Below are 57,583 nucleotides of genomic sequence, written 5' to 3'. Positions count from 1 at the left end.
TATTAACTTTATATATATCGTTAAATAAAATTTATTATATAGTAAATATTTAAAATTTGTGCATCTAATTATGTATGTAAAATTGATCTTAGCCTATTTTTAAAAATATTTAAATAATATAATATTAGATATACTAATTTTAAATTTTGATTATAAATATTTAAAATAAAGAGGATTGTGTTCCTAATGCCTAGGCTTTAACGTACAAAACAAGACAAAATAGAGTTTCATAACTTTATTGAGTAGTTTAATTCTACAGAAGGTTCAGAGAAGGTTCTTCAAAGGTGCAAAGAGATCTTTGTATACTTGGAACTCATTGTGGAGTCCACCCAAGAGAGAATGGAAATAAAATATAAGGAGACGGGTGGCGTCGGCATTTCTTTGATTTTTCGTAAGCCTAAATCAATACTTTAAGAATTTCTTCTTCTTTTTCTTTGTGTTTTTCTGCCTTCTGGGGAAGGTGGAAAGGAAGTGGAATTGACCAGAAGATGCAATTCAGCAAGCTAAATTTGGCACTCAATAACAATAATAATTGCATAAATGACTATAATAAAAGTATAAATACGAATATGACCACAACTGTAATTTTGTCATAAATATTGTTGACTGTTATTAACATTACATGAGTCAGTTGATCTATCAAGAAAACCTGCAAAGAGAAAGAAGGTCAAGTATTCGTTTTGGAGAAGGAAGGAAGTTAAAAGGAAAATTGGCGAAGAAGATTGTTTGGCTAGAATGGACGCACCTTGTGAGTGATCCCCTTCCCTCCTCTTTATGAAGTGTTTTCCTGCGCTTCGTTGATTTTTAGGGAGTTTATAAGATAGCTGATTTAATGTTGTGGCTCGCACTATGTTTCGCACACGTACATTCTTTACTCCTCAAGAATAAAGGAGCGTTAGCAGTCCAGGAGTAGACACAAACTCTCTTTATTTGCATTTAGGTTATGTTTGTTTTTGTTTTGGAGCTTTTGTCTCCTTGCTAGTGGTTTCTGTTTTCTCCACATGGGGTTCTAGAAGGGCTGAGGGGTCTCTCGAGGTTCGTGTCCCTTTCCTTGCAACTGTGCTATGCTGTCTTTGGTTCTGTGGGGATGCTTCTCTTCGGTTTCTCTATTTCTACCTTCCTCAATGTTAGGTCTCTTTTTGTGGAATTTTTCAACGAATGTTTTAGTTGTTCCTTAGGAGGTTAATCTCGGGGAACTTTGCATTTGTAAACCACCAACGGTGGCGGTATTAGCAGTTTTTTTAGGAACTAAATTATTTATTTGACTAATTTTCAATTATTCTTGTTTATACGACACTGTCTTTTGGTTGTTTTCAAGCCTTCGTTAGGGTTGCTCACCCCTTATTTTTATCGCTTATAGTGTAATCTCTCATTTCCATTCCCCCACTTTGAATTAAAAAAACACGTTAATAGGTACAGTCCAATTTTCACGAGTGTTTCCATTTTAGATTTAATTTTTTTTTTTTTTTTTTGAAATGATTTTAGATTTACTTTTTGATGCTTATAGGAAGATTTAATTATTTAATATACATTTTTAGGATTTAGGAAGCATGAGGCAATGTTGTTATTATATTTTTCTTGTTGGGTTTATTTCCTTCTTTACTTAGAGTATGCTTGAGATTGTGATTGAGAAATCGAGCTTTTAAGTCAAAAATCGTTTTTTAGTAAAAACTTCGTTTTTAAGCTTTTACCAAAAGTACGTTTTCGCTATTTTTAGGCTTTTTAGACTCTTAAAGCACTTTTAATTTTTTTTTATCAAACAAGTATTGTTTTTCTTTAAACGAACTTTTTGAGTGTTAGACGCACTTTTAGGTCCTTCAAACACAATCTCAAACATGCCTCTTATAAATAGATGTAATACTATACTTCAATATTCAATATTCAATACGAATTACGTACATTACATTCTTTGTAAACAGTTGTTTCAACAACTGAAGCTTCCATCAACGGTCTCTATGGAGGGTTGTTTTTTTTTTTTTTTTGACGGGTTTTTGGAACCTGTCTGAAGTGTCTCTTGTCTTGTGTTTTAGATTCTCAAAAACTTGAAGTAAACGTTTTGAACTCTATTTCCACAATTTTTTTTTTTTTTTTTTTTTTTTTTGTGAAATTATTATCTCGATTTAAATCTTAAACTCCTTGGAAGTTTCTTTCGAGGGAGACTATAAAGACTTATCAGAAAGACTGTAGACCTTTGAACTCATTATATATATATATATGTTCATCAATCTTGAAACTAGACTCTCTTTTAAAAAATACACTATCTTAATTATTTGAAATCTTTTCATTATTACTTTTTTAATTAGTATAGTTTTCTGTATTTCCTTTTTTATGTACATGCTCGGGGAGGCAGTCGAAGTAGGTGAATTAACCCAAATAAATAAATAAATAAACAACAACAAATGTTTGGTACATTTTCTTTATTTATTCTTTGATTTTGGTTGCTTCAATGAAAGATGAAAGGGAAAATATTGCGATTAGTATTAGATAAACGATTTTGCGACAAGTCCTCTCAAAAGGACCTAATCAAACTTGAGGTCCCTAATTTTTTATTTTTTCCCTCACAACTACTTCGATTGAACCATTGAACTTCAATTCCTACCAATATATATATATCAAATCAGTTACATATAAACGCATCACTTGGGCCCATGGGTTAGAAGCCCAACATTCCAAAAAAAGTCCAATACATCCGAATGGGCCCTATGAATGCAACCCATCATGAAACAGCAAATGCGACGTCGTTTGTTACACTCTTGGTCGACCGAGGATCAATCCCTCTGCCACAACGAATCTTCCCCACCTAACATGCAGGTGCATCTATTACAGTTAGGATACAACTCGGCTGTATGGACAACTCACACATGGTAGGATCATTGGAATAGTTGCGATCTGCTTATAAAGGATCTCTAACAGTTACGCGCCATCCTCGGAATCCGATCAATGTAGGTAATGGACTCTTACCGATCATAATGACAAGAGACACGAATATTAACTCTACTGGCCATTACGCCCAAATCCCGAATCCTCCGCCTGGTCATCATAGCCACCTCCCCATAATCAACTATAAAGACCTCACTTCAAAGGTACGCAAAAAGGACTCTAGGCTCTATACTGAATCTGCAAAAACACTGACTTAAGCATCGGAGGAGGAACCACCTACCACCCCCGGCGCGTCTTCTTAACGTGTGCTCTAGTTTTGTAGGTTTGACAGGTAGCACCAAAGAAGAAAGAATTGGCTTGGATTCCCCTTTGGTTCATCGTACCGGAACCTGTCCCAATAGTTTGGCGCCGTCTATGGGAACGACTAAACCGTTCTTACAAAAGTAATATCCACAATAATGGTGAACACAAGGTCAAGAAGTCAAGCCCGCACCGAAGAACAACCAATCCAGGCCAATCAAAGGCCACCATTGGCGCATCAAAACGCCGGCAACGAGGAGCGCATTGCTTCTCTTGAAGCGCAAATGGCACTTCTAATCCAGCAGAACGAAGAACTGTGCCTCCGATTTCCCTCTCCATCTCAAATCAATCAGGCTGAACATTCAGATGGGCAAGGAAATCACTGTCATCGCTCCGATAATCGAGACCTCCATTCTGATGATCACAGCCAACAAGGCGAGAGTCGCCATCCCCTGCACAACCACACCCGTCAAGGCAAAAACTCCTGTAACACGGCAAAACCTCAGCTAATCACGGCTCCGCAAAGAGAAGTAGACAAAGCCTTTGCGAAACTTAAGACAAAGCTTGAGGCTATGGAGAAGACGGAAAAGTACAAGACTGCAGTGGTGAGCAAGCTCTTTGCCGAGACCGAGACACCCTTCACTAAACAAGTAAGTGATCACCCGTTCCCCAATAAATTTAAGACACCTCAGATCCCAAGCTATAGTGGAGTCGAAGATCTAACTGAGCACCTAGAGAATTACCGGATGCACCTGACGTTGCACGCCATACCCGATGAAATTGCGTGCAGAGCTTTCCCAACTATGCTCTTCGAAAATGCTAGGGAATGGTTTCGAAGCCTGACACCCAATTTTGTGGGTACCTTCGAAGATTTGGCTCGAATCTTCCTTACTCACTTCCTGGGTTCCAGAGAAAGAAAGAAGCCTTCCGAGTATCTACTGACGCTCCACTAGCGAGAGGGGGAGAGTTTGAAGGAGTTCATGATTCGGTTCAACACCGAAAAATTGAAGGTAGGGGATCCCACCAATGGTGTAATCTTCTCCACCATCCACAATGGTATCTCATTCAAGGAGTCAGTAGTGAGGAAAATCGCGAGAAGACAACCGAACGACCTCTAGGAGTTGTTAGATGAGGTGGAGGAATTTATTAACCAGGAAGAAACCTTGAAAGCAATGAGGTCAGCTCGGAAGACTCCCAAGAAATTGGAAGAGAAGAAGAGGAGGGATCATTCGGGACCCGACGCTCTGAAACCCTTCAAGAAGAAGTTCAACAATTACAATTTCATTCCGCTCAACGCCAACATTTTCGAGGTCTTGATGGAAATCAAAAAAGATCTGGAATATCGAAGACCTCTCGGGGGTCCACAAAATCAGAACTCAGATCACTAGTGTGAGTTCCTCGAGGTCAATGGGCATTACATAGAAGACTGTATTGCTTTGCGGCATCTCATTGAAAAGTTTATCAAAAATGGTAAACTTGTTCGATTCTTGGGAGAGCAAAGAAGAGCAGCCGCTCCTCGAGAAAACTACGTCCAGGAAGTAAATTACCACCCCTTCGAGGATCAACGGCTTCAGGGACGTTATTGAAGCAAAAGTTCTGACCTCATAAATCAAAACAGGTATCCTCAAAAGGAGAGAGCAAGACAGGAAGAGCCTAGAAGAAGGCTTGCCCGCTTAACCCGTGAGGCGCATAATCGAGCAAACATTCCAGAAATCCACACCATAGTTGGTGGATTTGCCGAGGGGGCGAGTCAAGAAGAGCGAGGAAAGCCTATGCCCGACAACTGGAAAGCTCTCATGAAGTCTACACTATAGGACGACCAATGAAGTAGTCCCGGTGGAGTGAGATAGTGATTGGATTCTCGGATGCAGACTACGTGGGTATATCGTACCCACACACAGATGCCCTGGTTGTCACCCTAACAGTGACAAACCATAATGTTCATCGCATCTTGGTGGATAACGGGAGCTCGGCAAACATTTTACATTGGTTTGCATTTAAGAAGTTGAATCTGGGGTAGGAGAAAATTGTCCCAACCAGTTGTCCCTTGATGGGATTCACAGGGGAACAAGTGCAACTGGTCAAATCAATTGAACTACCGATCATAGCTGGATCATACCCAAGGCAGGCGATGGCGATGATACATTTTCTATTGGTCAACCGACCATCAGCCTATAACGCTATCATCGGAAGGACGGCTCTCAATGAACTAAGAGCCATCACATCAACTCCGCATTTCAAGATGAAGTTCCCGACGGATCACGGAGTTGGAGAAGTAAGGGGCAATTAGCGAGCTACCAGACAATGTTACAACATCTCTAAGAAAGAATGTCCTAAGACCTAGGCCCATGAGAGCAGTTGTAAGGAGTATAGATAGCAATTAAAGGGCGGCGAACCGGTCGAAGATCTTGAGGAATTCTCGGTCGACAAGACTGACATGGTCGTCAAAATTGGATCCCAGCTAGAACCAATTGTACAAGAAAAGCTTGCATCTTCCCTCCGCAAGAATTGTGACGTATTAGCCTAGAGCCATGAGGACATGCCTGGTATAGCACCGTTTGTCATGGTGCACAAGTTGAATGTCGATTCTAGGTTCAAGCTAGTACAACAGAGGTGGAGAGAGTACTCAACTGAGAAAAGCAAGGCCGTTACCGAAGAAGTCAAAATGTTGCGCGAGGCCGGATTCATTAAAGAGATCCAGTACACCACCTGGTTGGCAAACGTGGTGCTAGTAAAAAAGTCAAATGGGAAGTGGAGAATGTATGTTGATTTCACCGATCTCAACAAGGCATGTCCCAATGACAATTATCCTCTACCACGGATAGACCAAATTGTTGATTCAACTTCGGGGCATGAGTTATTGAGTTTCATGGATGGATTCTAGGGGTACAACCAGATATCCATGCACGAGTCCGACTAAGAAAAAATGGCCTTCATGACGGACACGGATTTGTATTATTACCGAGTCATGCCATTCGGACTGAAAAACGCGGGGGCTTCATATCAGCGATTGGTCAATAAGATGTTTCGGCAGCAGATTGGGCGAAATATGGAAGTATATGTAGATGACATGCTGGTCAAGAGCATACGAGCGGCTAACCACATCGCAGACTTAGCCGAGACGTTCGACACGCTAAGGCATTACGGGATGAAACTCAATCCTTCCAAATGCGCACTAGTAGCCTCGGGTAAATTCCTTGGGTTCATTGTCTCCCGGAGAGGAATTGACTTTAACCCCAAAAAGATCAAGGCGATCTTGGACATGCAAGCGCCTTAGAGCACAAAGTAACTTCAATAATTGATAGGGAGGATAGCAGCGCTAAATCGGTTTGTCTCTTGCTCAACCGATAAATGCCTTCCCTTTTTCAAATTTCAAAAGAAGGCCTTCTCTTGGAGTCCGGAATGTGATAAAGCATTCCAGGAGCTGAAGGAATATTTAGTCAGCTCGCTGTTATTGAGCCAACCGGTGGAAGGGGAAGTCTTATACCTGTACCTAGCGGTATCCTCATCAGCCATAAGCTCAACCTTAATTCAGGAAGAACAAGGAGTGCAAAAGCCCGTCTACTTCATCAGCAAAGCCTTGCACGGCGCTGAGGAACGATACCCTTGGATCGAAAAGCTAGCTTACGCCTTGGTCACTTACGCCAGGAGATTAAGACCATATTTTCAAGCGCATACCATCAAGGTGTTAACTGAATATCTCTTGAGAAAAATCTTGCAAAAGCCAGACTTATCAGGAAGGCTAGTCAATTGGGCCATCGAACTCGGGGAATTTGGCATAGAATTCCACCCAAGAACATCTTTAAAAGGGCAAGCAATAGCTGATTTTTTGGCCGAATTCTATGATACTCAGGGAGAAGAAGAAATACATCGGGAGGAAGCATGGGTGGCATTTGCAGATGGATCCTCAACTCGGAAGTACAGTGGTGCCGGAGTTGTACTCAAAGGACCCGACGGTAAAGAATGCGAAGCAGCTGTACAATTGAAATTCACCACCACCAACAACGAAGCTGAGTATGAGGCCATGATTGCCGGAATGAACATGGCAAAGGAAACGGGAGTGAAGAACCTAGAAGTCTGAAGTGACTCCCAAGTAGTAGTCGGACACGTTCGGGGAGAACATGATGCCCGGGGAAACAAAATGAAGAAGTATTTGGTGATGGTAAAGGAGATCATGAAGTTCTTCGACAGAATAACTTTTACAAAGCTGCCAAGAGAAGAAAATTCGCAGGTAGATGCTTTAGCTCGTATGGGCTCGGCTACCAAGGAAGAAGTCACGGCAGTTGATCTCCCAATTTAGGAGTTAACCGAGCCCTCGATTATCCAAGCGGATCAAGTGGCGTGCATTGAAGATCGGGGGCAACATCCAGAATGGGGCCATGATATACTGCAATTTCTCAAGGAAGGCAAGCTGCCCTCTGATAACAAGTTGGCTTGGAAAATTCGCATCCAAGTGGCACGCTACACATTGGTCGACGAGGTCCTAGACTGGGGGGGGTTACACCCTCCCTCTGCTCAAGTGCCTATCGAAGAATGAGACTGCATACTTACTCAGAGAAATTCATAAAGAAGTATGCGGCAACCACTCGGAAGGAAGAATGCTAGCTCACAAAGTTGTCAGAGCAGGGTATTATTGGCCAGGAATGAACTGAGATTCCCAGGAAATGATCAAACACTGTGACAAATGTCAGGGGTTTGACAGAATATTGGCCAATCCGCCCGAAGAATTAAGCCCGGTTTCAGCTCCGTGGCCTTTCGCGTAATGGGGGGTTGACTTAGTAGGCCCACTTCCAACAGGAAAGGGAGGATGTCGGTTCGTCGTGGTCGCCGTTGACTACTTTACTAAATAGGCAGAAGCCGAGGCATTAGCCACCATAACCACTGGAAACATAAGAAATTTCCTTTAGAAAGCAGTCGTTTGTCGATACGGTATCCCGCACGCTTTTGTTACCGACAATGGCAAACAATTCGTATGCGAACCTTTTCGAAATTGGTGTGCTGAGCTTCATATCAGAAATTACTTTTCATCTCCCGGACACCCTCAGGCAAACGGTCAGGTAGAGGCAACAAACAAAACTCTGATGAAAACTCTGAAGAAGAAGCTTGAGGACAAGAAAGGAGCATGGGTATAAATCCTTCCAAAAGTGTTATGGTCATAAAGAACAACCACCCGAATGCCGACAAGAGAAACCCCTTTCTCTCTAGCATTCGGATCCGAGGCAGTCATCCTGGTAGAAATCAGTTTGATCAGCTTCCGAGTGAAGCACTACAACCTCGAGATGAACGAAGAGGGAATGAAGTTAAGCTTGGATTTGCTCCAAGTAAAGAGGGACAATGCTAAAACGATGATGGCCGCTTATCAACAAAGATCGGCCAGATATTTCAATAAAAAAGTTAAGACTAGACAATTCAAGACTAGGGACTAGGTCCTACAGAAGGTTAGAATAGCCGTTTGGGACCCAACGGTAGGAAAACTCGGACCAACATGGGAAGGACCGTACAAAGTCATTAGAAGTCACCGGCAAGGAGCCTATTACCTACAGGATGTGGAAGGAAAGCCACTATTGAGACCCTAGAATGCCGATCATTTGAAAAAATACTATCAATAATTTTTCTATTTTATTGTATTTCTTGTAATTCTTGAATATTTCAGTATAAAGTCTATTCACGATGACTTACTTGAGCATCGGAGAACTCTTGGTCCAAACGACCATCGGGCCCGGTGACAAATTCCTTGTCTTGTAGTAGTCTCGGAAATAAGGGAGTAAACCCTTAGCAAAAAAACTCCCTCGTCTCGGAAACAAGGGAGTAAACCCTTAGCAAAAAAAATCCCTTGTCTCGGAAACAAAGGAGTAAACCCTTAGCAAAAAAATCCCTCGTCTCAAAAACAAGGGAGTAAACCCTTAGCGGAAAAGAAAAAAAAAAAATCCTCGTCTTGAAAACAAGGGAGTAAACCCTTAGCAAAAGAAATCCCTCGTCTAGGAAATAAGGGAGAAAACCCTTAATAAAAAAAATCCCTCGTCTCGGAAACAAGGGAGTAAACCCTTAGCAAAAAAATCCCTCATCTCAACAAAAAAAATTCCCTTTCCTCGAAAGAGAAGGAGTAAGCGAAACTCCTCAAACACCAGGACACAACTAGGCAATCCAAGCCAAATGAACAAACAACACCAATAAAAGGATTCATCAAACAACTCCAGCAAAGATCGAGATGGAAAAGCAGCATGTAGCACATTAACAGAATCAAAGGTAAACATTTCATTAAAGACTTTTTCATTGCAAAAGATTCAATTACAATAGTCATAAAAGTTCGAGTCAAAGCCATTACACCAAAAATCAAGCCACAACAGACTTAGCCAAAGACATTTGGCTGCTATCACAACGTACAAACCCAACTACATCAAAAGCATCACATCCGGACTCGACCTGGTACTCTACATCCGGAAGGATGTTGTACAAAGAATCGCATTTGGGTCAACACCTGGGAATATGATGAATAAGAAATTTAAGGCCTTTGACGGGCCGTTGCCATTTATATCAAAGGCTACTCTCGGTGATGTTCACTTGATGCACCATTTTTCTCAAGAGACCTGGCCTTCCAGAACTGATATTTTCTACGAAGTCTCCAGCACTTCTCCTCTTCCTGTAGAAACAACCGAGTGGCAGAATAAAAATTGGAGGCTTTCTTCCGTCTGTTCTCATGACTACTAAAGAGATAAGTCTCGAGATCTGCAATCCGCCGGTCTTGTGACTCCAGTTGCCGATCTTTTCAGGCTATCTAATAGTCCTTCACTTCAACATCGGCCGTCAACTTCGCTAGCTGGTTCGAGCAGTCCGCCAAGCACTGTTCCCATGCCGCCAACAACAAGCGTAGTTTAGCAATTTCTGCCTCATAACTATGAGAAACACGAGAATGAAGCCGCTCAGCTGGTGGACAGGACGAGAAAGCGACATCCCTAAGAGGAGCATAGGCCACGGAAGCAGCTGACGACTCCATCTCTGCCAAACTCCCAGATGATGAAACAGAAGCCATGAAGAAATAAATTTATGGTGCTCTCGTTGAGAGAAAAGTTGAAGTCAGTTAAGTGAAAATACCTTACACCCAAAAGGGATATTTATAGCGCAAAGCCTCTGGATAATAACAAATGATCTTAAATGCGAGAAGACGTCCCACGCAGAACCACCTAGGAAATCCAAACGACGCAGCCTGAAATCCGAACGACAATGCTACACGTGTCCTGCCATGGAAGGCTGTGCAAGATAATGATGACCTCTGAAATCTAAAATGACAGATACCAAAAGGTCCCTGAAGAATTTAATGACCGAGGTTTAAAATTACATTTTAATCCTCGGCCATGGGGGGTAGAACACCCGACCACATAATATAGTAATAAAGATACTCAAAATCATTCAGAAATTATCCAAAAATATCAAAAGTTTGGAATATATATATATATATATATATATATATATATATATATATATATATATATATATATATATATATAGCATTCAGAGTATTGAAAGACATTAAGAAGGTATCCAGAAACACCAAAGTTCAAAGTTCAAAAGCAGCGCTAATCTATACAATGGAAGCAAAAATAAGAAGAAATTTAAGTATGAGGAGCCGCTCCCACATCATCAGCATCAACATCTCTAACGATCTCAGGACCGAAAGGCTTGGGGGGTAAGTTCATTGCCAGCCGGAACCTATGCACGTTGATTTCCGGAGCATTAGGAACCAATTCTCTACCCGCATCAACCATCTCGTCAAGAACAACAGCAGGTACCTCCAAGAAATTCGATTCCACTATGGCAAGGTCAATGTCACACTAATCCCTACGGATGGTTAAATACTGATGATTCTCGAAGCCCCAATGACATTCGCGAGCCCACAGCAAATCCTGAAACCAAGGAACAAAAGACAGCTCCGCAAGATAATGGACTGCTTTAGCTTTCTAGTAACGGTACCCTTGGTGAAATTGATTACACCTGGCCGGGGAGGTTTCCAAATCACCGACAAGCTTCTCACAAATGTCTTCCGACTGGGATAACTGACCCTCAAGTGTCTCGGAAAGTTTCCAGAAACCCTCTTTGGAAACCCGAACTTGATGAAGCTCCTCCACAATTTTTTCATTCTCCGTAGCCGATTGAGCAACCGTGAGCTTCGCCCCTTGACACGTTCTGCTAACTCTTGGTTTTTCCAGTCGGCAATATCTAGGCGCGTCTAGAGTTGAGCATTGGCCGATTTTGATTCATTGAGCCTCAATTTGTTCTCGAAAAGCTCATTCTCCCTTTCAGCCAACAGAAGACGAAGATTCTCCACTTCAGAGTTAGGATCTTGTGAACTAGAGGCCTCTGGTCGGTGGTTCGTTTTCCAGACTAGGTCCCGAAGAGTGACCCTCTCATCAGCATACTCCCAATGGCATTTTTGGAATTCTTTATACCAACCCTCAATAAGGATGGAGCACTACACAAGAAAAAAAAAAATTATGTTAGAAACAACGAAGATATTCAGAAAAATGAAGTGCAAATAACTCACTAAGTAATGACAATGGATCAGCTTGGTCCACAAACATCTCTAGAGTAAGCCAACCCTCTCGTCAGGTATAATCTGCTAGAAGCAACCTGGTGACAGCTGACAAAGGGTTCCCACCCAAACCCGAGGCCAATGATCGGATTATTGGCGAACTCTTTCCAAAATGCCCCCTAAGCGGCTGCCCTCGAAACACGGGAGCCTGGTTGGACGGTTCAGTTGGGGGGTCCATACGTCTATCCTCGGGAAAAAACGTGGCCACTGGCTCTCCCAGCTCCCGAGGCCGCGCATCCAAAGGAACTACGTGGAGAGGAGCAGCCTACGCTAAAGAACAAAAAGGCTCTGAAGCCTCATTTGAGCTGCGAGGAGGACTGAAAGTTATTGGAACACAATCAGATCGAATGGAAGATAACACGTCTAGAAGTTATCTGGACTTGTCCACACGCCCTTTCTTCAAAAGCAGCTGTAAGGGCACCTTGTCCTTGTCAGCTTTTCTCTTGGACACCGACACACCAGTCTCGGCAATCGGAACTAGCGAAACCAAACCCTGAACTCGGGGGCGTGAAGACTTAGGAGCCAAGTCCGAATCTCTCGGAGCAGGAACCGCAACAGCAATCGGCTTGCCCGAGGAGGAAAGATTCTTATGTGCTCGACTCTTTTTGCTCGGAGGTAGAGCAAGCGACTTCAAAACCGCTTTGTCGCCAGACGGATTTGACCTTTTGGGATTCCCTTGACGATCCCAGACGACCTTGTCATCCGGAATCTAGTACCCCAGATGTTCGCGCAAAGCAGAGTCAGTAATGATGTTATCAAAAAGCATCCGGTCCGCGTTCTCAGGAAGCTAAGAGTACTCCAGGATGTAATTGACCCGACCTTACTACTCTGAATCCAATACAGGGCATTATTTCCTTGCCAATAAAAAGGAAATAAGAACATTTTAAGCATGCCAAAAAAAAAAAACTTACATCTCTCTCGGGAGGTACCCCCTTCTCGAGGCATGGAATGCTGCAGAGGCAGAACCTCGGACGTCGATGCCTCCCAAGCTCCAGATATATAGAAGAATTGCTCCGCTCAATGCTTATTATTGGAGTATGTTCTCCCGAGCACGATAAATTGGTTCTTCCCGCGAACCATGAAAGTCATTATTTTGGAAGTAGGATAAAAATGAGAACCATATATGTTCAGAAACTTCAGGATCGACAGAGTCTTCCCCGGGAATATGGAAGGCCACAACAGAAGTGTAGGCAAAAAATAACGCCAACCATTTGGCATCAGTTGTATAGGAGCTACTCCCAAAAAGATAACATCTCCCCCACTAGGGGAGAAAAGGGCAAATGAACCCCTGACATAAACATTTGTTCGTGAACGCATATGTCTCCAGGACCGCCGAGCATTCTGGTAGAGCCATTTGGAAAATGCAGAGAAATCGACGAAGGAATGTCGTAATTATGGCGGAGCACCCTCTTGTCCTCCACCGAAAAATAGGATCTTTGCTGACGAGGGAAATCCAGTTGTAAGGATGAAGAAGATGCTTCGCCAACCGGACCCACTCTGGCAGAAGAACCGTCAGAGCGGCGAAGCAAATGAATCTCTAGCGACTGCTCCTCGGCAGTTTCGCTAGCGTTTGTTGGAAGCTTTTGGGAAGACATGGTCACAAGAGAAATCAAAACGCACTGAACTCCGATAAGATGAATGTGGATTTGTAAGATTTAAGCAATGGGAGTTGACGAAAAATCTTTATAAAAGAGGAAACCTAGGGCAAAGCGCAGAGCATTTAATGTGGAAACATCATGAGCCTGCAATCACACCTAAACCGAAGAGACTTAAGCCGTCTTTCCTTTCAGGAAACGCTACACCAGTATCACTCACGGAGCGACATCTGTTTTATTGATTCTTGCTTCCATCCGCGAACCACGCCTAGAGGGACGCGGGGACAAGACAACGGTGCATTTACACGGATAAAGACAAAAAATTTGAAGATACGAAAAAGTGCAACAGATTGCTGAATATCTGGGGCGCATAAATGTGAGGCTCCGTAAATGGTTAAAACGCCAAGAACAATGGATAAAAGGAGCCGAGTAGAGTACAGCACTCGAATGGACAATCCCCGAGGAAGGAACGCTATAAGAAGATCGAAAGTTTGAATTCTCTCCTCCCGAAGTCTCGCCAGAAGGAATTCGGGGGGTAACTGTTACACATAAACCCATCACTTGGACCCATGGTTTAGAAGCCCAACATTCCAAAAAAAGCCTGATACATCCGAATGGGCCCTATGAATGCGACCCATCATGAAACAGCAAATGCGACGTCATTTGTTACACTTTTGGTCGACCGAGGATCAATCCCTCTGCCACAACGTATCTTCCCCACCTAACATCCAGGTGCATCTATTACAGTCAGGATACAACTCGGTTATATGGACAACTCACACATGGCAGGATCATCGGAACAGTTACGATCTGCTTATAAAGGACCTCTAACAGGTACGCGCCATCCTCGGAATCAGATCAATGTAGGTAATGGACTCTTACCGATCATAATGACAGGAGACAAGAATATTAACTCTACTGGCCATTACGCCCAAATCCCGGATCCTCCGCCCGATCATCATAGCCACCTCCACATAATCAACTATAAAGACCTCACTTCAGAGGTACGCAAAAAGGACTCTAAGCTCTATACTGAATCCCCAAAAACACTGACTTAAGCATCGAAGGAGGAACCGTTTACCACCCTGGCACGTCCTCTTAATGTGTGTTCTAGTTTTGTAGGTTTGACAAGTAGCACCAGAGAAGAAAGGATTGCCTTGGATTCCCCTTGGGTTCACCGTACCAGAAACTATCCCAACAAAAGCCAAATACTATTTTCTTCTAATTTTAATTATAGCTATGAGTAATGCAATACGCAATATTTTTATTTTCCTTTTATCCTCAAAAGTTAATGTGGTTTTTTAAATCATCATTGGATTAAAATTCAATAGTGATCAATTCCAAATTTAATTATGATTTTAAAAGTCAAATCAACTATTAAATAATAATTTTAAAAGCCATATAAACTTTTAACAGATAAAAAAGAGATAAAATTTTTGCATATATCGTTATTCTGTACACTAAGATGATCTAAAATGGAAAAAGGAAAATTACTCTAACAAAAGGGGTTTTTAGTTGCTTTTATAATTACTTTCTCTATTATGATTATGTTTATTTTCTTTACTATGATTAAATTTATTTTAATTATTTTTCTTTTCCTATTAGGACTAGGTTTATTTCTCTTCTATAAATAGGCCAATTTATAATGTAAAACTTATTCATTGAATTATATTATCAAATTAAAGAATTTTTTCTCAAATACTCTGCGAAGTTTTATCTTTTCTAAACTTAGAAACTTGCTTTATCTTTTGGTAAGAACAAGCAGACGCTTCTGATTGTGATTACTTAGCCTTCCACTACTTTATACTGAACCTGGCCAATCAACACAACCGTGAGGATCCCCTTAACCCGTTTTACTTATCCTCCACTTTCAAATTTTTTTTTGGTAAGATTCTTCACCCATTTTCAGTTTCTTTCTCTTTCTGCAAATTCTTCCTAACCATTTTTAGCAAAACAACAAGAAGTCAAATTCTACAGTAAAACAAATTTCTTAATACTAAGCCTTCGTCGCGCAGAGGGAGATAGGTCTTTTAGCAAGATAAAAATTTCTCCCCTTCTTTAAATTTCGTTTTAGATTTATTTTCTATGTGTTTTCTCTTTCTGCCATGTCCGATTAAGAGGAATGTGTGGGTTTGGGTTTCGGTTCTAGTTGTTTTATTTTCTGTTGAGAATTTGTATTGGGTTACTCTTTGTGATTTTGGTTGTGATGGCCGATTAAGAGGAATTTTTTGGATGAGGCGATTTTGGGTGTTTGGTTGAAGGTGATTCTATTTGAAGTGTGATTTTAGTTTTGGAAGTATAATTTTTGATTGGGTGTATGGCCGAACAGGTGTTTGGTTTGAAAATTTTTGGTTGTGTTTTTTGGGTGATGATTTTTGGTGGCAATCCGGTTATGATTCCATTCCATATGGCCATTTTGAGTTAGCTTTGGCCGAATTTTGGTGGTGATTCTTGTTTAGATTGACTTCGCTTTCGAGGGACAAATTGTGGATGTGGGGTCTTAATATTAAGATATTTTTTTGATTAATTTGGGTTGATTCGTTGCTGTTTTGCTGTAAATGGTTATAAAGAATTTGCAGAAACAGAGTGTGGAAGTGGGTGGAGAAGGAAGAACAAGCAAAACACGGCGTTTAGAAAACTTCCGTTAATTCTTAATTCTCTTTAGAAGCTACGTCGTTTAAGTTGAAAATAAAGAAGTTTTAATCTGGACCGTAAATCAAAATAACAGCATATGGTGCGATTATTTTTCTACGGCATGGAAGCCAGGTTCAATTCCAATAGCGATAAAACTCAAAATCTTTACAAAATTTTTTTAAAAAGACTTTAAATGGAAATATAGGATCCTATTCCATGTGACTCCTAAATCCTAATATTAATATGGGAGGGCAAAAGTGTAATTTTACTTTTACCTGGAGAGAGATTCGGATCCTAATATTAATTAACAGATCTCAACTTTAATTCATTTATATTAAATGCATTACCCTTTATTACTTGGAAGGAAAAAGAGTGTCTGAAACAGTTAATGTCTTCTCTATCACTATTTATAGCTATCCTTAAATTCACTAACAAATTAACAATAGCTGTGGCCCAGATTCGTCTCTATCACCATTTAATTAAACCTGCAGCTGCAGACCAAGTGTTTGTATATAAACCAGCACCAAAGTTTAAAAGAGAGACTGAAACACAGAGATGGCAACTCCTACAAGGCGTTGCTTGATCTTGACAGCTCTAACCAGCATTCAAATCCTACTCTCGTGGGGTGGCATTTATCAGGCATCTGCATGGGAATGTCAGCCTATCGACGGTACATATATTTTGATTGGATGCTCCGCTAGCCTTGAGAAGGACAAGCCACAGGCTGCACCAACCCCATTGTGTTGCAAGGCGATCAGGTTCGCCGGCATGCATTGCGTCTGCAAGGCCATCAGAAAGGAAATAGAAGAACTTTATAGCATGGAGAAGCTGGTTTACGTTGCTGCCTATTGCGGCGATCCACTAGAGCCTGGAACACAGTGTGGAAGTAAGATCATCTCTTTCTCTTCTAAAGAAGATCTTTTCTTGAACCTATAACAATTCAAGTTTGTGTGAAAAATAAACTTGTCTTTCTAATATATATATATTTCATTAGATTTGTGAATTTTAATATTTACCATAAAATAAATTATCTTCATTTCATTAAAAATTGAGATATTTCCCAATCATGAAGATTAAAAAAGGTGGGTGTTCTGTCCGTTTGTCTTGTGTCTGCTCTTTGTTAGTTGGTCTGTCTTCTGGATTTGTAAGTGATCTTGGCTGCTGCTTCCATGAGTAACCAGTCAGCTGGTTCTTTGTATTTTCTTCCCATATCTATTAATATCCGACTAATTCACCTGAAATAAAAAAGAAAAGAAGAAGAGAAAACACTAGAGATACTTTCATTTTAATCTCGCCTCCTATATTTCATGACGTGACAGTGCATTAACCCCACAAAAATTTACTGTTGTGGTAGTATATATGGCTTGACATTGTCATGTTAGCAAAAAAAAAAAAAAATTTATCAAGCCTCTTCCACCGATGGCCGACCACAAGAGGGTGGTCGGCCTTCCCAACCAAATCTTTCGGGATGGTTGCACTACTCTCGGAGCTACGAGAGCTCTTAGTGTGCTTTTTAGTGGTCCAAACCACTATCACTTGGTGACTGGGGGTGACATCAATGAGGAGATGGGGGACAAATTTTTGTGTTTCACTTGGCAAAGAGTAGAGAGAAGGAAGTGAAATGAGAGTGCTTGTAGCATTAAATACTAAAAAAAAAAATATATTGGTCACGCCATGTTATATAACCATTTGTGCACTAAAAAATGGATATAATTACTTTTGATTATTATGAGCAAGATATTCATGAGTTTTCCACTTTGGTATAATATTCAAATATTCATATTTTTATCCAGTGTATAGTGATATTTTCATTCTATTCTATTACATATTAAGTAATAAATTATAATGTATTTATTCTTGCAGGTTATAAGGTCCCTCCAGGTCCTAATTAGGAAAATGCTGCAAAGTCCAAAGTCTAGAGTCCGGATCACTAAGCATGAACTCTATCATTGCTGATATGTGAACCATTATGATATATGTTTCTTAATTTTATTGGCAAAATATGTCCAAATAAAGGAGAAATATAATGGATTCAACATTAAACGAACAATTTGAATATGGGTGGCAATTCGTGTTTGTGTGTTGGATTTAGGTTGCGTGGAAGCATATGTATAAAATTGTATACATCAATCATAACTTAATCCATTAATTAAACGGATTAAACCTCTCAGCTCTAATTCACTATTTTTCGTGTTGGGTTCATATCGAATTCTCAATAGTGTAACAAATTACAAGCTCTAAATCAGAATTTGGTCGTGTATTTTGTTTTTTGTAATTGAAAAAAGGGAGGTCGAATAGACCAATTACGCATGTCCTACCTATGCATGACCATAGTAACATCTACCCGTTGGGAGCCTGTGGTGCCCTAAAACTTTAAAACCCAATCCCGACGATTAATGAAAAACAAATATCTTTGGTAACTATTTTTATAAAACCAACATCACTAGCAATGTTTTAAAAACCTTTGTTATTTCAAGAAAAACAAACCAGAAACATTATTTTTGCCTCTGGTCGAACGTTCAGAAGTGAACCACATAAACGTTCGATGTTAATCTTAGTGTGAACATTCGACCAGGGCCCACACCGAACATTCGACGACCAAATCAAAAACGAGTAGGTAATGACCAATGTTCGCTCTAAAACCCTAGAACCACTGTTCAATAGTACACCAAACGTTCGATGACAGTTTGAAAAGTAGTTTTAACTTATTTTCCACCTTTGTTAGCATGCATCACCCCTTCCTCTATAAATACCCTACCTTTCTGCCCCATTTCCATTACTTTCATATTTTCCACTAACCCAAAACCTAGAAAGAGAAATCTTAGAGACGAAATGAGGAGATTTGAGCTTTGCCCTGAGCTTTGACTTGCACTCCTTGAGGTAATCCCTTCTTATTAAAATGGTTTTCATGTTACAAGCAGATTTTTCATACTTTTTGCAAGTTTTACTGTACCATGATTAAGCTTGTGTTATAGTTTTCTCTTAAAAAGGTAAAAAGTTTTTAAATGGAAAAAATATAAAAAAGCCCCGCAAACTAACATCCGTTTGCGATAGAGCCCCACAATGTTCAAAAGGTACTAAAGTAGCCCATCAAACTACCAAAATGTATGAAAAAGACCACTTATTTTTTATATTCCTATAATACCCCTACTCTTTTAACAAATAAAATAATTGTAAAAAAAAAAACAAACAATTTTTTTTTTTTTTAAAAAAAAAAAAAAAAACCAATGGGCGAATAAATACAAAAAGAAAAAAAAAGAAAAGAAAAGGGTTTTTTGGAATAAATAAATATCTAGACATTGTAGTTGGCCTAAATTACAATTGCTTCAATTCATGTCGTATGAAAGTAAAATCAAAAGTTCTTTAGATTTTCAAAAAAAAAAAAAAAAAACAATTTAGTTCCTAGAGTCAACTTCTGTTAAAAAATTGTTTTTATTCATCCATTGGTTTTTTTAAAAAAAATTTTTTTAATTTTTTTTTTACAATTATTTTATTTGTTAAAAGAATAGGGGTATTATAGGAATATAAAAAAATAAGTGGCCTTTTTGATACATTTTGTTAGTTTGATGGGCTACTTTAATACTTTTTTAACATTGTGGGACTCTATCGTAAATGGCTCTTAGTTTGGTAGGTTTTTTAAAATTTATATATATATATATATATATATATATATATATATATATATATATATTCCCTTTTTAATTTCTTTAATCTGCTCCATCATTTGATGAACTTTGCATGATGATGTGCCTTAGTATGTTGTAAGGACCTATTAGAAGGCCTAGGATGAGATATGTTACGTGATGAGTTAAAAATTAGGAGCCTTGCATGAACCTTGGTATTCTGACCAACATTCCATGATCTTTGACTAAACGTTCAACCTCAAGTCTGAACATTCGATCATATGACAGAACGTTTGACCAGTAGCCAAGATGTGTGAAATTAGGGTTTTATGACCTACCAACTAGATGCTTCTTGATTAAGGGTTTATGTATAGTAGATTCAAGAACTATGTTTGTTATAGCAGAAATTCAAGAAGTCGGAGAATTTGACCGAGTATACGAGGTAAATAAAGACTTACGACTATTTTTCTTAATAGTGTGCGATATGTTAGTTTACTGAGCACACATTTATTATGAGCATAATTACCTTTTACAGAACTTGATAATTGTCTTAATAACTGATTAATGAGATGCATTGTATGACATGATACACCGGTACGTACGGTATAATAGTCATAGGCTTACTATATATACTTTATTTTATGGTCAAATTTGTGTGTGTCATATGGGCCTTGGATCAAATGGTTGTTTTGTGACCAAGTGCAGCCATTTTTGATTAACAAGTCACTACATGACGTGAATTATTAATAGCGCGGACCACCCGAGGTCGAACTTGGTCAGGTTTCTAGTTATAAATGGTAACGTATAGTCGGACACCGGTATTGTATTATAGGTCTCTCGGGACAACGCTAACCCTGCTATAAAGTGGTAATATCCGGGTAAACCATAAATAATAGTTATGACCCATTAAAGTATTAGTTTTCTGCATCAAAACTCATAAGCGTTTGTCATTGGGATTACACCTACATTTTATGTTGTAATAACAGAGGCAACACCTCATTTGCTTGCTACAAAAAAATTTATGTTTATCTAGCCTATAGCAAGAGCTCATATCATATGTAATGCCCCCAAAACTAGCCTTTGCCAACCTGGCAGGGTTATTGGCAATTATCCCAATTTAACCAACTGGTGGCTAAATGGAGAACCACCCCTCTAAACATTATCAGAGTTAATGCATAGGAATGTAAAATAAATCTGAGAAGTCTATAATTATTACAAGTACAAGTATAGTCCTCAAATTTAGAGACGTGGATCAACTAACAATAATATAGCAAACCTGAAAACAGCATGATGATCTTAAATTATAGTCTGTAGTGATAGTTGTACCATTCTTGGGTTCTAGAAACAAGCTCCCTATAAGAGTAATAACCGCATAAGCCTAACAACTTCGTAATTAAATCTCACAATTAGGTATGACATAAGCCCATTATTATTAAGTAGAAATAAACGTTCAGTTTTAGTAAACGTTGAGAGGAGGTGTTGTTTGCGTCAATATACCACAAAAAATATTGTTTGGTTGATAAAATGTGGTGTACTACCGGCGGCAATCGCCTAAATATTTTAATGCAGCAAACTAATGCTTTATAGGTAGTAACTATCATATATGGTCTAGTCAAGATATTACCCATTCTCAGCAGGGTTAGCGATGTCCTGAGTGACCTGTAATACAATGCTGGTGCCCCAACCATTGTACCCTGTCATCCATAACACTAGCAGCCCGACTGAGTCCGATCTCGGGTAGCCCATGCTACTAATGATCTACGTCCTGTAGTGACCGCCCATTAAAGCTACGCCGGTCATGAAACAACCATTAGAGGCTCATTTAACAACACACACATTTGACCATAAAATCAAGTCTATATACTAAGCTCATGGCCATTATACTGCACATACCGATGTACCATGTCATACAATGTATCTTATCAACTAGTTATTAAAACAGTTAACAAGTTATTATAAAATGTAGACATGCTCATATCATAAGTGAGGTCAGTCACTTGACATATCCCATATATTTAAGGAAAGCATTTATAAGTGTTTGCTTACCTTGCGCACTTGAGCGAATCCTCCGAAATCACAATTTCCTGCTATAATGAAATATGACATATCGTTATGCACAGTACTTAGAGAATTCGTTATAGGTATGGTACTGAGTTCCTTCTAACAAAAGGGTTACTAGACCCTAAAATTGTACATTTGGAGCCAAAGGACGGATGCCATGCTTCCTGGCCGAACGTTCGGCCTCGAGAGTATACGTTTGGCCAATGAGTTAGGTACACAGGCCAAAAGCTCCAAACTATGTTTTGCGACTTCTATCTAATCTGAGGGTTGATAAATCTCATTCTAGGATACCAAAAAAACTCATGCAAGGTACATATCATGCAACTCGACAAATCAAAGAGGTGTTTTAAAGTCTTTTGAAAACATTTATTGGTTTTGTAAGAAAACGGGTACAAGGCTTGTCATAGCATCTTCAAGACTTGTAACAATAGGAAAACAGTAACAACAAGCAGTAAAAGATAAAAGAGGGGTCAAGAAATCACTTTTGAAGATAGCAAATGCACCAAGCTCTCTCAATTATTTCTTCAAGCCTCTCCTCACAATAGGGTTAGGTTTTCTGAGGTTGAAGGTGGCTAAGCGTTGCATAGTAGGGCGTATATAGAGGGTGGAGGCGTGCTTGGGCCTGAAAAGTGGAGAATGGGTTAAAAATGCTTTTCAGAGTTGACAGGGAATGTTGAGGTACTATTACACGTTGGATAAAAGGGTTCAAGTGTACATTCTAAGATATTGCCTAATGGGTCAAGGACTGGTCCACAAACGTTCGGGTGGTCCCCTGGCGTACATTCTCACTAAAGGCCAAGTGTGTACATTTGTGTGGTTCCCCGGCGTACGTTTGGTTAGAAAGGGGTGGGGCCTAGGTTTTGTCTTAAAGGCTTCAGGACTTGGATTACATATATGGGCTTGGGTCCTTCTGTTTCTAAAAATATGCTTTACGAAAATAATTACACGTGTTCGTAGTGAGTTATTAACCTATTAAGGCAAGGATTTTTATCGGGGTATTACATCATACCCTATTATGAGATTTACTTACTAAATCTTAGACTTACGCAATGTTTGTGGCTTGTCAGGTTATCTCTTTTAAAAGGACTTCTAAGGAAGGAAGCCTAAAGACCATTGTATTTATATCAGGTTTGATTAGTAGCTCCCGGTCTGTGATTGATTAATGATAGTATATGCATGCCTAATGAATTATTTTAAATAACTTAAATTTGTCATTTTGTCCTTCCATTATAATTACTCTGGGTATTCTTGATAGGGGAAACCTTCAGACAGTTACCAGTTAATTGAATTGGAGGCATTGACAGTAACCCTACTAAAACGGTTAAGGTCAGTTTTGAGGGCATTACAGAGCCGCACATGAAGAGCCTAAGTGGTGTGAACCGCAAGCGCTCTCTCAAATTCTACTTGGACTATAGTCTAAGCTAGCACCACCATAACATCAATGAGAACTAAAGTTTAGCTCCTTATCAACAAGTGTACAGTTTTAGCTCTTAGGTGTTATGTCGGACCCGGGACATAAAGACACGGCCTTGTCCCGCGCACATACATGAAGATCCTGCCTCGAGCCATACCGAACAAGAAATAAAAATTTGACAAGTTCGCCAACGGCAATTTGATAGAACCTAAGCCACAAGCATTGGGGCCGGGGGGGGGGGGGGGGGGGTAAGACCTATGCCACATACTAGGAACCCCAACAATCGTGGTCCCAACAAGCACTTGACGGCTGACACTTCACCTTCGGTATTAGGCACAAGGGTAACTTCATCATGAGTACACAGAAGATTACCGATGCCCGACTAGTTGTACAATTCAGCCATAGAAATCGGGAGTAACTGTTGTGGAGAAAATCCACAATGGGTTTCACCCAAACAATCTTACTTAGATAAAATACAACTACATAGAATTCTACAATGATTAAGCTACTCCAGATTTTAGGAGATTATCTCTCCACTACTTCCTAAATGTGGAGAGATCATTATCTTTCAAACACCTTACACTATCTCTCAACCATGAGATGAACGTGGAACAACAAAAAGGAGTTACCTAAACCTTATGAAGAGGATGCAACACATCAAGTAAAGGAGTTGATACATCTTCCCAAAATTTATGCTCATTACTCTATTCTCACTCTGGACAAACATGCTAACTTAAGCATCAGAGTATCCCAGCCAAGGTCGGGGACCTTTTGACTCTCTTATTATTTTGCGCCAGTCAGGCAGTACCAAAAACTGCTCTAACAAGTGTAGTCCTTATTTTGTATATCCTGCAGAGCTTCCAACACTTCCACTGTAGATGGTCTCATGTCTCTAACATATTGCAGACACTAAAATGCCAACTTTACCACGGCAGTAATCATTCTCCGCACCTTGTAGTCAGATTGAAATCCAAGGGACTCATTTACAAGCTCGTCCAATGTGTGGTTTTGAATCTGGTTGATAGCCATGTTGGACAAATTTATTTCCTGTCGATGCCTTGTGCTGTCAATAGCAGACATGGATGATATAAGCCCGATAAAGACTAACTCGAAGCTAAAGACATCACTCTTTCTTGTAAGTTGGTAGCATTCGTAATACTCTGGATCGATATAACCAGGAGTCCCTTGTGGAAAAAGGCAAAAGAGTCCAAAACCAGTGACTTTCACACAAAAATTGTAGTCAAGAAGAATATTGTTTGTGTTCACATCATGGTGGATAATATCGGAAGCATGGAGAGATGTCAAAGCACTTGCGGCCTCTAAGGCAATCTTCATTCGAGTTGGCCATTGAAGTGCACCAGATCTTGCGTATTCACCATGAAGATGATCAGCAACAGTTCCATTCAGAGGTGGCTAGAGGTGCCGCTCGGTCACCAGCATAGGCTAAGGTGGTCGTTGGGACACACCATGGCTCCCAAGCCACCCCCAAAAGGGTGGCTGCCCAACTGGCAGACCGAACTTTTTTAAGATGTCTATATAGCATGTACCATGATTATTGTGGCCCACAAACTAGTAGAACCAAATTCCATAAAACCCAGAAGGGCCAAATAGGCCACTAATATGATGGGTCCAAATATGAGTCAATCGAGATCCAAAAATATGGTCTAGTTAACCAATTAAACCATAAGACTTCGGTAGTCAGTCAACTGCAATTTTATTTTTGACCATCAATCGGTGCTAAGGGAGTAATTCTTAATACTAATCTTACATCCCATTCCCATACTACTAGTTTGATGTGGCAATGCTCATCAAGTCGTGATTTTTTCCTTTTTTAATGAAGACTGATCAAATGGTTGATGGACATCTCCACAATAGCTTAGTGGTATGAAAGTGGGATAAGAGATGGGTATGTACCATTACTCGGTTCTAGGGTTATAAATAAACCACATTGTATATTAAATGACTCGAGCTTACAAGCTAAACTCATATAAACTCGTATAACAACAGATATTATGACATAGTCTAGGCAATAAAATTTAGTTGTCTTTAATAGTAATGCGCATTGACTAGCAAATAATTGATACAATTCTTGAAGATCTTCGGTTATTAACCAACATTAAGGTTTCCCTTTAAAGAAAAGATGCATTTACAGTTCTTTAAAAAAAAAAAAAAGGATTGTAGTACATTAAAGAATCATAGGTGATGACTCCTTGCATTGTAGTCAAACGATCTACTAGTGATCATGTTGGGGAAGACACAAAAGGTTTGGGTGGGATTTGTAAGGAATCAAGGCTTCCTTTCAACATATCCACAACTCTACTCATCGGTGGTCGGTTTGAGGGGTCAATTTGTATGCACCACAAACTCACTATTATCATCTTCCTTGCACTTTCATGATGCTCTTCATTCATAAGGCCATGTAATCCTAGTTCTTCATCTAATTCAAGACGCTTGTAAATCCAATGTGGAAAAAATAATTCCCTAGTACGATCAACCTCGGTATCAATATTCTTTCTTCCCCCAACCATTTCTAAAACCATCATTCCATAGCTATAAACATCTGACTTGTGAGAGACCTTTCCAATATTTCTACAAGTTAGTTCTGGAGCTGCATATCCTATAGTTCCTCTTGCATCCAACATGGATATGATACTCACTTCTTTAGGGCATATTTTTGCAAGGCCAAAATCAGAAATTTTTGGACAAAAGTTCTCATCCAAAAGAATGTTATGAGGTTTTATGTCGAAATGCAAGATTCTTGTATTGCAACCTCTATGTAAGTACTCTAGTCCACGAGCAATGCCAAGTGCAATCTTATATATAGTCTCCCATTCTAAGGGACAATCAGCCTTGGAGCGATTTTCTTTGTATATAAACTTCTCGAGAGATCCGTTAGGCATAAACTCGTAGATGAGAGCTCTTTTAGAACCCTCAAAGCAAAAGCCGATAAGAGTGACTATGTTGACATGAGAGGTCCTACTAATGCTTGCAACCTCATTAATGAATTCATCTCCATTACTTCTTGATTCTTTCAAAAGCTTCACAGCCACAAGACAACCATCTTGTAACTTCCCCTTATGAACACCACCAAAGCCCCCTTCGCCTAATTTATCTCTAAAGAAGTTGGTCATTTTCTTGATATCAGAGTAACTGTATCTTTTAATGGGAAGAGGTCCATTGTTCCTCAGAAAGGCCTCGACACTCTTATGGGTTTGACTTTCCTTTTTCCAAAAATAAATAATTTTATTGGACAAGAACTTTCTCTTGAAGTAGCATAATGTAACCATCAGAACTCCAATTCCAGCAAATAAAGTGACTGTAATCAAAGAAAAAAAAGTTATGAAATTATTTGGTACATAAACGAAGGTAATTTAAACAAGCTATTGAGGGGTTTCTAAACCTTAATAAAATTGCATTTTATTGACGTTGCACCAAACTAAAAATGAATAAGAAAATGAGAAGGATTACCTAGCATCCAATACCCTAAGCAAAATAAAATCTAAAAAAACTAAACCAGCAATGAGATTCCCAAATATCCTAATAAGAACAGCTAGAATTTCCATAAGAAGATGCCATTTGTTTGATTAGAAATAAAAAGGAATACCGAAAATTCAAGCAATTGAAGTTGAAGCAGCTACTTTTGAAGTAAAATAAAGAAAAATAATGACTCGAGTGGGAGAGTCAAATTCGAAAAGAGGATTCCTTACTTTTTCTCTCATTCAAAACCATGCATGAGACTTTCATCTCGCACAAAACCTAAGTTATAAAAGAAAGATAATGAAAATTCTTATATCTAAAGCATCTTTTGTATATCTTGTTATATTCTCCTCATATTAGATCAATTATCATATAATTATCCTCTTATGTCATTAACATCAAGTTCATGTATTGTTTTAATTGCATTTATAAGTTCATTAAAACATCATTTTTCTTGATGTGTCATCTTGTACATCACAAACTTAGAACCAAATTGGGAAGATGAATTGCCAACATTTAGTTGGTGAACTATTAATGTGTTTATGGGTGCAAAATTCCATATCGGTTTCTTACTATGTGAAATTGAGCTTTATAGGTGATTCTAAGAAATTCTAATTGTAACCTCACTAGTCATTTTAGAGTGATAACGCAAATGTAATTATCGCTTTTCTTTGGTTGTTTTAAATACTGTCTGGACACAAATTTATTTCAAACCGAGCTGTAGGAAACCCAACCTTTGAAAAATGAGATGTGTCCTTTAAGAATGTGCTATTAAAAAAATATGTGCTTCTTGCTTGCAAAGGGACACGTCACATTTTTAGAAGTTGGGTTTTAAGAATTCCTACAACCTAGTTTGTAGAAAATTAATAGTTGCATTCTTAATTTCATATATGAATATCTGTGTTAGTTTATTTTGTATGTTATGTTCACGATAATGAACAAGAATTTCATTGTGGTGAAGATGTTTAACCACCGAGTAATGCTTCATATTTGACTCCCCTACTACTCTAATTCAAGGGTAATACACATCAGCTTTTGGATAAACTTTTATTAAAAAAGGCCAAAAGAAAAAATCAAAGGATAATCGGCACTGCCACATCAACCAAGTGAGATGAGAGTTGAGTATTTAGAATTACTATAAATCACCACTTATCTCAAAAGCTTATGTTGCTAGGAAATAATTAATTTATATTATGAAACTCCCCTCCCCATCAATTTGTGAGGCCCAACACATGAAATATTTAATTGAAATGAGAGTTAAATGACAGAGAATCTTTGGTTTGATACCATCTTAGATCACCGCGTATCCCAAAGAGAAATGCTACATTTCTCAAAATTTTCTCCCCAAATGATGTATCACAATCCTATATAATCTATTATTTTGGGAAATATATCATCATTTCATGGGATTGTGACACATCATTTAGAGAAAGCTTTTGGAAAGTATAGCATTCCTCTATCCTAAAATGTTAAGCTGATAGAAAATTGTTAATTTAATCATTTAATTTATATTCTAACAAAGATAGACCTCCTCCTACCAAAATACTTCTTGTAGGTTGTTCAAGCAAGCAATATCTCAATGTTAATATCAATAAGAAATTAGATTGAAGAAGTATCTTACCTAATACTATTATTAGTACTTTGAAGCTGCGACTCCCTGCATCTGAAGTGGTAAAGAATATTAGTTTTAGTTGAAATAATAAAACATTTAAGTGACAGATGAACAAACCCAAATTTAAGAAGCAAAACACTAAATTTCATTCATTTTAACCATTCTTGGTAATGGAGTCACCTTTTTGTATTCAAGTGATAGTTTGACATAAGATGAAAAAAAGAAAAAAAAAAAATTATACTCATGACTATATTAAAGGGTGATCATAAATAGTAAAGTGTTGGCAACAAAATTCAAAAGTCAACTTGTTAAAAAGAAAAGAAAAAAAAAAAGAAAAAAATTAAAGTCCTAATTTCCCAAATATTATATAGGAAAAAATCATATTTAATTTAGTCCCTAAGTTTTTATCTAATTTGAATTTAGTGCTTGGGTTTTCAATTTCAAGAAGAAGGTCCTCCAGTTTTGCCCAAGTTTTAAATTGGTCCCTCTATCACTTGAGTGTCAAAATTAATGATTTTTTATTTTTTATTTTTATTTTATTTTATTATCAAATGTGTTTCATTTAACACGTCAATGTCTATCGCAGTGTGTTAACGTTTTTTCTTCTAACACTACAAATCTAGAAGATTAGGATTATGAAGAAGATGGTCTTTTGTTTTGTTTTTGTTTTTGTTTTTTTTTTTTTTTTTTTTTTTTCTATAAATGACTGGGCGCTTAATGACATGACATAGATATTAGGTGGGGACACATATTTCCTCCAAAGTAGTTTGGAAGAAATTTCCTTCAACCTATTCTAATAAGTTCATTGTGATTTTCTAATGCATTGCTTGTTATGTTTTAGATGCCCATCAAGGTTCATTAGTTGGATTAATGAGTTCATTAGTTGGTTCATATGTTCGCTTTGGTCTAGTTTGTGACTTAGGCCACCAATTCAACTCAATCCATAGGGCCTTCAGATCAATCCGAACTATTTCACTACCCGGTTCGAAACTAGTCAACCCGGTCCATGGGTCAACACAAGCCAGCCAGGCCCATTCCTTTATGGTCCAATCCATCACGCTTGCCAAAAATAACCTCCACCGGCCGGCTACTATCCAAACAGTTGTCAGCCGCCCTTCGCCTTTCTCTGGCAAAGCTTTACCAACCTTCCACCGTCGCTACCTTTCCATTTTCAGCAACCCTCTGACATTCTAGCCACCGCTTCCAGCATGTTAAAGATTAAGTGATTAAATTTATCTATTTCTATTAACTTAATCTTTTAGAACAAGTGGTGTTTTAACATGGTATCAGAGCCAAAGGTCCTGTAATCGAACCTTGACTCCGTTATTTACACTCTATTTAATTAAATATTTTACGTTTTGGACCTCATCTATTAATAGAGAATTTGAGCCCACACATAAGGGGGAGTGTTAAAGATTAAGGGTGGGCAGATTAATTGTTTACTGCCTACCAACTGCGACTGAACCAACATGAACCGCCTACCAATTGCGACTAAACCAACATTAACCGCCTACCACTAGAAGTCGGTTGGTAATCGGTTAAGGATTTTTATACGGACATTGGTTCGGTTTTGTTAATCGGTATAAATAATTTTTGTCGGTTAAACGAATTAACCGATAATAAATATTTTTTTAGTAGAATGATGATTACGAGGGCATTAGCTAGATTTTTTTATTAGAACATATTAGTTGGTGGATTCTAGGACCAATTTATTAGAACATATGTATGGTGGACTCTTATTGTGTTAATTAATGGGCCCATACAAAATTTGTTTGGTTTGATAAGTTATTTTAGCCCAAACCAATCAATTTTTGGCCCAATTAAAAAAGCCCACGGTTAACTAATTAACTGAACCGATTTTAACTGAAATTTTTATTTCACCGAAACTTTCAAAATAAATCCATATCAAAATGTAATTGGTGAATTAACTGATTTAACCGACAATTTCAGTTAACTAAACTATAAATGGCTCTATCCAACCGAACTGAACTGATACCCACTCCTAAGATTAAGTGATTAAATTTACCTACTCCTATTAGCTTAAGCTTCTAGCAAGCTACTCTAGTGGCCCTCCAACGACATCCTCCAGCAGCGGATCGACCACCGCCTCCGACAATCACTAGCCATTGTCTCTAACAACCGTTTGACCACCTTATCAGTAGCTTCCTTCATCTAGCATCCTCCGACAAGTCGAGCTCACTTGCCTAACATAGCTCGCATCACACTCGATCACTTCCCTCAAGCTCATGGAACCAGATCATGATCAGCTTCATTAATGGTTTAGCACTCATGCACATATTTTAGTGTTGTCCGCACTAGATCTAGTTCAACCAAAAGAAAAAAAAGAAAAAAAAAAAAAAAAAAAAAAAGAGGAGATTGGCTTGAACATTCCTATCGTTTTCCACTATTTTGACTGTTGACAAGTTATGGTGTTGACCGGCCAATTGAACTTTTCAAACTTAAGGGTAAGGAAGAGGAGCAGTAATTCTAAACTAGCCTCATTAGTTCGTGGAAATTTAGTTTGGAAAATAGCAAACAGTTCAACTGAAAAGATAAAATCAGATTGCAGCTGTCACGCAATTCTCCTGTACGTGATTTCTTTGTTAAGTTCTATTCATATGAGCATTAGGAAAAAAAAAAAAAAAACAATCCAACTAAGAAAGTGAGAAGAGAACAGAGCACACATACCCTGTTTTGGACATGTAAAGGTTTGCACTTGATCACGGCAAAAGCAGACAAACGCCCGCGTGGAGTTAGAACCGCATACCCCACCAGTTTCCTTACACCCCCTACAGAGATTATCGAATCTATTGTTGTATTCCACCTCAAAACCTTTATCCATTGCTTGTTGAATTGCCGGGGCTCCACCCTGAGGGTCTTCAAGAAGAGCACTAGCGCTACTCCGGAGAATCGGAACATTGATACTGCTGTCGCAATCCCTTACAAGTTGTTCATGTAATTGGACGCTCGAGGGGGGGGATTCGTCTAACAAGTAATAAGAAATATTAATTTTCCCATCACTGACTCCTTGGCTGCAATTAAATCTATTTGGGATGTCTTGAAGAACAGGGCAGCCGTATAATATAGTTATGTTCTGAACGTTCGAACGGTAATCAAACAAAGTTAAATTCAAAGTGGTATTTCGGAGCTTTGGAGCACAAGGGCCATCCCACAGGTCCGACCTTGCAATGGTAAAGCTTCGAGAAGATGTGTTGATGTTTAGCACGCGGAAGTCCAGTGCTTCAAATCCCAGAACTGGATATTCGTTGTTGACGCACCTGAGCTCGTGGCCTTCATCACCGCAATAATCAGGTCGGGTACCTCCCCAGAAAGGGAACGGAATGTTGACGCCTCCACAGGCATAGTTACGGTTGCAGACCACAAAAGGATCATCTTCGTTGCAGTAAGATGGTGGTAGTATTGTAAAGAAGGAGAGGCATAGGATGACGATGAGGATGGAAGAAAGAGAGAGATTGAAATCCATTGTTTCAAAAATCACTCAGAAAATTAAAGAATGATGAGGTGAGAGATGGGTTCGGAGGTAGTCTTGCATAAGCATAATGTTGACTGGTGATAGATGGGCGGGTTTAGTCACACAAACTATTAACAGGTTGAATATTTGTTTGAACTTTGACGGAGAAAGGTATGGCTGTTAGAATTCTCGCATCAGACTTCGTAAATAAATTTGTACCAGTCTCCGCTCATTTATTAAAGGATACAAATTTTCTACTCAGTAGATTGTAAGAATTTCTTTAATTCAGTTTCTAAAATGTTATGCGTTTTTAGAGATATGAAAAGCACATGTTAGAATAAATGTGGGTTTTATATGTACGTTACACATAACACTTATAAAAAACTGAATTAAACAACAATTTATAAAATAAATTCTGTCATTTATTAAATGAAGTTAGTCCGAGTCAAGTCTAAAAAAATTAATTTACCCTCAAAAGACAACATCAGTTGTGAGAGAAGATCTCTAAATGATAGCTCAATCGATTAAAGACCATTCATAAAATAAAAATTACTAGTTCAAATCTATCCCCTACCTTTATTTTTTTTCTCTTTATGCTGACATATAAAAAAAAAAAAAATAGTCGTACTGCGGAGGAGAATCTTCAAAAGTCTCGGGGCAAATCTTGTGGTTGGTTACTGAGAAGGATCCATTTGACAAGTCAAGTCTAGGCATGTCCAAAGGAGATGGAAAAATCAAAGATCAGGAAGAGTTTTTCCTCACAAAGTTACAAAATATTAAAAGGCAAGTTCCTACTCCTTAATTGAGAGAAGACTCCCTCAAACTTGTCCTTCAAGAAAATGAGAAAAATGGAAGAAAGTTTATGGAAACAAAAATCTAGAGATTATTTGCATAACAATTCAAAAAAAGTACTAGCCACATATACGTTATTACTATATTAAAAATGATATCAAATCCACATAATAATATGTGGTACTGGAACACTACATGATATGGTTCTGACAAGGACGTCAGAGGTTTAAGGAGAGAGTTTGTAACAGTTCAGTCCCGCATTGGTAAGATGATGAGAAGTATCACACATAAAGTGTGTAGTTTATAAAGATAGTTATTAGTACTAAGTTCCACATTACTTATTTACTAGGTGAAACTGAGTTTTATAAATAATTTTAAAAGAGCTCCAAATTAACTAGTCTTTTGGATTGACAGCACAAATGTGACTAGCGTTTTTTTGTGAGTAGTTACTTGACTTCTAAATAACCACCTAAATACAAAGAGGAGGCAAAATTCCATTAATTTTATAAAAAATGAAGAGGGGCCCTAAATTTGGGCCACAATGAAATTGGTAATTATTTTATGGTAAATGCTTCATTTTCTGTCCTGGTCTTTCTTCCCATCTTTCGACTTTTCAAAATTACCATTTATTTCGAAATTTAGCTATTTTTTCTCACCACAGAGAATCTGGAAGGTTTGATCCCCAAGTTGATTTACTTACTCTTGGCCGTTTCCGCCTATTGAATTAGTAGGCTTGTTAAGCCTATTCCAACCAAGTGGCTTAGCTCTTGAAACTTCATCTCGTGCAACATATCTCGTTGGGACGCCCACCAAATGACCAGTCCTATTTCTCAGCATTGTTCAATTTTCTGATTTCAAATCTAAGTACCAACTTAAACTTAATAAATAAATAAATAAAATTAAGACTTACACCGGACTTAGTTTTGACACCAAATTAACCTATATAAAACCTGTTGTGCACAAAATTAAAATACAGGATCCAAAAGAAGTAGAAAAGAGCAGAATAGAAGATAGATCAATCACACAAGACACTGAGATTTAAATGGTTCAGCTTAAAAGTCTATATCCACTCGCAAAGACGACCGGAAGGAAATTTACTATCAAAAGATAGAGTACAAAGATAACCGGAAGAAAAACACTCAAAACCTAAAGCTCCAATATACTCTAATCTCACTCTCACATAAAAGAGAAAAAAATAAAATAAAAAAAATTGACAAAGAAAACTCTCTTCTTCTCTAAGTGCCATAAGGTACAACAAAGTGAGAAAACCCTAACACTGATTTTCAGTGAGAGCTAATGATAATACTACTAATATAATAATGGTAATAAAAAAACATTGAATTAGAAATATTAGGTAGGATTCTTGGTGTTATTTTGAGTATGATTCTGGAACATCAATTATGTGTTTATTGCAAATTCTAAAAAATTAATTATTGACAATATGCCACTGAGTGCTAAATCATCAATTATATTAAACATGATTAAAATATTTTTATTCAAATGAGGTAAAATGGAAAGTCAAGATTTGAGATCACTGCTATAGTATCATGATATATTACTACTTATCCATATCTAAAAAGTTTAAACTGATAAAAAATAATATATTTAATTATTTAATTAATGTTCCAATAAAGTTAAATTGTGTACAAGTTTTTGTTCTTCTTCTATCATAAATAGACCATGAGATACTGAAAAATTAAAATTAAAATAAAGAAGAAGATATGCTATGTTCCAAGCAAAGTCTTCATTGTAACTTCAATATCCTATGCATTCTTATCAATTCACAAAGCAGCAAACCTTACACTTTGCCTGTAATTTTTCGCCACTTTGTATTGAGTTCCTATAGTTAAGCTAAGCTTCAATATTCACTGTAAATTCATGAGGAAGGATACGACAGAAGATATTATGGCATAGTTTAGGAAAGTTTCAATTTTATAACAAGCTAAAGTTTGGTGTTCGAATTAACAAGCTAATAATTGATACAATTCATGAAAATTCTCGGTTATTATCTAGCACTAAGATTTCTCTTTCAACATTTAAGAATGATCCATGAATGATGATTCCATTGTAGTTGATTGATATGCGGGTGACCTTGGCGGGGAAGACAAGAACGGCTTGGGTGGGATATGTAAGGAATCGAGGCTTCCTTTCAACATATTCACGACTTCACTCATTGGTGGTCGGTTTAAAGGGTCAGTCTGTATACACCACAAACTCACTATTATCAATTTCCTTGCAATTTCTTTGTCATCTTCCTTCATAAGGCCCTCCAATCCCAGTTCTTCATCTAGTTCAAGACGCTTGTAAATCCAATGTGGAAAATATAATTCACTAGTATGATCAACCCCAATATCAATATTCTTTCTCCCCCCAACCATTTCTAAAACCATCATTCCATAGCTATAAACATCTGACTTGTGAGAGACCCTCCCAATATTTCTACAAATAAGTTCTGGTGCTACATATCCTGCGGTTCCTCTTGCACCCAACATGGATATGATACTCTCTTCTTTAGCGCATATTTTTGCAAGGCCAAAATCATAAATTTTTGGACAGAAATTCTCATCTAAAAGAATGTTGTGAGGTTTTATGTCAAAATGCAAGATTCGTGTGTTGCAACCTTTATGTAAGTAATCTAGTCCATGAGCAATGCCAAGTGCAATCTTGTATGTAGTTTTCCATTCTAATCAACAATCAGCCTTGGAGGAATTTTTTTTGTATATGAATTTCTCAAGTGATTCATTAGGCATAAACTCATAGATAAGAGCTCTTTTAGGACCCTCAAAACAAAAGCCCATAAGAGTGACAATGTTGACATGAGACGTCCTACTAATGCTTGCAACGTCGTTAATGAATTCCTCTCCATTACCTTTGGATTCTTTCAAAACCTTCACTGCCACAAGAGAACCATCTTGTAGCTTTCCCTTGTAGACACCACCAAAGCCCCCTTCGCCTAATTTATCTTTGAAGAAGTTGGCCATTTTCTTGATATTTGAATAACTGAATCTTCTAATAGCAAGAGGTCCATTGTTCCTTAAAAAGGCCTCGACACTCTTGTGGTTTTGACTTTCCTTCTTCCAAAAACAAATAATTTTTCTTGATGAGAGCTTTCTCTTGAAGCAGCATATTGTAACCATCAAAACTCCAATTCCAGCCGATAAAGCAACTATAATCAAATAGTAGAAAATTATGAAATTAAATGGTGCATAAACTAAAGTAATTTTAGGAAGCTCTAATTTTAAGTTGACTAGTCATTTTCGAGTGATATGCAAATATAGCTAGTACTTTCTCTAAGTCATCACAAGTCTACTTCTAAAAATTTTAAATATCACAATATTAGAGTTATTTGTGTTAGGAAATTAATCCTATTTCCCAAGACCCGTGAGATGCTAAAAATAAGAAGAATGCGGAATAACAAAGATTAGGCAATCAAATCACACACGACACAAAGATTTAAGTGGTTCGGCTTAACAAGCCTACATCCACTGGCGGAGACGACCCGGAGAAAATTCACTATCAAAAGATGGAGTACAAAAGTAGTAGAGAGAAAATCACTCAGATCCCAAAGCCCCAATACACCCAAATCTCACTATCACACAAGAAAGATTATTCCCAAAATAGAATACAAAAGATAGATGTACAAACTCTTCTTTTGCTGGAACGGATGGCGGCTGATCTCTATTTTCTTCTCTCACTCTGCAACACCCTTTTTCTTCTAATCACTTGTTTTTAGCTCCTCCAAAAACCACCAAGAAGAAAACACCCTTGCTGCCCTTGTACCTCCTCTCAAATTCTCTCTTTTTTCTCCTCACTTTGGTGCTTCACGTTTTTGGCACACACACAAATTTACCTTGTGCTTTGTTCCTTATATAGAAGCTTTAACTCTCCTTTTACATGTTGGTTTAGGACTTCTACTATAAGTCAAACAAGGAGTCCAATTACACATAGGAGAAGGACTCCAAAACCCACATGTAAAGGAGCAAACCGGTTGAACCAAAAAACCTCTCCTACTTGAAGAAGGAGACAAATCATTGGGTCCAACCATGACTTTTAATTCAAGTCATACTTAACAATCTCCACCTTGACTTGAATCCCATCAAGTCTACCAAAACGTGTCTCGTCCGATTGTCTCCGCCTCAGCCCCTAAGGGCAATCACACTCTTCAAGTGTCCCTCAAGTCCAAGCGCCTCTTGAACTTGAGCATAGGACCTGATTTAGACATAACACTATGCCTCCCTATCTGTCCCGTCGACCGTACAGCTTTATCTGATGACTCTTTCTTCTTGTAGACCCATCTGCACCATTTAGCCTTCTTTCCCTTGGGTAATTCTACCGATTCCCAAGCTTTACCATTTCGTAGTGACTCCACCTCTTTCGGCGTACCATTCTGAACAGACGATGAATCTCCACTACAAGCTGTTAGAGCAAAAGAAACTGTATCCTCAAAGCCATACCTCTTTGTTGCTTTTCGATCAAATTTCTCTTTGCCTCTTGCTAAAGAATAAGACTCTTCCTTGTGCTGTAAGTCTCTTGAAGATTCTCTGCCATCATATTCATCCGTGAGTGAACACTGTTCATTAAGCTCCACCTCCACGAATTGTTTCTCTTTCTGCACTGTACTTTCAGAAAGATCATCTAAGTTAACAAACTCAGACTTCTTTGGTTCCCGCTCTGTAACATCAGGTTCTGCACTTGACCTATCCTTATACATAGCACACTCATTAAAAGTCACATTCCGACTTCTAATGATCTTCCGATTTTGATCATCCCAAAATCGATAACCAAAGGCCTCATCTCCATATCCAATGAAGAAACACTTACTAGATTTACCATCTAGTTTACTCATAGCATCAGACTCAACATGGACATACGAAGCACAACCAAAAACTTTCAGATGTGAAAGATTTACCTCTTTTCCACTCCAGACTTCTTCCGGTAGTCTATGGCTTAGGGGAACGGAAGACCCCCTATTTATCAGGTATGCAGCAGTGCTCACTGCATCAGCCCAGAAAGTCTTTGGTAATCCAGCATGCAATCTCATACTCCTAGCACGCTCATTGAGAGTTCTGTTCATGCACTTAGCCACGCCATTCTGCTGCGGCATTCCCGGGATAGTTTTCTCCATTCTAATCCCATTCACTGCGCAAAACTGTTTAAACCCCCTGTCTTCGTATTCTCCTCCATTGTCTGATCTCAAACGCTTGAGCTTCAAGCCCGTTTCAATTTCAACCATGGCCTTCCATTTCTTAAAAGTCTCAAATACATCAGATTTACTTTTCAAGAAATAAACCCATACCTTCCTGCTTGAGTCATCAATAAATGTGATGTAATACCGCGAACCTCCAAGAGATGCCACTGGTGCGGGACCCCACAAATCCGTGTGTACCAGCTCCAGCTTTCCAAGCTTAGGTGCTTTGTCAACTTCCGCGAAACTCACCTTCTTCTGCTTCCCTAGGATGCAGTCTTCACACAAATCAGACTCAACTGACTTTAACCCCTGTAGTTTCCCTTTTGACATAAGTACCTTCATCCCTTTCTCGCTCATGTGCCCAAGCCTTAGGTGCCATAGTTTTGAGTCAGCAGTCGTATCTACAACAGCATCTGTATCCTTGCTGGTCATGGTCATATAGAGAGTACCCGTCTTATGACCACGAGCCAAAATCCTGACTCCCTTGCTGACCTTCCACTTTCCACCGTGGAAATGAATTGAATGCCCTTCCTCATCAAGCTGTCCCACTGAAATCAGATTCTTTTTCAGCTCTGGAACATGCCTGACCTTCTGTAGCTTCCATACCGAGTCACTGTGAACTCTAATGCGAACATCGCCTAAGCCCACAACATCCAGCGCCGTTCCGTCAGCCAAATACACCTTCCCGAAATCTCCACCAATATAGTTCTCGAGATTTTCACGGATTGCTGTCGTATGAAAAGATACTCCTGAGTCTAAGACCCAAGAATCAAGGGGACTGTCAACTGAAAGAAGTAGGGCATCATATACTTCTTCTGTCACTACGTTTGCATAATCGTTCTCAGTCTCCTTCCGCAGTTCCCTGCAATTCTTCTTGTAGTGACCAGTCTTGCCACAGTTCCAACACTCAGGTTGTTGTCTGAATCTAGATTTGCTTCTCCCTTTTCTGGAATTTGATCTACCTTGACCAGAGTTTCTGTCTTGTCCTCTGCCCCGAGTCTCGAGGTTTAAAGCAGCACCAGAACAAGAGGCTTCACCCGCATCTCTTCTGCGAACCTCTTCACTGAGAATCAAATCTCTGACGTCTTCATAGCTCAGTTTACTCTTTCCTACAGAGTTACTCACAGCCATCCTCACTGCTTCCCAGCTATTTGGCAAAGATGCCAAGACGATCAACGCGCGAACCTCATCATCAAAATTAATTTCCACCGAGGACAATTGATTTGTGATGGTGTTGAACTCATTGAGATGATGTGCCACCGAAGCTCCTTCCGCCATCTTTAAGTTGAACAATTTCTTCATCAGATGCACCTTGTTGTTAGCTGACGGCTTCTCATACATGCTTGACAAAGCCTTCATTAGACCTGCTGCGGTCTTCTCCTTTACAACGTTGTGCGCAACTGATTTTGACAATGATAACCTGATAACTGCTAGGGCTTTACGATCAAGAAGAGCCCACTCACTATCATCCATGTCGTCGGGTTGTTCTTCCAATAGAGGTTGATGAAGATCCTTCCCATAAAGAATATCTTCAATTTGTACCTTCCAAAATCCAAAATCTTTGCCGTCGAATTTCTCGATTCCCATCTTTCCTTCTTCACCTGCCATCGCTCCCACTTGAACCAACAGCTCTGATACCAGTTGTTAGGAAATTAATCCTATTTCCCAAGACCCGTGAGATGCGAAAAATAAGAAGAATGCGGAATAACAAAGATTAGGCAATCAAATCACACACGACACAAAGATTTAAGTGGTTCGGCTTAACAAGCCTACATCCACTGGCGGAGACGACCCGGAGAAAATTCACTATCAAAAGATGGAGTACAAAAGTAGTAGAGAGAAAATCACTCAGATCCCAAAGCCCCAATACACCCAAATCTCACTATCACACAAGAAAGATTATTCCCAAAATAGAATACAAAAGATAGATGTACAAACTCTTCTTTTGCTGGAACGGATGGCGACTGATCTCTATTTTCTTCTCTCACTCTGCAACACCCTTTTTCTTCTAATCATTTGTTTTTGGCTCCTCCAAAAACCACCAAGAAGAAAACACCCTTGCTGCCCTTGTACCTCCTCTCAAATTCTCTCTTTTTTCTCCTCACTTTGGTGCTTCACGTTTTTGGCACACACACAAATTTACCTTGTGCTTTGTTCCTTATATAGAAGCTTTAACTCTCCTTTTACATGTTGGTTTAGGACTTCTACTATAAGTCAAACAAGGAGTCCAATTACACATAGGAGAAGGACTCCAAAACCCACATGTAAAGGAGCAAACCGGTTGAACCAAAAAACCTCTCCTACTTGAAGAAGGAGACAAATCATTGGGTCCAACCATGACTTTTAATTCAAGTCATACTTAACAATTTGTTCATATGATTTGCATCAAAAGCACAGTCAAGTATAACTGAAAAATATGTTTACATTTTTTACTAATTGTAGTTTTAATTTCATAGGCTAAGATCTGTATTAATTTATTTTTTATATTATTTCCTTTATAATGATTAAGAATTTCATGGTGTTAAATACTTGAACATGCTCTTAAAATTTTGGATCAATTTTTTTTTATAATTGTACTTGAACATGTTATGACCCGTATACATAGTTTTATCATTATCTTAATATATACATCTTCTCATTCTTCCCTTTAAATGTTAGGCTACTTGTAGCAAGATTCTTCATGACAACGATAATTCTCAATAATATTTGTTAGGGAAACTAGACTTAACTCCCTGGAACTTAGAATCAAATTGCGATTGTCAAACCCACGGCGCCCCCCCCCCCCCCCCCCCCCCCCCACACAAAAATAAATAAATAAAAAAAATTGCATTCCTCCTAACTCCCTAGTCCCTTTAATTAACCCTCTATGTTATGTTTTTTCGTTAAATCTAACGAAAAATGAGTCATATGTGACTCAAAAATTAAGAAATAGAAATTAAAAAAATGAACAACTTTTTCTATGACAAGTAGACCACATCAAACAGTAGTTTAATTAATTTAATTTAAAGGCATAATGAAAATTTTACGTCACGTGACGCATTTACCGTCCAAGTTAAGAGAAAATCCTAATGATGGGAGTCTATGCAAAAAGGCTAGGTGGTTTGAGGGGTCAATTGCAACTTTTTCAAGTTAAGGGGAGGGGGACATTGTAATATGGGTGTTAGTTTGAGAGGTAAATGTAGTTTCTGCTCCACTTTCCAATAATTTTTCTCATGGTTAATTTTTCCTGAATATTTGTATCAATTCTCTCTTTTTTTATTTTTAACAGTCTCATTTCTAAATAAATCCTATTATTCATGTTAGTAATATGTTCATTAGATATTGCTTGACTTTAAGCTTACAAGTAAGATTTTTTTAGTCTCTATCTCCTTCATTAATTAATTGTCCCATGCAAAACTTTGAATAAATAATTTACAGCAAAAACAATACACTTTAATTATCTAAACCTTTCTAATACACTAGCCATCTTCTATCACACTTTTTCCTCATTTGATAATTTTCGAATGTAATGTCATATAAAAATGTCTATTTTTCATCTTTAAGAAAATTTAGATCACTATTTTCAATTGGATATGTTTATATTAATAGATCTCTTAATTTTATATAAATATTTTCCATTGACCTGGATCATGAATATTTGTAAAAATAAATTTTGATAGTTCAGTAAAATCTACACTTTCTTTAATTATCTTTTTCTAATTCTTGTTTGTGTTCTCCATTAGAAATTGTTGTATTACATATTTGAGGATCATTATGAATTTTACTATCACAATTTGTTTTTTTTTTTATTGTCTTCTAATTTTGCTACAAAGATTGGTTGTTTAGTTATTAATTCTTCAATTGAAATTAATATAATATTTTGTCTTTTATTAACAACAAATTTTTGAGGAGCTCCTTAACATTTTAAGATCAGAAAAATACTTGTCAACAGTATAAATATACTTTACAATAAACTTATTAATTATACTAAATTCAAGATATAAATTGATAGATTAAGCTTAGAACAATATAACTTTACACTATGATCGATGATACGCAATCGAAACTAAAAAACTAACTAAACCAACATTATCCAATAGCAGGGATGTGAATGTATGAGAGCATATATTATTTTTATAAAAATATATAAAAAAAAATGTGAAAAAAAAAGAAGAAAAAAAAAAAAGAGTGAGATAAAAGATGATAGAACTAACTAAAAGTGAAAAGATTAGAAGAAATGAAAGCCAAAGAAGAGAAAAGAATATAAAAAGAAACAGTGAGATAGAAGAAACTCAAGTGAACGCAATGCATTAAGTTTCACCTCTCTCTATTGACCATTTATTTGATTTTTCATAAAGCAGAACCTCTTACTTTCTCTAGTTTTTTTTTTTTTTTTTCTGAGAAAATTAAGTATAAAGGATTTTGTTTTCTCATGCAACAAATTTGAATAATTGACGAAAATTTTAGAAGTTTCCAATGGATTCCATAGACTCAAACACATCCTCTAGAAGGAAAAAAAAAAAATTGGAGCGAATGGAGCGATTACCAAAACTGATAGCAGAACCTTAAATCATTGCATATTTGCATGAAAGGGGGGAATTGCTATTAAAAATTAAAACATATTGACCTCCAGATCGAATGCTTCACATAATTCTGTTCAAGCAAGCATCTTAACGTTAATATCAACAAGAAATTAGATTGAAGAAGTATCTTACCTAGTACTATTATCATTACTTTGGAGCTTCGACTCCCTGCATTTGAAGCTGTAAAGAATATTAGTTTTTGTTGAAATAATAAAACATTTAAGTGAAAGACGAACAGAGCCAAATTGACGTGCTTTGAAATCTCAACAGTATTAATTTAACAAAGATCTGTGAAGATAAATCCACATATATCTGATAGAGATTCATAATAAGAAAGTTAGCTATATTCCTAATAACCAAAAAGGAACTGAATCGAAATCAGCTAAAGCAAGTGAAGACAAAAGTGTTCCTTGTTTTTGGTTAGATTGGAACCTAAGATCTAGCCCATCCCCAACTATCCCCTTCTAGTGCGCTTTATGTCCAGGTTGCAACATCAAGATTGTTGCTCACCTCAGAGACTATGTCTGGCAGATGCTAGCGATATCTTCCCAGCATTAGACATTTATTGAGCAAAATGAAAATGTATTGGTGGAAAGAAAAGGATGCTTTTTATCAACCGAAGGAAATGCATTACTTGAACATGAATAACTTTATAAGATTCATTTGGGATAAATGCCATTTTGCTCATCGTTTGCAAGTTTTAATTGTTGGTGTTAGATCGGACATTTGATTATCTCATCTGAAAATTAATATTTGGTGTCTAGTAAGGAAAGTCAAAGCCTTTTGTGATATTCAAAATCGTACCTCGTAAAGCATGTTCTAAGAGCCATCTACATGAGCAAAACTATATTGTTGCACCTTTAAAAGTTGGTTCCTAGCTTGAGGTAAGAACAATCCTAAGTCATACGAGTTTTCATTTCAAACATTAGCAATGAAAGACGACGGTAAACAGAAACGAGCCCACAAAGAAAAAGAATTGATTCTTGTTTAGCCGTAGACTTAATGCTGCAAATAGTCTTCCAAGCTGAAACCTTTTCTTTGTGGAGACTAGACTTAACTGGCATCCAATGACTTTTTTCTTTTTCTTTTTTTTTCGTATTCAATAACGGGAAAAATCTTACAAGAGATCTTATTACAACCATAATCGAGTTGGCACCCGGCAACAAAACCGAAACAAAAAAGGCAATGAGTAATACTATAAGTTTTTCTAAAATCGTCCTAAAGTCATTTTAAATGTGATGTGGCTTTTAAAATTACCATTGAATTTGATATGTGATTTATTGACTTTTGATCTATTAGTGATTTTAAAAGCCACATCACATTTGGATGACTCTAAAAGAACTCTAAAAAGACTTATAGCATTACTCAAACGCAATAGTAAAGTCAATTGGCACCCATTGACTTGACTGAACGCAGATATTAAGACTTCAACCAGTCGGTCATTCAAAAGTTCAGATCAAACAACTAATCGAAGATGCTATTCATGTATAATTCATTGAGAGCCATAAAGGGCCAAAACGATCTGACGGTAGCCCGATTAAAAACTGCTAAGATTGAGCTTTCTATCATGGAAAGGCCATAGAGAAAATTGTGCTCACTATAGTTTGCCTAAAAATTATGCCCAGAAAGAAAAAGAAGGAAAATTTGAAGAAAATATCAAATGATGATAAGGAAATTTCCTACAGAATTACCATCATCGCAGGTGTTGTGATGAGCCCGGTCTTGGCAAAAACAAACAAATTCACCATTATCGAAGCCACAGCGTCCACCACTTCTTTCACAATTGCTGCAATTAGGCGCACTCCAATTCAACAAGAAACCCATCTTTAAAATTTCAGCATAATTTATTTGCGACAAGCTTGTCAAGTTGACACCAAAAAGCATATCCACTGGCACATCAACCAAGGACTGGCACCTTTTTGCCACGGATAGTTAACCTCCAATGCTTTCTCATGGAAAACAGCTAAAGAATGAAGGGTCGTACCATTGCTAGCACAGTCTAACCCATATGTGGGGTATTGAGGCGGTGAAGTGCAGTTGTAGAAGATGGAGAAATTACTACGATACATACTAAGATTAAATAGGGTTCGATCAAGGCTAACGTTATGCAAAGGAGTAGGGCATGCGTCCCTATAAGCGGCGGCATTGGCCACGAGAAGTGAATGGTTGGAGTAAAAGATATCTTTAACGATATATTCATCATGGGAAATTTTGAGAACTGGGTTTTGCTCGTTGCAGGTAATACGAAAGCTGGGGTAGCCACAGAAAGATTCCTGTTCATCAAGTATCCAAAAGGGGTAGCTTATGTTTGGGCCATTTCCACAAGCACGAGGAGCGCAGTCTTGGAATTTTTGGTTAACGGATAGAGCGCGCTTGGCTAAGTTGGTGAAGATGATGAACAAAATGCATATATGGGAACGTTTTTGGGACGTGAAGAAGTTTTGGATATCCATTTGGGTGGATGGAAGGAAGAAGCAAAGGCGAGCAGAGGAAGCAAACAAAGGTGTTAAATTGGGTGGAAGCACTAAGAGGAAAATGCCAAGTAGTTCTATTCACTACAAAAGTATTACTTGTGTTTTGGTTCTGGAGTTTGACCGACTCTACTCACGCTCATGTTCTTTTTCTTTTTCTTTTATATGTCGGAAAAAAAATTTAAAGTAATGATATCTGCTGATAAACCACTCTTCATGCTCATTAATCCTATAAAGATAAAGAGAAAGAGTTTAATTTATATAGGATGAGCCTTAAAACCTATTGTTTACAACCTCCAATCAACAACGGACACATAAGCAAAAGCATAAAAGATGCACAAAAATAACCTATAACCAATTACACTAGATTTGAACTCAAAGAGAAAGAAAAAGAATACTAAAATTACTGCTAGACCCAGCTGGCCAGAGAGCCGACAAGACCCAACCACCAGACCCACTCGCCAGACTCAGTGGGTTTGCCCTGACCCTCACCCTGGCCTCTCTAGTACCGTGAGTCACCTTCTCCGGCGCTGTGAGTCACATTTTTTGGCCTTTAGGGTAATAAAATCCCTAAAGGGCTAACCTTCTACCTTTAGATTTTAGTTTTGAATCAAAATTGAGTTTTGAGGTAGTAGAAACAGATTTTGAAGCATTAAAATTGGATTTTGGGGCATTAGAATCAGGTCATAGCCAAAGAGAGAATACATAGCTAGCGAGACCCAGTCAATTAGACCCACGGCATGGGTCTAGCGAGACCCATGGCATGAGTCTCGCAACCCACATCGTGGGTCTGGCCAATTTGGCCAGATGAGTCTCGTTGGATATGGGGTGTTGTTCGGTTTCCATTTTGATTTGGTGTTTTTTTATCTCACTTTAATTTGTTGCATTTTTCTTGAAATGATGATGTGTCACATGTTGATTGGATGCTGTAATATGGTTAGTTTACACTAGGACCTGATAGTAGGTGCTCTCAAAGAGAAATGTTATGCTTATAAAATAATTCTTAAACATGATTAAAAAGAAAATATATTTAAATTTTAAAAAAATTAATTATATTGTGCCATACTATTTTATAAAATATTTTATAAGTCCAACATTTTTTATTTGTGAATGGTGCTGCCAGCTCTCACAGTCCCTCTTATTTGGGCATCCTACCTTTTGATAAGAATAAAAATTTTGTTAATTAATGTGAATTTGATTTGTGATTAATTATTTTTAATTTAAGTGATTTGTTTTGTATTTAAAATCACCTTAAAGCTCTATAAATAAAATCATATACTCAAATCACACAATGCCAAAATGAAAATATAAGTTTAGACGGAACCACTTAAAATTTGTGTTCTCTCTCTTTTCCTTATTTTTATAATTTGTGTTATCTCTCTTTTCCTTATTTTTATTTTATTTTATTATCAATTTCTATATACTTTTCAAATGCCTTATTTGATTAACGATGTGACCTTTTTCATCCTTCGATCATTACAGCCTTTATGTTTTCAAAGGTCTCATCATCTTTAGATTCTTACCAAAATGGAAGCAGGTAAGCTGACGTGGCTCATATTCAGCTGCATACCATAATAATAATAATAATAATAATAATAATAATCGGTTTAATGTGTGTACAATTAACTAATTAAGATTTAAGAGTATAGTATAACTAATATTATATGGACTATGTTATTATTTATAGGTTTAATATCCATTGTCCAATTAATAAGCTATTTAAAAACATTAAATTATATGGTACTAATTAAAAAAAAAAAAAAATTGTATTAAGTAGTATTAGAATATAAGTAAATGTGTATTTAATATTTGTATTAAATTGTACACAATTCCACTGGATAAGCTTAATATTATCCAAAATTGTATTAAATCGGTTTATATATGTTTGGGTAATTTTTAAATTTTGTGTGGGAAACAGACTGAAGACCAAATAAAAATACAAATAAGGGGCGGCGCCCCTTACTTCACGTTTCATAGTAGCTAGTGGCTGTTTGTCTTGATTTCAGATTGATGACCAAATCTTGTATAACAAGTTATATAACTTTATATAAATTAAATAGAGATTCCCTTGTATTTGTCTTTTTCATCTTCATTAATGCTTTGAAATCACGACAAAATTGTTGATAATGATCAAACGATCATATAGCTGAAAACTAAAAGCTTATCCAGTGGAATTATCCAAGTGGCTATTCATGTTGCTTAAGATGCCAATTTCTACTAGACAATTCATTTCTAGAGTTAATTTTGGTGTCTCCATCACCCAAGATTGTGTTTTATCCTAGACTTTTAACATCGAGAGCATAATTAAATATCCTAAATTTAGAAAAAGTTAGACTTTTGCAATTTATTAACACGTACATATTAAAAGAGTTATTCATTCCCCTTGGATTTAACCAAAATTTTCTTATAAAATCTGGTAGATAAGAGCAATCAAATGAATAGGGTTACAGATTTTTAAACTAGGTATGTTAAATATATTGAATAATATATTAGAAGCGGAAGAAAAAGAGTGAAAAGGGAGAGAGTGAAAAGGGAGAGAGTGAAAGCATACAATAGACTACATTGTATTGACTCTAATAATAATAATGAATACAGAGACCTCTATTTATAGGGAGGCAAGTAACCTAATAGATTAAGGAAAGGTAAACCTAGTTGACTAATAATACCTAAAGAAGTAAATAACATTAACATAATATTCTTAACATCCCCCCTCAAACTCAATGTGTAAACTTGAGTTTGGATAGACGAAAAGGGAAAGAAAAAAGAATTCGCCGAAAAAGCTGCTTGTGCCAAAACAATTGCCGAAGTAACGTCATAAAAGTTGTTAGAGACCGGTTGATTATGCCTGAATTTGAGCAATGAATTTAAGCTGGAGCTTAGTTCACTTGGTTATAATTTTGACTTGAAAACCATATACTAGTAATGAAGTAGCTTGCCTGGTCGGCTGAGAAAAGTAGGTTCGGTTAAAAGGAGCTTGTTTGGCCCGTAACCCTTGGACCGTCTCGCCTTGTCGGCTGAACGAAAGTCTGACCCATCTAACTAGTAGATCGTCTCGCCTGATCGGCTGAGATAAGCAGGGCCGGTTGAAGAAACTAATCATGCCTGAAACCCTTGGACCATCTCGCCTTGTCGGCTGAACTAAGTCTGACCCATCTAACTAGTAGACCATCTCGCTTGGTCGGCTGAGCTAAGTAAGGAGAAAAATGGCCAGTTGAAGAGGCTAATCATGCCTGAAACCCTTGGACCGTTAAAAGGTCTGACCAAAAAAAATTCTCACTAGTAATGGATCAATGGCCTAGGAGAGGCTGCAGTGACCGGTGATGGCGGCATTTGACAAGGCATAAGTGGGCCGGTTGAAAGGGGCTTCTTTGGCCCGAAAAACCATGGACCTAAGGAAAGATTGGTCTGACCTGAGAATGCCTACCGCAAGAAGAATGAACCGAATTGAACTGCACCAAAGAAAATGCTATGGAACCAAATTGAATAACGCATGAACCAACTTGAACCGCATAAAACAAACGCCTAAATTTGGAGAAGAATCTTGTTTTCTGCCATCTAGAGATGCCAAAAGCAAAAATAGACCACAAATTTGAAATCAGGACAAAAACTTGGGTAGGAAACACCTGGTCAACTTTTTCAGTGGTCAAAGTCAAAGTCAACGGTCAATGGTCAAAGTCAACACTGACGTGGCACTAATGACGTGGCAAGTTCAGACTTGACACTGATGACGTGGCACGTAGGACTGACGTGGCGATACTGACATGGCACAAGGCTGATGTGGATCTGCTGGCATGGCACGCATGGCTGACGTGGCAGTCTGGTGCAATGGCGCGTGCGGTACACACGCGAACGGAGGCGGCATGGTCTTGGAGCGTGGATTTGACGCGCGGAACTTTTATAGGCTCGTGGGGGCACGTCCAGCGTCGTATGGAGGAGATGGAGCCTGTTATGGAATCATTGAGAGTAGATCTATCGATCGATGGTCTTGGAGAGGCGATCGGACCACCGTGGCGGCTGGTGGCGGAAATGCAGTGGTGGAGCAACCGGAACTTGAGGCGGCACGTGGAGGCGCATCCCATAACCTTTGGCAGCGTTCTGGATTGAATTCAGACTACCAGCGGAAGATCTATGGCACGGCACCGCAACCTGGCTGATCCACCGGACGTGGCGGCACGTGAACAAATTGAAAGCACCTTTGGCGGCGATGAGGCTGTGTGTGGCAGCTATAGACTGAGCGGCTCCGGATTTATAGGCTGGCACAATTTTGTGACTATAGGCAGTAGAAAATTTGGCGGCGCGTAATGTAGGGCGACGAGACTGAAATTCTTCAAAAGGAAAACGCCAGAAAAGACGTTTATTGAAGGTCACAAAAAAGTAGCTCTGATACCATGTTAAATATATTGGATAATATATTAGAAGCGGAAGAAAAAGAGAGAAGAGAGAGAGAGCGAAAGCATACAATGGACTACATTGTATTGATTCTAATAATAATAATAAATACAGAGACCTCTATTTATAGAGAGGCAAGTAACCTAATAGATTAAGGAAAGGTAAACCTAGTAGACTAAGGAAAGGTAAACCTAGTTAACTAATAATACCTAAAGAAGTAAATAACATTAACATAATATTCTTAACAAGGTAAAAGTGCACTTTACCTCTCTAAAGTGTAAATTGTAAATCAATTTTTGCAATGCACCCTCCAAAGTTTTAAATTTTTTCAATTCCGCCTCTTCATTAGTCACTGCCGTCTTATCTGATAGAACTATGATCACGTGACCCGCACGTGATCACTTAAGTCTATTCTTTCCCCAAAATGCCCCCACCCACGCGGTATCATCTCTGAAACTTTCCCTTTTGAAATTCAAAATCGTATCATTTTTCTTGTTTCAAGAAGAAGAGGAAGAAAACGTTGAGAAATATGACCATTACTCTTGAGGATCTGAGGGGTGGCTCTCCTACTCTATGTGGGCACTTTAATAAAATTAAAAAGGAGGTTATAAGAGCTGTGGGTGAGAATGAAAATGAGGTAGAAAAGATGCTAACCCAGATGATCTTGATGGAATTCATTCAATTCCACCTGAAAAAGAGAAAGCAATACCTGGAGAAGCATGTGGAAAAGAAGAAGAAGAGGGTGCTCTTGAAAATTATACCGCCCAAAAAGCCATTGGAGTCGGCACCCAACAACTCTAAAAACATCATCCAAAATCAAGAAAGAGAAGAAGAAAAAGAAATGTCGAGGAAACTCAAGAGCCAGAGGAAGAACCTGACAAAGATCAAACAAGCGGTTTCCGACCATCTACCTTGCATACCAACCTCGTTCAAGGACAAACTCATGGTGTTGCAGGGTTCGAACATCAAGCTTGTGAGGGTAAAGGATTAATCGTGTGGGTAGAGGCATTTTGGGAAAATAATGGGCTTAAGTGATCATGTGCGAATCAAGTGATCACTTTTCCGTCAGTCAAAATGGCTTTGACTGACGGATAGGTTGAATTGCAGAAACTTTAAATTTTGGGAGTGCATTGCAAAAATTAAAATACTTGAGGTAAAATTAAAAATCGGCTCAAACTTAAGAGGTAAAATGTACTTTTCACTTAAAAATAATAACAAACACTTTCAATTAAAATTGTACGTTATTGTCAAAAACATCATCGTATGTAACAAGATAGATATCTATTACTATTAGAGAGGAAAAAAAGCACACACACATACACATGCAAAAGCAGCCGAAAGCCATGTTTACGACTTCCTTTCCTCTGTCGTCATCTCCCCCGGGCAAGACGAGTAGATTGAAAGCTCTTTCTCTGGCCCACCCTCGAAAAACTTAAGAGAGGTGGAAACGCGTAGCCTGACCGTTATCATTTCTTCTAGAGGCCACACACCGTTCAAATAGAAAGAGCCGCGCAGTACCCCACAGCTTTAAAACCTCCCATGGCTTTCCAGCTCTTTCATAAATAAACCTTCTTTGTGTCAAAATTTACTGAATTATTGCGAAAATGGATATGCCTAAGCATTTTCGGCTATTTTTCTGGCTCTTGATCATCGTCGCCATACTTCAACAACCAAGAGCGTCAGGAGCCAAGGCAGTGACACTCAGAGATCATCAACGAGGTAAGCAAAAGAGCAATCCCTCCCTAAGGCCAAATATTCGATTAGTGTTATAGAATTGATTGGGATGATATATAATATTGTGATAAATTTATAGGGTACTCCAAGGCATTTATTGCGACACTTGGGCTTGTGTGCAAGTGTTGTGATGGCATGGGAGGAGAATGCAGAAGCACGTGGAACTACTCTTGCCCTAAGCTCCAATGCCTTCCATGGAAACATGCGTGATCGATCACTAATATTATAATGAATCTACTTTCATGTTATTTGCTATGTATCCTATATGACTATAATCTATATATATTACTATGTATATCTTCTATGCTTGTTATAGGCTTAGCCTTAGTAGTATGCTCTAGTTTATTAATGAGATGGGAAAGGCGTGGTGATCAAATAAATAAATGATGTGAAAATTGTATTAATTAATTACAGAAATCCAATCATATTAATTAAAAAAAAAAAATTGTCCTAATTTTTACATTATTTAAATAACTTAATAATAGATATCTCAATTTTAAAGGTGGTACTTCATATTTGCGTGTCGGGTTTGGCTTATCTCGAGTATGAATATAAGATTATATAAGTCAACTGTAACTCAACCCATTTAATTAAATTGGAGGCAATGATATAAGACTATATAAATTTGTTTCGAGACGTGAGTATAAGACCATTTAACTCAACCTATGAAATTAAATTAGTATCGATATGGCCAAATGCCAATAAATTGATCGACATGGGAAGCAAATGTTGCGGCTAATAGGCTAGTAAATGACGCACTTTTTCTCATGGATGAAATGGTTCTCATAGAGAAAACCCCTGAGTATATTAATGACATTTAATTGTTGAACATATTGTTCATTCAAGTTTTTTGAAGACTAGTCCCCAAGAGGTAGTTCAATTGGCTAAGGATCACGCCTAATGAAGCGAAGGTCACTAGTTCGAATCCTCTTCCTCCCTCTTATGCGGACATCTAAAAAAAAAAAAAAAAAAAAAAAAAGTTTTTTGAAGACTAATAAACACTATCATTTCATTCCAATCAAATGGAAGTGAGATGCAAGTGTTACAAATTACAATGCGAATCAGCACTTATAATTTAAAATAAAAAATAAAATAAAATAAAATAAATAAATAAATAGACACAATGATATTGGGCGGAAGAGCAGGATACAATGATATTGGGCCGGCCAAGAAAAAGTCTCGTGCAGTGATGGGTCTTGTGCGCTGGCATAGGATCAATTGGGCACACATAAGATGACCTGTCCAACCCAGATTGCTTGGATTAGCCGGGATACATATATCCGGGTCTTCGGGCAATTTTCCGGTGGGCTTTCCAAAACCTAGTCCGGATCTGAAAGAAGACAATCCTTGACTGGGAAGCCCAGATTGAGTAAAAAGACTTTGACTCGAGTGAAAAATTAATGGGTAATTCTATTATTTCTTTTCAAACTACTATATTTTTTTTGTTTTTTTTTTTTTGACATGTCTACACAAGGGAAGGGGGAGGGGAGATTTGAACTAGTGAACTCCGCTTCATTAGGCGTAGTCCACAGCCGATTGAGCTACCTCTTGGAGACTTCAAACTACTATATAATTGACAGTGTTATTCATAAATTTTTAATTATAACAATGTATCCTCTAAACTATTAAAATTGTCAATGTTCCCCCAATGACGAAACTAACCTTAATAAAATAAAAACAAAAATTATAAAAAAAAAAAAATAAACTAAAACTTTAAAAAATAAACAAATAAATGAAATTCATCGGGTGGCCAAATTTATTTATTTTTAAAAATTATTTTTTATAATAAAAAATTATATATATATTAAAAAAAAAATCTTTTTCTTAAAAAGACAATTTTTTTATTAAAAAAATCGTTTTTTTTAAATAAAAATTTCAGTTTTTTTTTTAAAAAAATTAAAAATTAATTTTCTTTTTCTTTTTCTTTCTTTTGAATTTATAAAACTATTTTTGTCTTATTGAAAAATATATAGGGTTGTTTTTGTCTTTTTGCTAGCCTTAGGGAACATTGACACTGTTTTGGTAGTTTAAAGAGGACATTGTCCCAATTAAAAGTTTGAGAGAAACATTATAAATTAGATGGTAATTTGACAAGGCTATGTAACCTTTTACCAAAAATAATTGAAATTCTACTAATAGCAAGTCAAACTGATTCAGCTGAAGTAAAAACATGTTTGCAGTCGTCCCCATCCAAACTAAGAACAGACCAAACTGGAATGAGACAGAAAACTCGGGATCAAATTTGCAATTGACAAGACTAATCATTATCAAACCCAAACAATTGCTCGTACCTGAAAGAAAGCAAATAAACTTGCTATCAGCGAAATGAATGATTAATAAATGATGAATCAAATATTGAATTCATTCCGCTAATAGCAAGTTTATTTGCTTTCTTTCATGGTATCAGAGATATTTCTTTTTTGTAAACATTTATTTGGAAACTTTTTTTTTTTTCTTTTTGTAGCCAGATTTAGTTGCTACTGGAGTTAACATTTTAGCTGCTTGGTCTCCCATTTCCCCAATTTCTGAAGTGGATGTCGATAAGAGAGCACTATCATACAATATACAGTCATTTATTAAACAGCAATTGCTAAATTACACGTAACACTTTTAAAAACTGAATTAAACAACAATTTATTAAAATAAAAAAAATCTGTCATTTATTAATGAAGTTAGTCTAAGTCAAGTCTATCCAAAACCGAACCCATCCTTATTGACGAGGGGCACTATTTTTATAACGGTCTTACAATCATGGAAATTAATTTACCTTTTGAAGACAACATCAGTAGTGCGGAGAAGGTCTCGAAAGAATAGTTCAATCGGCTAGAAATCACGATTTATGAAGTGGAGATTATTAGTTCGAATCCCCCTCCTTGCGAAGGAAAAACCTCAAAAGTCTTGGTGGAAATCTTGTGGTTGGTTACTGAGAAGGACCCATATGACTCCTCTACTCAGCACAGCCAATAAAGCCATGGTTCAGGAATCAGAAGCATCAATGAAACGTCCAGAGGGTCCAATTATCGCTTTCAAGCCTATCACCCTTGGTGCCATATTTTTCTAGTCCTACCTAGAGGAGTTGGAAAAATTAAAAGGCAAGGTCCTACTCCTTAATTGAGAGCAAATAAAAAGAAATGGAAGACTGCGTCGCACATTGGGGGCGGCCTTATCTCATTGGAGAAGACGAATTTTGTAAACGGAATGGCTACGCTAATAATTACAAAAACTTAGTAGGAGTACACTACAATTTTTGAAACATTAGAATCAAAAATAAAAGAGAAGTATAATTTTAGAGGAGTAAAATGTATTTTTTTTCAAAAAAATGATGATAGAGACCCAATTATTTTGCCCAACTTTAAATCAACTTTTGCCTTATTTTTTATTTTCTTTTAAAAGAATAAAAAAAAAATGTGTGAAGCAATAATTTTTTTTTGGTCCGTCTTTTATTGGTATTTTTTCAAAAAAATAAAAAAAAATGTCTTTTTCTTGGTCTTTTTTTGGTCCTTCAATTTCTAACACGTCACCAAAGGGTGACGTGTCAAGTCTGACATGTCACAAAAGTTTTGGTGACGTGTGAGTTTTTGACACGTCTCCCAAAAAAAATAATTTTTCTTTTCCAAATTTTTTTTTTTATAACTTCATTATAAAAAATAATAATAATAACAAAAAAATATTGTCAGAGTTTCAAATCCCAAATCCTCATACCTACAAATTTTGGATCATCAATACCAATTACACAACTTTCAGGAAAACAAAAGTGTTGAAAATAACAAAATGCTTTTTGACGTCATGACATTAGATATAAGAAAAACTATAATAATCATGATTATTGGAGGCTTGCAGTGCTTCGGAGCTCATCTCCAACAAGCCTCGCTTCTCCTTCCTGCATCACAGTTCCCACTTTCATTCAATTCAACTTTTTTGCCTTCTAAAGCATAATATATAGAATTAAGTATGACCAAGAATTTTTTTTTTTTTTTTTTTTTTTTATATATTCCGACCAATTCAGGAGAACCAAACAGATCGAGCATAATAATCAAATATTTCCTATTTATGAACAAACAAATAGATCAAACCAACTTTCACAAAAAAATATCCCATAAGCTCAATAACACTATCAAACAATGTCAAAAGCAGCAAACCCAATCCAGATAAGAACACAAGCTCAAATAAATTTACTAAAACAAAGACCTAATTGACCAGCAATATTGAAGCTTTAATGAATGGAATGGCCAGAGTGGGGCAGAGAATCAAGCAAAAATCAATGCATAAAAAGAGAAAATTGGAGAGGGTGGAAGGGAGAAAAACCCAAGAGAGCGAAAGAGAACAAAAATTGACAACAAATCGAGGAGATTCACACCTTTAAGCTGAAAGTTTAAGAGAAACTGTTTTTGGTTTTACTTAACCAACAACAGCAAGTGTATTAAGTATTTATAGTTATAGGCTCAAGAGTAATTACAAGGGGAAAGACTAAACAAAACTTTACAAGATTGGTAAACCACGAAATGACTAAAAAGGTAGAGAAAGGAAATTGAGGAACTCAAAGGTGTGCTGAGTTGATGGCATTGCTTGGAGGAAAATCAGCCATAACTTAAGGAGTTGGATTTGCAGCAAGAAATGGGGATGACAGGCTGCTGCAGTTCAACAGGGATAGGTTGCTGTTGTAGTCTACTGGTGTGTGCAGAAGTGGGGAGCAAGTTTCCATGAATTGGGGAAGAAAAGTTGTTGTGATGTGAAGTCCTTCTAGTGGCTGCTGTAGGTGTCAAGATTGCATGAAAACTATGGTGTTTGTCACATGTATTAGATGGAGTTTTTTTATTATCCTTGGACTTCATTTGATCTTCTGGTTTACTCTTAACACCCCCTGCAAACTCATGGCAGGGAGGACCATGAGTTTGTCCCTGAGAAAGCAAAACCTTGCAGCAGTGTGACCCTTGGTGAAGATATCTGCAACTTGGTCAAGAGTGGAGAGATAATGGATTTGAATGTCACGGTTGAGCACTTTTTCTCGGACAAAGTGGACATCTACCTCAATATGTTTGGTGCGTGCATGAAAGACTGGATTAGAGGCCAAAGCAAGAGCTCCTGAGTGATCACACCAGAGAGTGGGAGGAGAAGGGAGACTGATGTGGGGTTCCTTGAGAGTAAACCAGAAGATCAAATGAAGTCCAAGGATAATCAAGAAACTCCATCTGATACACGTGACAAACACCAATGTTTGTCACGTGTATTAGATGGAGTTTCTTGATTATCCTTGGACTTCATTTGATCTTTAAGTTTACTCTTAACACCCCCCCTGCAAACTCATGGGAGGGAGGACCATGAGTTTGTCCTTGAGAAAGCAGAACCTTGCAGCAATGTGGATTCAATGAGACTGGTTTGGAGCTTCTCAGAAGGATGTGAGGGTGGAGATTGTGTAGCTGAATGGAGTTCAGTTTGCATATAAGATGCAGTAGGTAAATGAGAGGGTATCATGACTAAGGAGTTACCTAGAGAGGCAGTGATCTTGCAGGAGCCTTGTGAGAGAGACATACCTTTGGCTGGAAATTGTATTTCATTGAAAACATGTCTATAGAGGTAGACTTTGTGAGTTTGAGGGTCAAGACAGCGGTAGCCACGTTGATTACCACCATAACCAATGAAAATGCATGGTTTACTCCTAAAGGATAACTTGTGATTTGCATAAGGCCTTAGAAGAGGATAACACAGACACCCAAAGGTTCTTAGGTTGGTGTAGTCAGGAGATTTCTTGAAAATTTTGGAGAATGGTGATTCTTGAGGACAGGTGAGGGCAGCCTATTGATTAAGAAGATGGCAGTGAAAAATGAATCAACCCAGTACTTTGGAAGGAGTCCTGATTGAGCTAAGAGTCTAAGTCCCATTTCCATGATGTGCCTATGTTTCCTCTCAGCAATTCCATTTTGTTGAGATGTCTGGGGGCAAGTTAATCTGTGAAGGATTCCATGTTGAGTGAGAAATTGTTTGAAGAGGGTTGAGGTGTACTCACCTCCATTGTCAGATTGGAATTGTTTAATTTTAGTGGAGAAGAGGTTTTCAACAAGTAAAGTAAATTTAACAAAACATTGATAAACATCACTTTTATTTAGAAAAGGATATAGCCAAGTAAACTTGCTATAGTCATCTACAAAAAGGACATAATACTTGCAGCCACTGAAAGATGAGACTGAAGAAGTCCAAACATCTGAGTGGATGATTTCTAAGGGACTAGTAGAGATCTTGGTAGATTCACAAAAGGGAAGTTGCTTGGACTTGCCAAGTTGACAAGACTCACATATTCTAGTTTTGTCTATTGAACCAGAGAGAGGAAGGTTCTGGTTTTTCAAAAGCTGCTGAAACACTGAGGAAGAGGGATGTCCAAGTCTTTGGTGCCAAACTGCATCAGTGACTCCAAGATGAGTAGTAAGCCCTTTTCACTTATTTATGAATTTTTTATGCAAGGGAATGGGGTACAATCCATTCTCACTGGGCCCCTAGAGCAGCACCTCCCCTATCAGGTTGTCCTTCACAGTGAAACTTGAACCAGTGAGAGCAAACCAACAATTGTTATCAAAACAAAATTTGTTAATGGAAAGTAAATTGGCAGAAGCATTAGGGCAGTGTAATATGTCTTTAAGCAAGAAGTGAGATTTGTGAGGGGATTTGCAATGAAGAATGGATGAGCCAAAGTTTTTGATATGCAAACCTGCACCATTGCCTACACCAACAGTGTTTGTTCCATTAAACGGTTGAGGATTGGTGATGTTGGAGGCCTCAGCAATGATGTGAGTGTTAGCC

At 37.7% G+C, this 57,583-nt stretch overlaps 3 protein-coding genes and 1 pseudogene across 4 annotated transcripts; 1 reads left to right on the top strand and 3 right to left on the bottom strand.

Moving 5' to 3' along the window:
• The first annotated feature begins 16,454 nt into the window (after nt 1-16,454).
• LOC132183601 (uncharacterized) lies at nt 16,455-18,081 on the top strand. Its single transcript, XM_059596956.2, has 2 exons — nt 16,455-16,882; nt 17,860-18,081. Exons 1-2 carry the CDS (start codon nt 16,552-16,554, stop codon nt 17,886-17,888), a joined length of 360 nt encoding a protein of 119 aa, XP_059452939.2. The 5' UTR covers nt 16,455-16,551; the 3' UTR covers nt 17,889-18,081.
• Nucleotides 18,082-25,334: 7,253 nt separating this feature from the next.
• LOC132185299 (LEAF RUST 10 DISEASE-RESISTANCE LOCUS RECEPTOR-LIKE PROTEIN KINASE-like 2.1) lies at nt 25,335-31,667 on the bottom strand. 2 transcript variants are annotated; one of them, XM_088518219.1, is made up of 4 exons: nt 30,868-31,667; nt 30,038-30,069; nt 28,193-28,198; nt 25,335-26,410 (listed from the first exon to the last, which is right to left on the bottom strand). In XM_088518219.1, exons 1-4 carry the CDS (start codon nt 31,665-31,667, stop codon nt 25,335-25,337), a joined length of 1,914 nt encoding a protein of 637 aa, XP_088374345.1. The 2 variants fall into 2 exon arrangements, with proteins under 2 accessions (XP_088374345.1, XP_088374346.1); XM_088518220.1 differs by lacking the exon at nt 30,038-30,069 and adding an exon at nt 29,320-29,344 and having other exon boundaries at nt 28,193-28,218; nt 30,884-31,667.
• Nucleotides 31,668-34,402: 2,735 nt separating this feature from the next.
• On the bottom strand, nt 34,403-35,134 carry LOC148584436 (rust resistance kinase Lr10 pseudogene; annotated as a pseudogene).
• LOC148584435 (receptor-like kinase) lies at nt 35,135-37,551 on the bottom strand. The gene is made up of 3 exons (XM_088518444.1): nt 37,491-37,551; nt 36,798-36,863; nt 35,135-35,613 (listed from the first exon to the last, which is right to left on the bottom strand). The coding sequence occupies exons 1-3, from the start codon at nt 37,549-37,551 to the stop codon at nt 35,135-35,137; spliced, it is 606 nt and encodes a 201-aa protein (XP_088374570.1).
• Nucleotides 37,552-57,583: the final 20,032 nt, after the last annotated feature.

This window comes from Corylus avellana, chromosome 7, assembly GCF_965113065.1.
Source record: "Corylus avellana chromosome 7, dhCorAvel1.hap1.2, whole genome shotgun sequence".
NCBI classification, from domain to species: domain Eukaryota; kingdom Viridiplantae; phylum Streptophyta; class Magnoliopsida; order Fagales; family Betulaceae; genus Corylus; species Corylus avellana.
Note: the sequence above shows the minus strand (reverse complement) of the source record. Positions and strands in the feature narration are given on the sequence as shown.

Bases quoted from the DNA above. Each gene is read 5' to 3' on its own strand.
- LOC132183601 (XM_059596956.2), top strand. From the start codon at position 16,552: ATGGCAACTCCTACAAGGCGTTGCTTGATCTTGACAGCTCTAACCAGC. The intron at 16,883-17,859 runs GTAAGATCATCT...TTATTCTTGCAG, and splicing joins GCCTGGAACACAGTGTGGAA to GTTATAAGGTCCCTCCAGGT.
- LOC132185299 (XM_088518219.1), bottom strand. From the start codon at position 31,667: ATGGATTTCAATCTCTCTCTTTCTTCCATCCTCATCGTCATCCTATGC. The intron at 30,070-30,867 runs GTGTGCTCTGTT...TTATTTTGAAAG, and splicing joins ACATGTCCAAAACAGGGTAT to TTTCGGTGAAATAAAAATTT.
- LOC148584435 (XM_088518444.1), bottom strand. From the start codon at position 37,551: ATGCCGCAGCAGAATGGCGTGGCTAAGTGCATGAACAGAACTCTCAAT. The intron at 36,864-37,490 runs GTATGAGATTGC...TTGCTCTAACAG, and splicing joins TCTCAATGAGCGTGCTAGGA to CTTGTAGTGGAGATTCATCG. The intron at 35,614-36,797 runs GTAAAGCTTGGG...ATTTGATTATAG, and splicing joins GGTGGAGTCACTACGAAATG to TTGCTTTATCGGCTGGAATT.